The sequence below is a fragment of the Olea europaea genome, unplaced genomic scaffold (genome assembly GCF_002742605.1).
Source record: "Olea europaea var. sylvestris unplaced genomic scaffold, O_europaea_v1 scaffold1811, whole genome shotgun sequence".
Classification (NCBI taxonomy): domain Eukaryota; kingdom Viridiplantae; phylum Streptophyta; class Magnoliopsida; order Lamiales; family Oleaceae; genus Olea; species Olea europaea.
In genome coordinates this window covers 64984-133749 of record NW_019235861.1, presented here as the reverse complement: position 1 = coordinate 133749, position 68766 = coordinate 64984, and the positions used below count along the sequence as shown (strand labels likewise).

At 33.9% G+C, this 68766-nt stretch overlaps 2 protein-coding genes across 2 annotated transcripts; one reads left to right on the top strand and one right to left on the bottom strand.

Moving 5' to 3' along the window:
• Positions 1 to 28244: 28244 nt before the first annotated feature.
• Positions 28245 to 29916, top strand: LOC111378392 (glucan endo-1,3-beta-glucosidase, acidic-like). Its single transcript, XM_023001585.1, has 2 exons — positions 28245 to 28404; positions 28786 to 29916. The coding sequence occupies exons 1-2, from the start codon at positions 28326 to 28328 to the stop codon at positions 29736 to 29738; spliced, it is 1032 nt and encodes a 343-aa protein (XP_022857353.1). The 5' UTR covers positions 28245 to 28325; the 3' UTR covers positions 29739 to 29916.
• Positions 29917 to 33955: 4039 nt separating this feature from the next.
• Positions 33956 to 46490, bottom strand: LOC111378393. The gene is made up of 2 exons (XM_023001586.1): positions 46072 to 46490; positions 33956 to 34289 (listed from the first exon to the last, which is right to left on the bottom strand). The coding sequence occupies exons 1-2, from the start codon at positions 46369 to 46371 to the stop codon at positions 34155 to 34157; spliced, it is 435 nt and encodes a 144-aa protein (XP_022857354.1). The 5' UTR covers positions 46372 to 46490; the 3' UTR covers positions 33956 to 34154.
• Between the last annotated feature and the right edge of the window lie 22276 nt (positions 46491 to 68766).

Sequence of the window (68766 nt, the reverse complement as noted above, 5' to 3'; positions counted from 1 at the left end):
ATAAATGGGAATTTGAAATTGTACTCTATTTCAATTGAAAGGCTAGCAAACAAAAATAGCTTTGTTTTCTTTGATCTCGACTCCAATGGACCTTTCATACGATATTTCTTTGGCGCACCCTTTCTCTTTACCAATATAGGATCTTTCACACTATTGCATGCAATGTTTTGAGAATTAGTGCACTGAGAGGATAAGTGAACAGCAGGCTGTGACACAATATTACTTCCACTACTCGACTTGGTTAGCGTAAGCTCTCTATATTGACATTTTATCTAGTCCATTATCGCATATGACCACCTTCATCATTTGCAGTGAGGTTAGCCACCTGCAAAAAGGCCTGACACATATCGTTGTATCTCAAATGTGCAAGAGTACTAACAAAGCCTTCATAGTCACTGCGACTCTTGTGTGTGCTCTACTAATATCTCTCTTCCACTTCCATAGTATATACCTCTCGGACATTGATACGTCGTAGCGGATCAAGACTACGATTGTATGCCTGTATATTATCTCTGGAAACTCGAAAAAGTGGCAGCTGTAAACAATTTCGCAACTGTCCCTCCGAAAAGAGATGAAGAACTTTTTTTTCGTCCGTTGGTGGTCATACAACACATCCTCTAGTACTTCATACGTTGTCCCCAAACGTCCCTCCAAAGAAATTATGAGATCATAATTTACCTTCCCTGTGAAATCATCTTGCACTTCTCAAAACTTCGAAATTGTATACACCAACTAAAATTGTTTTTCCATTTCGTGATTTGTTGCACATGGTACCGTCTGCGAGTATGACTTGAAATCAGTTTGGTACTCCTTCTCAACCTTATTCCTCAATGTTTATTCATATTGTTCAACAAACTACTTCAGTGAGGTCTTCAAATGTACATACCCATCGAAGAAGGTATTCATACTTTCACTTCACTGAATTATGGACATACCTGCCCAGAAAGTGTTTTTCGAAAAGCAAGGAACCAACAACCTCTGTTATTATATAGTCCAACCAACCAATCATTACAATGCAACTCATATGCATCAATCATCAATCCCCAACCTTCTTCAAATTCTTCACGAATCTACAAATCATACACCAATCTATGTATAGCTGAAAATATGTTTCTCTTATCAATGTAATACCCAAACCTCTTCGGCAATTTCTTCAAAATGTGTCATAAATACCATCTATGTTTTGTGTTCGAAAAAATGATCTGAATCCCTGTCTTGGTCTGTAATGATTCCATTGGGTGCTTAACTGTGCATATACTCAAACAATGTACTGAATAACCAAACAACTGTATCTGTATCCTCGTTTGATAACAAACCAAAACTGAGCAATGTTGATTGTCCGTGATTGCTAACTTCAACAAAAGGAGCGAAACACATGTCGTACTTATTAGTAAGATAAGTGGTGTCAAATGTGACAATATCATCGAACTCCTTACGTGCCTACGTGCATCTATTATCAACCCAAAGATACATTTTTCAATCGCGACTCATCATCTAAATCCATATTGAAGTAAAATTCGGGGCATCGTGCTTGCATTTTCAAAAAGTAAGATTGTATTGCGGCTGCAGCACCTTCTCCAAATTATAATCGTCTCACTTGCTCAATATAATTTCGGTAATCATTTTCCATACAAGGCAAATCTTCATATCCACTACTTCAACGACTGTGGAGTTAAAACTTTTATACAACAGAATTCCTACCATGTCATTCACTTCAAATTTCTTTTTCAATTACAACAGTAAAACCTAGACTTTGAAGGGCTTGTTGTATGATTGTACTCGAGGTGGACTGTGTTGATTCTCCGAGTTCCATTAACATCTGAAGAAGCAGAGATCCTGGCTTTACAATTCATCTGCATTGTTGGTTAAGGCTTCAACGAAGCAATGACATTAATACTTCTTCAACATTCAAGGCTACAAGTAAAAGGTCACTTATCTTAGAACTTCGTCGTCCCCTTTTTCGTATTCCTCTTTTGAACTGGGAAACTTATATCGTATGCATATCTTTTGTCGAACTCAAACATTGATTTTCATCCTTGAAGTGCATATCCACCTTAGGTACAATCGAACCTTCATCTCCTAAACCTTCTTCTTCCGTTATATTCATATTTTGAGCAACATTCTCATTTTCAGAATCATCCAAAGAATTATCATGCACGTCTTCCATAAATTATTTTCTGCGATAAAATAATTGGTAATATTATGCCACACTTAAATCAATTGCACTACAATTAACACATCAAAATAAATTTAGTTTCTATATACATATTAACTCGCTACACATTGCAGCCAAATAATAACAGATTGATAACAAAATAATCACAAATTCTAATCACATTACCAATACTAGACAAGAATATCGATAATACTTTCATATGAAAATGGGCAAAAGAAAAAAGACATAGAGGTTATTGCACTCACAAATAAATATCTACACTCATGAATAAGTCATGGGTTGGAGGGTTTTTGGCATTTCGAACCGCTGCCGAAAGTTACCTCATGTGGGAGATAGTTGGAGGTGGAGAAGATATTCCAGCAACGGTTCGAATTTGTAGATTTCTCGATTTGACAAAATGGGTGCAATGATGGTTGTTGATAGTATAGCTCAAGTCATGATGGTTGTTGATAGTATAGCTCAAGTCGAAGTATGCCAAAGGTGAGAAGATGGTTGGTCGGATGACAGTTGAGCAGGCAGCCATCGTCGGAGGAGTTGCTGGATTTCAAGCTTCAAGCGAAAGGTAATAGTGAGCTTGCAGGTTTTGCTATTTTGGGGGGAACTAAGTGCATTTACGTGGTTTCCACTCATTTCTCTCCACAAATGTTTTCCTTATTTTTTTATTGGAAACACATGGGTGATTAAGTGACATTTTGAAATTACCCTGTAAAATCCCTGGCAATCACTCTGTACGCTGGGCTTAATTCGATGAGATTAATAGGAACAGAGAACCCTGAAACTTAGAATTTTGAGGACAATGGTAGTATAGAACCTACTCTCGCGTCTTCAAATAAACTAATTGGTGTTCAAGACAGTCATCAGGATTTGACAATGCAATGACAACCAGTCTTTAGGAACCCTAAATTTATGAGAGATTACTATAGATCCATTTATTCAACACCCTTTTTGAAACAAGTAGATGGGATTAGATCCCAGCACACTGTCAATACCTAGTTTCAATCCTATCAACCAAATTCATTCTACACAGACAAACCACGCACAAAATTAGCACATATCCAACTAATGATATCTATTAATTCAATCACCCTAAATTTATCTCTCCAATTAGTTAAGTGATTAAAGTTTAGAATAAGCACTTGGGATAAATTGCAACATAGTTCTATCAACTCAAGAAATTCACTCTTATACACAAAATTTCTAAATCCGAATGACAATTAAAAATGTTTACCTGCTTAGTAAGTGAGTGTTAAAGTCTTTGGCTGATTTTTCTCAACATTCATTTCACGATACTTTGAATGAGGCTTTGAAGGCCTTGCTTTGCTTAGATCGATTGACTTGCAATACTCCTTTTTTATCCTCCATAATTTTACTTTTCCCTTCTTATGAAAATAACTTGACTTTGACAATTGGCTCAAACTCAAGATAAAAACGTCAACTTCATAATCAGACTTAGTCACGAAATCAAATTTTGAGCAATTATTGGATTTGAAAGATTGCGTGACAAACCCAACTTCATTGAATGCCACTCCTCCGTTTTGCTTCATTTGGAACGACTCCTCCTCCACGTTCCCTTCTATTTTAGTTGGTGTTTCATTGGTATACAAAATCACAAGCAAATGCACAACGAAGTCTTCATTGAAAGTCTTCCTCTCTTGTAGTTTTTGGAGAGCAATACATTCTTTCTAACAATAGGTAGGACAAATTATCTCACTCGCCATTCATCCACGCAAATTTCCATTTTTGAGAAAATTATTCCGTGGGTAAGTCACCTCATCAATTTTTGATTTTGGGAAAACCAATCTCACGAGAAAGTAACCTCATCAATTTTCATTTTTGGAAAATAATCCCGTGAGCAAGTCATCTAAATCAATTTCAAAAAGCAAATCTTCCACAAGCATATCACTAGTTATTGTCGTTCCCTTGATTCTCTTTGTAAACAAGTAAATCAAGTGTAAAAGAAAAAAATTAAATAAAAAAATAGGGCCGTTTTAATTTCCCTCCAATATTGTCTCCCTTTATCAAGAAGAAAAAGGCTATTGTCATTCTCTAGTTGGAAAATGCGATTGCGCATTGTTTCAGTTCGATGTACATCAATGATTAGAATTCAAGGATAGGACGCTCCCTCTAGGCATTCTTCTGATGCTCTTTCAACGCTTCTATCAATCAATCTAGCTCCTTATTCGGGGGGAGAGTGAAAGCTTTTCTTTACCGGGACTTTCTCGTAGATAGATGCGCTTAGTTAAGTACTTACCTGAAGGCAGGAGAATGAGCGTATACTTCTGCTTTTTTCTTCTTTCGCATAGGGTTTACCTCCTATTAATGAATCATGTAAAAGAAAAAAATTAAATAAAAAAATAACTGAAGCAAAAAAGTAAATAAAACAGTCTCCAACACTGCCAAAAACTTCCTGTCAATTTTAATCTACAAATGGACAGACCGTTACAAATAATAAAATGACAAATAGAGTATTGTTCCCATGAGAATAAATATCTACCTATTTTATGTTAATTAAACCTAGCTCTAATTCCCTATTTTATGTTAAACAAGATCAGTGGCGGAGCCAGACAGTGTCCAGTGTGGGCATTTGCCCGCACTCGACTCCAATTTTTTAGCAATTTATTTTTTTATTTTTTTTTATTTTTAGTATTGGGTTTTACTTTTATTTATAGTCAAATCGATACACTAATTTACCCCAACTCCAAGTGCACGGTGACATTTTCTAACTATTTCCCCTCGACAAGAAATTAAACAATTTCCTTTAATCTACCATCATTTTGAAATATTTTCAAAGTTCATTTCTTTCTTGAAACCCACGTTTCCTTGGGCCCTCAAATTTGCAGCAAAAAGTTTCTTGATCATGTGATTTTTCTATTTAATATTAGTGATTATGATTATGTGAATATTGAATATTGGTAATATTTGTGATGGATTCTTAAAATCTTGATTTTTGTCAATTAATCAAACAATTAATGATGATTTTCTAGTGTTCTACCAATTTGTAAAAAATTGTAATTATTTCCTTATCAATTAATATTTAACTATCACTTGTGGTTTATTTTAGTGTGAAATATCAATGGAGATGTTCTTTAAAAAAATATATATTTCGTAGAAAATGTTGATGAGGAGATATCGAATAAAATTGATTTTTCATGTTGCACAACTTGCTATAGATCCTAAAATAAGGAAGAAGATGATAATCTTATTAGTGTTGTCACTATGTCATTTTTAACATTATTGTAATATCATTAAATTAATAATCGAAAAGTTCGACATTGACTAAATTTTGCACGCACTGGACAAAATTCTTGACTCCGCCCCTGAACAAGATACTTGACACTAATCGTGAACTCGGATGTTGTTTAGAGCGCGGCTGAAAATACCCTATTTGCAGTTTTTTCTTTCACTTTTTCAATTCTTCCATTTTGGGTCCCGAATTTCCCCTTTCATTCCACTTTTGTCCTTAAAATTGCAAGGTAGGGCCTTCACTTTGAATTTCAGATAATTGGCCCTCGTCCATCCAAATCCATAATGTCTTGTTCCGATGCAAGTTTCAAAAGTTTGCTAGTTAGTCCCCCAAACTTTCCAATTTTCAAAATTTTCTTCCGAAACTCATGAATCTCTTCCAGATGCTCCAGCACGTTATCCCATTGATTGATTGCAGCACAAATGATCTTTAATTGCCGAAATCAATCTTCAATCAAGTTCAAAATTATGACTTTTTACACCAATTACACCCACGTCCGATCTTTACCTACAACTCACATAATTACACTTAATTAGGTAGAAATCAACTCAATTGTTCATAATTTATGTAGATTAAAAGCATGAAAAAAACATGTAAAATACGTTTATCAAGATACTCTTAGGGTGTTACATCCGTTCAACTAGAATAAACAACTTGATTTTAGAAAGGCCACTTTCTGCACGTATCTTTAATAAAGGTTATAAGAAAATAGAAGGAAAAATTAGTTTTCTTTTAGTGAAAATTGTATTTTTATTCAAGTTTTATGATTATTATTGTCTATCTATTCCAGTTTCATTATGCATGATTCCAAGAAGGGTCTGATGCCCTTTAAACATGAAATCTATATCTCTAAAGGATTGAGTCAAAGACATCCAAGAGGAGGAGCATATAGGTTTATTATGCGTTTGCAATGGGAAGCCTTATACATATCACGTGCAAATTTAAATAGTACAATGTTCAATTTTTAATAATTAAGCAAATTTACAATTTGTCGAAAAGTCTATTGCTCTGCATTCTAACTTTCTGTTAATGCTTGTAATTTTTTGTATTCTAACATTTTTGAATATTAAGTTCTTGTTATCGCCTGTGAACAAGGATCCAAATATTCCTTGTTTGAGCTCCATTTTTTCCCAAAGAAGAAAAAAAAAAATTCTTAAATAGTGTTTTGAAATTATTTTAACCACACAGTATTCAATAAAATAATATTAAACGCAAATTCAAAATTTTCCTTATTTTTAACCACACATTTTCCATCAATACACTATTCAAAAATTTATTTTCTTTTTCCCAAAATGGGGCTTAAACATCTCTCTCTATTACTTTGCCTAAGAAGTCTAATCATTTCTGGTAGAATCCAATTTTCACATCAACCTTACATACAGCATCATTTATGGACCAAAATTTCGTCTTCCAGTTCTTGGCTGTGGTTTACTACATGTCAAGACTCAAGACTTCTGTAGAAACAAAGTAACATGCCCAAATACATACTTGCGAACTAAAATATTTACATGTTTATTTTTCTTTTCTCGCGTGTTTCTATTTTATTTTATATAAATATATAATTTAATTTAAATTGGTACTTTACACAAGGGCCAGGTTTATTAATTGTCAGCAAATTTGCGTATTAGATATGGTACAGTAGTATTAAATCTGGAATGACTTGTACATATATCATTATCAAGCAAATTTGTACTGTACACACAAGGCCCACATTTAATAAATTGCTATCAAACTTTCGTATTAGATATGGCACAGTAGAATGGTGATTGATTAAGCCAAATTTTGGACTAACTTGTAGAAGATAGAATTATAGTCCAGTCAGCAGAGTTATGGACTTGACTTTTGATCATTTGGAATTGAACCCTATTTGAAAGAATGGGAATCATGGTCTTCCTTCAATATATTTATACAGGCTGCCATATAGTAGATTTTTACCAAACTTGCATGTAGTCATTGTTGATTTTGTGGCACAATTTACAGGTCCTTTCTCGAGATAGCACCATTGGCAAAATCTCTCAGTTGTGCTTATTCACAGCAAACGAACACAAGATAAAGAAACCTTGTAATTGCACACAAGTGAGCACACTGTCTAAATTGTTACCTAACCTGCGTATTAGTTATCGCTTAGTATTAGAATCACTAGGCTAAATTTTCAAATGAATGTAGATAATAGAATTTTTTGTCTATTAAATACATTTCTAGTATTGACATTTGATAATTAGCAATTGAAGCTAGTCGAGTGAAGAAAGAACCTCATATTCCCTTCTTTATTAGATTTTATAATGTAAGTATAAAAGAAGCCACATACAATAGATTGTTTTCAAATTTGTATGTAGATTTATTAAATGGGGTCGTCGACCAAATCGATTAGCTCAACAAAAGTGAGGCTGGCCTTTGCTCTCCCCACGAACTCACTCCTTGGTGGGCGAGTTGAGCTGGCTTGCAAGCCATTCGTGGCTCTCTATATTTTTCATTTACAAATATCATATATTTGTCTTATTTGGCAAGTTGATAAGCATCTTGCGTGATCAAATCATTGCTCAACTCATTAGTAGGGCAAGTTGAGGTGATGGGCAGGTCACCCACATAACACGCTTACTTGCATGTGGTAAATGAGTGGAGAAAAGTCCTAGTCTTACCTTCAACATTAATTTATTGGATCTTGACCCATGGGACACGTTCAGAAAATTAATTGTGTATTATATTTTGGTTTATTAATAATGTTCATGTTTCAGAATTATTATTATTATTATTATTAATTTTTTAATTTTTTATATTTTTTAACAACTATGTCATTTTCTTCTTAAAAGTGTTAATAAATTTTTCATCTTCAACCTTAAAATACAACTTCATTTATGGACCGAAAATTCTTCTTCCAGTTCTTGGCTGTGGTTTACAGCGTGTCAAGAGTCGAGACTTCTGCAAAAAGAAAGTGACATGCCCAAATTCGGGGTTGATCAAGAGATTTTAGGCGCATAGGCTAAACTTCAAATATGACCCTATGAAGAAGATTTTTTTATTAACTAAAAATATTCAAAATTATAAAAAGAATAATCTAAAACTTCCAAAGGTCTAAATTTAATTTAATCTTCTAAATTTTTTGATGAAAAATGAATAATTATACTATTAAAATCAATCTGTTTTAAAACTTCTTTTTCAATAAATACCATGGTCAGTTAATTTGATATTTCTTATGATCAAAGCTATGATTTTATCAACTCCACTTTGAGAAGCTACTCTCGTTACAAACAATTGTAATTAGTATAGTCAATAATAATATATAAGCAATCTACACATATGGAAAATAGCAATCCTTTATTTTAATATAGTCTATCACTTCAATTATCTTTTTGGTATTTGACAAACAATTTAAACTCAAAAAATAATTCCTGACCATAATATCAAAATTTCAATTGTGTTTCAAAAATTCTTCAAGCTTAGCACACAACATTTCAAATAACTATCATCTACATTCTTCAAATTTTTAATAATAAATCCAAATTATTTTCACATTTTTTAAAATTGTTCAAAATCTTAATCTAAATGAAAAAAAAGGCTAATCGACATATATAAGAAATAATCAACTCGAAAAGATTCTCCAGCTAAATTTATTATTTCATTATTGAAATTTTCAATAAAGTGCTTTTTGTTAATAATACATTTTTCATAAAAACATGTATTTAGCTTCCATTTGACAAGCATTTTTTAACTAGTAATCTTGTCAGATTCAAATCCAACTTCCCAGTATATTCAAAAAATAAAATAAAATAAGTTCTTTCAAGTCTCTAATAGCTACATCCATAAACATGCCACACAGTTAAAGTCAATGACAGATATTTTTTCTAGATAACACATGACAGTTTTTCATTGGAATTTTGAAAAAAAAAATAGATACATAAAAATACACAATCACAGACTACCAATTCACCCTTTTTTCCCTGTTTTTAATTCCAGTTTGTTCAGCATTTTTGCTACATCCTTGGACATGTACTCACTTTACTATGCCCTTGTTTGGCCCCCAATGTTTCCAAATTTTAATGGTTAGAATAATATTTTTTTGAAAAAATGTGTGGTTGAAAAAGAATGAAAAGTTTTCGATTTGCGTGTAGTATTATTTTATGGAAGATTTTGTAGTTGAAAATAAGAGGGAGAAAAAGAATGAGAAAGATAATGTGGGCTAAACAGGGGCTACATTTTACTTATTCTACTAATAGTAGACATGTATTATACCAAATAATCATGCCAAATAAGAACTCAAAATTCATAATGTTAGAAGATAAAATTTAGCATCTTTAAATGCATTAAAATCATCACATGTTTCTACCAAGTTTCTAAAGCAACTATTTTTTGTGACGTTTAAAATTTTATTACTTTTAACACTTTCCAGTTGACTTTTTAAATGTATTTGTAATAGTGGCATGAGTGTTAAACCTTTCACATTTTCTCCCAAAAAATTTTAATTACTTTGTAGAAGATGAAAAATAATTAAGCAATAATTTACCATATCACAAAGTGTAAGATAAAGACTAAAATATCATTGGATTTATTTTTATTACTATATTATGTAAAAATTGTATGCTTTTCTTTCATATTAGAATCATTATCATAATCCTGATCTCTTAAATCAAAAATATCAAATTCAAGTATTTTAATAAAATATATGATAATTCACCAATTAATTCTTGCCTTGAAGTATCACTTAAAAAAAAAAATACTCTTCCATTTTAAATAGATTTATTAAGATATCTATATAATTAAGCTTTAAATACTTGTACAAAATAAAGATTGAATGACCTAACGTTTACATCTTAATTAAAGATTAATATTTTTGCCAATTGGACAGTTAATTTGACTTGATTGATTGCATTTTGACTTTCTATTGTTTGTAATTTTTTATTAACTATATGTAATAATTTTCGGGGGCCTAATAAAAGCATAGCCTTAGACGATCGTCTATCCCGTCTATAGTCCAGACAGCCACCGCGGAACTTAAGACTTCTACAAAAAGAAAGTGATATGACCAAAAAGGTTTCTATTCTATTGGACTCAATGGCATGCCACATTTATTGAATTGTTACCAAACTTGCGTTTTAGATATGGCATGGTTGGATACTGATTAGTCTTTATTTTTTTATTTTTTTTTTATATCCAAGTATCTACCTTACAGTGACTAAATCCTGGAGTCTACACCTTGGCCTCTCAAGCCGCAGACAGATTAATTTTGGAATGACTTGTGGAAGATCGAATTATAGTCTAGTCAATAGAGCTATGGACTTGACTTTTGATCATTTGGAATTGATCACTAAAGTGAATAAAAATCATGGTCTTCCTTCCACATAATTTTGCAATATATTTATACAAGCCGCCACCTATATAATATATTGTTACCAAACTTGCATGTAGTAAATGGTAATTTTGTAGCACAATTTACAAGTCCTTTAGCAAGATAGTACCCAAGCAAAAACTCTTTATTGAGCTTATACTCAGCAAATGAGATTACATGCTCTATTATTTCTAGATAGTACGTACAGGTAGAAGACAAAGGCTTAGTCAAGTCAATAGAGCTATAGAGTTGACTTTGATAATGTGAATTTGAACCGCACTCGAGTCAAGTAAAATCTTGGTTTTCCCTTCCACGTTAATTTCAGAGGAAAATATTTCAAGACATACTTCTAGATAGAAATGGCATGATGCGGGTGGGACGGGGCTTTCTATCATCACTTAAGGTAGGGCAAGACAATCCCCCACCCCGCTTATAGATTTTTTTTATTATTATAAATATTTTTCATGTGAATTTTAGGACTATGTGGGTAATCGATTTGGATTTGGGTATAAAAAGTTGGGCTAGGTGATTGCCAAAAACAAAAAACAAAAAACAAAAAAAAAAAAAAAAAAAAAAAAAAAAAAAAAAAAAAGGAAAACAAAGACAAAGACAAAAAAACAAAAAACACAAAAACACAAAAAAACAAAAATTGATATTTTTTAAATAATTAGACAAGAAAGTGCATGGTGCTGAGAGCCGCCCTATTAAGCAGGGCACCGGAGGGTTTGGATTTTCAATTCTTTTTGCTATTCCTACTTCTATAAAATTAGTTGTATTTCCCTACTATATAAAAAGGGGAATGTGAGGGCACTGTAGAAAGTAACAGTGTCTTGATCTATCTTTACTGTAACATTTTTGTTTTTTTTTTTTTTCAAGTGGAGGCTAAAAATTATGCCGTTTGCTAGATATATATTTTATTTTATTATACACTACCTCCAAATTTATTGCAACATGCAATTTACATTCCTCCCCCACTCCGATATAGATATATATATATAGTAGGGATATAAGAAAAAAAATCACTTTTATATAAAATAGAATAAAGAAATAGAGATAATATGCGACAGAATTTTTTTTACAACATATTACTTGTAAGTAAAAAATTTGAAAAGAAAAGAATTAAAGAGAGTTTTAAATTGAAAAAAAAATTATAACGTAAAACTAAAAAAAAAAAAAAAAAGTAATATCTCCTTGCACGGAGGAAAGAAACAAAAACAAAAAATAAATAAATTAAGAAGGACTCCGTGCATGGAGGCCCAAAGGCTCCGTGCACGGAGACCATGGCTTTCCGTGCACGGAGAGAGAAATAATTTTTTAATTTTTTTTTTCTTTTTTTACTTATATTTTTGTGTTCATTTTCAAACTTATTACGGGATATCAAATGAAATCAAAATATTACATTTTTAATATCGTTTTGAAGTACTCGCAGCATAGTTATTAACAGTGCGTGAAACGGTCAATCGTAGCAAATGTTATGAGACATCAAAGTAGGCACTTTCAAACTATATTTCGAAATTTTCGATAACTAGCTAAATTCAAAAAATCATCGACGATTGTACGATAGTCAAATTGATAAATATTTTACATTATCTTGAAACTCATTTTGAGAACTATATCGTAGAGACATCGAATGATCTAAATAGATACCAAAAATAGTTAAACGGATATTAAACGTATGTGTTAAAAAATACGCATAAGTCATTTTTCTTAAAAAAATTAATTATTTTATTACTATTTCGAAATTTTCGATAATAAGCTAACATTAAAAATTCGTCGACGATTGTACGACACTCGAATCGATAAATGTTTTACATTCTCTCGAAACTCATTTTGAGAATTATATCGTAGAGATATCAGATGATCTAAATAAATATCGAAAATAGTTAAATGGAGATTAAACGTATGTGTTAAAAATCTTTTTCCTTAAAAAAAATCAATTATTTTATTACTATTTAATCTTTTTTCGCAACAATTTTCTCAATGCATCATTTTGCTCAAAAAAATTATGTGGTATGACGAAATATTTTTTCTCCATGCACGGAGTGAATATGTTTTTTTTTTATCATTCTATATATTGAATTATTACTAGAAAATTAAATTTTATCTCAAACTATTAAAAAATACTGATTAATAATAAAAAATTTGAAGAAAAAAATTAAAAAGAATTCTAAATTGAAAAAACTATTATTTATAACGTAAAACTACACAGAAAAAAATTCTCAATTTAAGTTTTTGTTTGGAATTATTAAGAGAAAATAATTATAAATTGAAAAAAAAATTTTAATGTGAACAACAAAAATTAAAATTCTTTTTAATTCTTTTTTCTTCAAACTTTTACTTAAAAGTAACTTTTTGTAAAATATTTTTTTATATAAAAGTAATTTTTTTTCTTATATTCCTACCATATATATTTATATAAGAGTGGTTGAGCATGGAGTGGTGAGAGGTATGGAAATTACGTGTTGCAGCAGTTTTTTACAGTATAATAAAATATCTTAAAGTAACAAATTTTTTTTTATATATTTCGACTTCGTTTGATTATGTTTTATTACAGTATAATAAAATATTTTAAAGTTAATATTAAGTTTTATTATGAAAAGAAAAGAATTAAAAAATTTTAAAGTAAAAAAAAATATTTAAGAATGGAATTCCTAAATATAAAAAAAATTAAAAGTATCTCTCCGTGCATGGAGGCAACTTGTGTCTCCCCGTGCACGGAGTAAATTTTTTTTTTTTTTTTTTAATATTTGTGTTGTTTACATTATAATTTTTTTTCAATTTAAAATTTTTTTCTCTTAATAATTCCAAACAGAGACTTAGATTCGAGGATTTATTTATTTATTTATTTTTGCTTTGTAGTTTTACGTTATAAATAATCATTTTTTCAATTTAAAATTCTTTTTTCTTCAAATTTTTTACTTAAAACAACTTTTTCTAAAATATTTTATGTCTTATACTATCTTTATTTTTTAAATTTTTTTTATATAAAAGTGATTTTTCTTTTCTTATATCCCTATTATATATATCTATATAACAGTGGTTGAGCACGGAGTGATGGGTGGTATGAAAATTGCGTCTTACAGTAGTTTCTTACAATATAATAAAATATATAGCAGGCAAGGCAAACGACGTCATTTTTGTGGGGGGCAAAAATGACGTCGTTTCCCTTGCCTACTATATATTTTATTATTATAATTAAGAAAGGACAATCTAAATTTACTGCAATACTCAACTTTTCATATCTACCACCAAATATTTAAAGTAATATTATTATTATAAAATTAAATATTATCTGAAATTATTAAAAAATAAAAATACTAATAATATAAGATTGAAAATATTTTTAAGAGGTAAAAAGTTAATTGTGAGTAAAAAAATTAAAAAGAAAGAAATTAAAAAAGAATTTTAAATTGAAAAGAAAATTTATTTATAATGCAAATCAAAACTAAGTTTCTGTTTGAAATTATTAAGAGAAAAAAAATTTAAATTGAAAAAAAATTTATAATGTAAACAACACAAATATTTTTAAAAAAATAAAAATAGTTAAACGAACATTAAATGTATGTGTTCAAAAATACGCATAAGTCGTTTTTTTTTTTTAAATCAATTATTTTATTACTATTTCGAAATTTTCGATAACAAGCTAATTTTAAAAATTCGTCGACGATTGTACGATAGTCGAATTATAAATGTTTTACATTCTCTCGAAACTCATTTTGAGAACTATATTATAGAGACATCGAATGATCTAAATAAGTATCGAAAATATTTAAACGGATATTAAATGTATGTGTTAAAAGATGCGTATAAGTCATTTTTCTCTTAAAAAAATCAATTTTTGTATTACTATTTATTATTTTTTAACAACATTTTTCTCAATACATCATTTTGCTTAAAAAAAATTATGCGGCATGATGTAAATTTTTTTTCCAATTATTTAAAATTTCATTTTTTTTCAAGTGGGGAGCAAAAATGACGCGTTCCTCCGTGTATAGAGTACATGGATTTTTTTTACATTATTATAGATATAAAAAAAACTATGCATCGTAGTTGGATATATCTAATAATTTTAGAAAATATTTAATTTTATAGTAATATTTTTAGTAATATTGAATTTTTTAAATTAAATTTATCTAAATATTACTTTAGATTAAATATTAACTCAAAGTTTTAAGTATATTTCTTTACATAGTAAAAAGTTTGCTTCAAGTTGTAAAAAATTTATAGTATAAAGGAGTATTAGCTTTTATTTAAAAAAGAAAAAAAAAATAAGAGGACTCCATGCACGAAAACATGAGCTCTTCGTTTTTTTTACTTATATTTTTGTGTTCATTTTCAGGCTCATTACGGGATATCAAACGAAGTCGAAATATTACATTCTTAATAACGTTTTGAAGTACTCACGATATAGTATTGCAGTCGTTAACAGTGCATGAAACGGTCAATCGTAGCAAATGTTATGGGACGTCAAAGTAGGCATTTTCAAACTATATTTCGAAATTTTTGATAGCAAACTAACTTTAAAAATTTATCGACGATTGTACGATAGTCGAATTGATAAATGTTTTACATTCTCTCGAAACTCATTTTGAGAACTATATCGTAGAGACGTCAAATAATTTAAATAAATATTGAAAATAGTTAAACGGAGATTAAACATATGTGTTAACAAATGCGTACAAGTCATTTTTTCTTCAAAAAAATCAATTATTTTTTTCTTTTTAATTCTTTTCTCTTCTAAATAAAACTTAATTTTTCAGTTTTAACGAAAAAGTTATTTGTAAGTTAAAAAAATTGAAGAGAAAAGAATTAAAAAAATTATATATAGTGTGGTCTCCGTGCACAGAGGATTATTCAAATTTTTTTTACCACCTTATTCCGTTCTGACCACTTTTATAAGTAAAAAAAAAAATCACTTTTAGTAAAAAAAAATTTAAAAATAACCATTTTAACAAAAAATATTTCTAATATATGTAAAAATTACTTATATAAGTAAAAAAATTCGTTTAAAATTATTTAAAAGTAAAAAATAAAATAAAGTTATGAAAATTAAATGAAGAATATATAAATATTATTTAATCAAAATTGAAAATTTTGCTTTATAAATAATTGTTTTTTATCAATTTATTTAAATTTATTTTTAATTCTTTTCTCTTTCAAATAAAATTTATTTAATTTTTTTTTTAATTCTTTTGCCCTACCAACCTTGGAGTGACTATTGTATCGTTCGAAGAATAGATCTGCTATTAGGGTTCTAATTCTTACATCAACAAGGGAGTTGGTCATCTAGTAAATGCCACTTCAAGTTATTTTACGTGCGAACCTGAGTTTCTTATTTAAATATTTGTGTATGTGGATATTCTCTTTCAATTTACAACTGCATTGGTTATTTTTGAACTACAAGTATAGTATCTCAAATTGAAGTTTCTAAAGAAAAGCATTTTGCAAAATTCAATTTACAACTTATTTACAATATCAGATAAAAAAATATCTTCATCTACATTAAACAAAAAAATACAATAAATAATTAAAAATAAATTATCGTTGACATATATACAAGCACAACATTCATTATACTTATTTATAAGAATAAAAATAAATTATCGTGACATAACATATACAGTCAACCAAAAGATAAAAATCAAACAAATATTTCTTATTTCCAAATACTTTTTGTACAATCTATAAATTTTACGCTAATAAAACCAAAATAAATGCAAAATTCATGCAACGCACGAGACGCAGACTAGTGTTATAAAAAGAGAAAAAAATAGAAGAGATGATAAAAATCAATAAACTTGCTTGTTTTATTAAAAACAAAGCCCCATATTTTTTGTAAGAATCAAGGACACATCGATAATAATTTTAAGGGTTACAGGGGTACAATTGTCATTCACTAATAAACTTACCATCTACAACATTCCCCCTTAAATGATATATTACAAAATTTATACCTCATTAAAACCTTGTTTGATAAAAATTCAATATGACAAAAAAATCATATGAAGGAAAAAGAGTACAATTATTCTGGAGTATTAAAAACAAATGATGCATTATTAAAACCTTGCTAAAAAAACCTAGTGGAATATAACCTAAGCGACGGAAAAAAGTATAGCTATTCCCTCTTATGTTGATCATTGAAAATCTTTAAGTCGACGCCTTTTAATCTCATGAACCAATTTCTTAAATGTAAATGTCAGCAATGCTTTTGTGAATAAATCGACCACATTGTCACTTGAGTGAATTTGTTAGATATCGATATCGTCATTCTTTTGAAACTTATGTGTATGGAAGAATTTTGGAGAAATATACTTCATCATGTCACCTTTGATATAACTTCCTTTGAGTTATGTAATACAAGTTATATTGTTTTTATACAAAATTGTTGGACTATCTTTTATTGAAATTAATTCACTTGGATATGATGGGTCATATTCCTCAACCATACACATTCTCGGCCTTCTTCATGGATTGCAATAATTTCAAAATGATTTTAGGATGTTGCTGTCAATGATACTTCATAGATCTCCATGATATAACTGTTCCTTCACGTGTAAACACATACCATTTTCAAGTAACGAAAAGTGTGTTTCACACTAATCCAATGTTTTTGAATTGGTGTAAAGCTATATCTTGCAAAGAGATTTACAGAAAAAGTTATGTCGGTCGAGTGTAATTTGCAAGATAGATTAATGCTCCAATTCCACTAAGATATGGTACTTCAGTACCAAGGGTCTTTTCTCCATTTTCATGTGGACGAAAAATGGATCTTTTTCACATTAAGTGATCGAACAACCATAGGTGATGCCAATAAATGTGCATTATCTATTTAAAAATATTTTAAAACTTTTTCTATATATGTTGATTGATGAATAAATAATCTTCCTGGGAAACATTGAATCTAAAACCTGAGAGCAAATTTTGTTTTTTTTCCAAATCCTTCATCACAAATTCATTCTTTAAATAATCTGCAGTTTCGTTGAGCTCTTCAAAAGTTCCAATTAAAATTAAAAATTAAAGTGGAAGTAAAGGAATATCTTGGAATTCATAAGGGATTTACTCGTCTATTTATTGTTCTTTTCGATCTTTAAGGTCTCGACTTCAACATAAACTGCAACAATTGTAAATTTAATATTTGTTTTCTCCATGAAAACACATGGGAAAATATCATCATTTTATAACCCTCATTCAATAAATATTTACCAAGACAATTATACCACATGCATCCAGATTGTTTCAATATATATAATGATCTTTAGAGCATCTTCAAATGAATGTCTATTTATAAAGAGCATCTTTAAATTTAGAGAATAATTTTTTTTATATGCTCTAACAAACTCTCTACTTTGATTTTTTATTTTATTTTTTCCAATGAACATTTAATAATTTCTCCACATATTTTATTTTTAAGTATAATTTTTAAATATTAATGATCAATCAATTCAAATGTAATTTGAAAATTTTAAATTGTAGAGTATTGAAATTTGTAATGTATTAAATGCAATCATTGTACATTAAGAATAGAGAGTGAGTTTAGCTTTCTAAATTTGGAGAGCCAAACACACTCTCTATTTTAAAAAGTTATAATAGAGAATCTCTTGAAACTCATTTTTAAGTATTGACTTTCTAAAATAGAGAGTATTTTATGTTTAAAAAATCTTTTGGAGATACTCTCACAATTTAATTGAGAATGTGGTTCTCGAGCATGTATCATTTGAGTTATGCTTCAGGCACAATAAATCTTTCGAAGATAACATTAATAGTCATACTAGATGAATTGACTATAACATATTTTAGATTTCATGTATTATTAAGATAACATAACATAGACTCGTGATTTCATCCACTACGATCTTCGCAAAATTTAATATGCTGAGAGTCGTACATTATACATTATGACTTCATTTTTCTCATTTCCTTTCCACCTAAGTATATACCTTCAAATTTTTGAACTACTAACGATCTTCGCAAAATTCACTATGCTGAGAGTCGAGCATTATACATTACGAATTCATTTTTCTCACTTTCTTTTCACCTAAGTATATACCTTAACATTTTTGAACTTCTGGTCAAAAAACTTCCATGTTTCTCTAGTAATTTCAATTTAGGATTGCGTCCTCTTTATTTGGCCAACGGGCCAAGCATTATTTCGATCGATATATTTTAACACATTTATTTTGATTCCTCGCTATATGATGTAGTACATCATGTGTAAAATTATTGTCAACAATTTTTTTCTTTTTGATTTTATTTATTTTCCATAATGACATAACTTGTTGACATATCACAATTTTCATTATTTCAAGTACTTGAACCTCTTTTGAGATTTTATAATTTGCTATATCTAAATACTCATCAAGAGTATATGCTTCTTTGATGAGACTATCTTCACTAATTGCTCTATTTTTGCTTGAAAATTTTTTGTATTAAAATCGAACACCATCACGCTTTAGGCGTGTCATAGATATATCAAGTATAATATTAAAAAATTATCCTCATAAAACATCAATTTGTGTCGGAGTATTTACAACTAGTGATGAGATATTGTTTATTTCTTTAACCAATAAATACATCTAAATAAATTATCTTTCGAACTTCTAGTTCAAATAATATTTTGTGAGGATTTAGATGATAATGTATTTATATATTATTTTAAACTTCTTAATTCCTCACCTTAATACTGAGAGATTGTCTAATCAAATTGAAAATCATTTTTCCAACGTTATAAAATATCGCTTATTTGGGATAAAGGTTCAAACTACACATTTATTCTCAACATTCTTGATTTTTTATCTCAGTGCATTATGATGGTTCAATTTTTCATATACTACGCTATCAAAACAATTAGACGAAAAAATTAGTTCTAACTGTAATTCGATTATAATAGGAAAACTATGATGTTGGCTTGATACATAATAAAATTCCCTAAACAAAAATGAGAAGTACTTTATTCCCAATTAAATTAATTGGAGGCATTTAAAAAACAATAGTATTAAACCATTTATCGACACATCCCAACTAACACTTATTAAAATGTTGAGGTTTATGCCCACTAGCATTAACAAAACATTATTGATTATATAATTTGAAAATTATGCTCATCATTTAAATTTTGAGTAGTAATTTGTCAAATTACATGTTGCGAACACCATGCAATAATCTAGTGTGTGTATTAAATCTATTAGATAAAAATAATATTTTGATGATCAAAGTGGAAGATGATGAGACCCCATTTACAACATTAATTAATTTTTCCAAATATAGGGAATTCAGTCCCTATTCTTACTAGTAATGGTTAATGAAAAATTTTCATAAAAGAGAACAAATGTTATATAGGATTGAATTGAAGAATTTTCTGGTTCTTCATTGAATATTCATTCGAATTTTTAATTTCGCATCATTGGTGAAAGGTCGTCCGTCCAAATTAAAGTATGTCTAGAGCATGCCTCCTTCGTGAATGTAATGAAGTCGGTGATATCCAATTGGTTATGCCAAACAAAAAAGTCAAATTGCAATTCTGGTTCAATATAAGATATAATTCAATGATTTAATTTTGAAAGATACGATTAAAGCTTATATAATTATACATCATTCAAATAGTCAAATTAATCAATGTTCTCATGACATTAATTATATATTTTCTTTTAGTGATAAATATGAATTCAAAATGAATATTTTTTAAAAATGTGTTATTTCAAGAGCACATTATCCTTATTTATTGCTTCTTTAAAAGTATTATGTTAATATTCTTTTGGAATATTGAAAATTATATCGTGCCCTCAATAACAATAAATTTAATATTCTTTTTAAATATTAATAATATAAAAAATTATTTTTCTTTAAAAATTACAACCCAGTATTGGGATATATATTATTCGGAATATATGCTATTTCAAGAGCACATTATATTTTATTATTGCTTCTTCAAAAACAATAAATCAATATTCTTTTAGACTATTGAAAATAATATTACTCTCTTCAGTGTCAATAAACTTAATATTCTTTTGGAATAATAAGTATAATGTTGTTCTATTTCAGGGGTAACAAAATGATAAATTATTAATTCAAAGTTTATAGAGGAACATCTAAAAATATATAATTACAATAAGGACATTATATGAATTTATATAGAAAAATTAGTTAGCAAAAATGTATAAGTAAAATAATCTTTCAAACATGCACATGAATTGACTTCATATATACACTATACACGTGCAAATAGACAAAGTAATCATTATACATATAATAAAATGATCATATTATAGATTTGCGTATAAGCATAAAAGAAGTAGAAGAAGCAATCTCATTTTGATATATATGTATGTAGAAAAATTCACTTCCCACAAAATTAATTTTGGTAAACTCGATAAATATTTATGTTTATAAAAAATTACTACCTTCACTAAATTTTAAAAAACTAAATTATCGTGTTGATAACGTGTAATGAAAAAAGAGAAAAAGGGATAAAAATCAATAAAGTTGTGCGTTTTATTAAGAACAAAAGCTCTATATTTATAAGCAAGAATTAAGTATACAACAATAATAATTTCTAGGAATGTAGATGTATAATTGTCATTTACTAACAAACTTACCATTTACAACAGTATTCATTATTTTTGAGTTAATAATATCCACTTTCTAAATTTTTTAACCATTATACTTTTTTCTACCAAATTCTTCATCTTCCTTTTTGTATGAATATTAAACCAATTAGGCATTCAACATTCTCATCGAAAAGTAGGCAAAGTTGACGAGAATTTCTAATCCATTTATTCTCTTTCTTTTTTGAAAATTCTCAAATTATGTAGGCGCTCTCATCTATACAAGTTGATAAGATTTCTAATCCATTACACAATCCTTCATAGTCAAATTTGCGAAAATTGCCAAACTGAGATTTTTTAATTTTTTTTAAATGACAATATATTCAGTTTGCATGATCGAATGTTCATATTAATGAATTGTTACCAAACATACATGAAGATCATCATCGACTTTAAGGAAGCTCCATGAACTCTCTAGAAAATTGGTGATGATTCATGACTAGAAGAATCTAGAATGCATCCATGCCTAGAAGATGCTAGGAGAATTCAATTACTATCACCACCATTTATGGATGTATCTAAAATTATGTTCACCACCATACTAAAACCTTCCACGATCATCCATTAACACCTATAAATACAAGGTGATTGTGTATGCATGAGTGATTAGAGAAAGTGTGTGAAGAGAGTTAGAACAAATAGAAAAAGTGGGAAAGAGAGACATAATAAGGTAGTGTAGTGTGTTAGTGAAGAACGTCTCCATAAAATCAAAGTGTGTCCAAAAGTGTGTAAAATTCATTTCATAAATAAAATAATATAATTCTTAAAGTCTTAAATTCTACAATTGGTATCAGAACAAGGCCGTCGGAGAAAGATTTTTTGAGTTTCTTGAGTTCGTGCACAAAAGGAGTTTGTGAAGCTTTTATAAAGTTTGCTTGATTACGAGGAGGTAAATCAAGTTACGATAGGCGACCTATAAGTGGTAGGCGGTGTAAAGAAGCTAAACAATCATAATTACACCATCTGGCAAACTTGCATGGAGTCGTATCTCCAAAGGTAAGACTTGTAGGAAGTAGTTGGCAAAAGTAACGTGATGCCGCTAGAGAAGGCAACAATTGAAACAATTGAAGAAGAATTGTTGGAGCATATAAGAAACAAGACTACACCAAAGGATGTATGGGACACTTTAGCCTCACTACTCTCGAAGAAAAATGACCTGAGATTGCAATTGTTGAAGAACGAGCTGCTCTTAATTACTCAAGGGGAATTAACGGTAAGTCAATATTTTACTAAAGTTAAATATCTTTGTCGTAAAATTTCTGAATTAGACGTTTCAAGTAAAAATTTCAAAGTCTCGAATGAGAAGAATAATCATACATCGATTGAGACCCAAATTTAGAAGTTTTATCGCTGCGATACAAGGTTGGCCCGAGCAACTTCATTGGTAAATCTTGAAAATTTGTTGGCCGACCAAGAAGCATTAACCCGACAAATGTTAGGAGTTTCGATAAAGAAAAGAGACGAAGAAGCATTATTTAGCTATAAAAAAAGAAGTCAATTTCGACAGCAAAATTATAAAGAATTAAAAGAAGATAAATCTAAATGATGGATTGAGGGAAGCTACCAGACAATGGGAGCTCAGCAAAATTATGACAAGAAAGGTCAAGGATATCAACGAACTAATGGTACGTGCTTTGTATGTGGCAAACGAAGCCATTATGATAGAGATTGCTAATTTAAAAATGAGTCAGTAAAAGGCAATATAGCTACCTCTAACGAGCAAGAGAAATACAAAGTGAAGAAGAATGGGATGCTGAGGCAACACAGCAACAATTGAGCAGATTCGAGAAAAGAAATTCAACTCGAGCGTGAAGGATGAATCAACGTTGATGGTAGTCTTGCCTGAGCAAATATATTGCGAAGATGATTGGACTAATGACTTAGGAGAAGATAATTGGATTAATTTAGAAGAGGATATCGTGTTTCATAAAGAGTTTTCAGGGTGGACTCCGCAGAGGAAGGAACTATTAGAATTAGAAGAAGTTTTCGAAGAAATGCAAACACCACAGAGGGTGGATTTGCTAGATCAGACATTGCAAATGGTGGAACAGACACCAAAGAGGCTGGATCTGCTATATTTAAAGGAAATGGATGACAAATTGCAAGAGGAAATCACGGAAGCACAACAAAGCCTTGGAGAAACTAAAGATTTGCGAATGCTAAGTAATAAAGAAGAGTTTATTAGAGCAACACAGAGTACGGAGGATCAAAGATGTCAACAAGATATTAAGGTGCGTATAAATCCATAATCACAAATAAGAAAATCGGGAGGACGTGAGAATTCAGGTATCAAGTATACCGATCTAAAAATCAATGAAGAAGAAAAAATACTTGAAGTGGCAGATATGCTTAACAAGAAATCGAGTGCTTCAAAATTCGTCAAGACAAAGTTGGATGCAACAAAAAAGAAAAGAGTTAAAATGAAACGTCGGTGCTGAATGGGAGAATTGAAGATCATCACCGACTTTAAGGAAGCTCCATGAACTCTCTAGAAAATTGGTGATGATTCATGACTAGAAGAGATTAGAAGAATCTAGAATGCATCCGTGCCTAGAAGATGCTAGAAGAATCCAATTACTATCACCACCATTTATGAATGTATCTAGAATTATGTTCACCACCATACTAGAACCTTCTACAATCATCCAATAACACCCATAAATACAAGGTGATTGTGTATGCATGAGTGATGAGAGAAAGTGTGTGAAGAGAGTGAGGGCAAATAGAAAAAGTGGGAAAGAGAGACATAGTGAGGTAGTGTAGTGTGTTAGTGAGGAGTGTCTCCATATAATTAAAGTGTGTTCAAAAGTGTGTAAAATCTATTTCATAAATAAAATAATATCATTCTTTAGTCTTAAATTCTAAAATGCATGTAGTAAATGGTGATTTTGTGGCACAATTTGCTGAGCCTTTTATGAAATAACTCCATTTAGAAAACTCTATGTTGAACGCATTTGTAGCGAATAAATTACATTATATGTACTTTATTAGTTCTAGTGTGGTAAATAGTCTACATGAGGAGCTATGTTCGTTTGACTTGAACCTATTTTAGTAAATAGAGATAGAATAGAGACATTAAATTCTTGTATAAGGTACATTTTAGTTTCTTCACATGGTATTGATGCTTTCGATTCAAATCTTGATGTCATTCATATACCTAACTCGTTATAAACTACTTTGTTAATCCGGTGAAAGTAATGTAACTTCTACTAAATTCTGAAAGCCGGATTTGGCTATACGTTTAATAAATACTGTAATAACCAAATTTTATTTAGCAAAGGGATAAAGAAAAATGCCGTTGTTTGTTAATAAATTGCATTTCTAACTGTGTCCTTGTTTCTAGCACATGTTCTATCTCCGTTCTTGTTTTGGCTCCATGGTTCAAATTCCGACTTGAGTTCTAAGGATTGGTGAATCTCCAATTTTGAATCTTCATGCTTCTAACCTTCAAGCATTCTTTGATATTCACCAAAGTATTGGATACACTGACGAGTTGACATCAAAACAAAAACCCAAACACAAAATCCTATGAAATCACTAGAAAATTGAGTCAAAAGGCAAGAAAATAATCTTCTCTACATATGCAATACATGCAAACGAAAATATTCTTATGCCATGGTTGACACCACCTAGGAAAATAGGGTTTTGTTTCTTAATATAATTGGTTTAGGATTGTTATTTTTATATTTTTGCACATACAGTCCCTAAACTTTTATTACTTATACAATTAGGGCATATTTGATACAAGCCAATTCCATGGAAAATGGAATCATTTTCCACACAAATGTGTTCTTTGATAGGTAAAATTTTCCATGAAATTCTTTTTCCACCCTACCCCCCACGTGATTCAAATTCTTGGTTTTTAAGGAAAATGTTTTCCTTTGGTTTTGGTGAGAAAGTGTTTTCCAATTTAATTTTTTTTTGTTAGTTTTTCTTTTTTCTTTTATTTTTATTTTTATTTTTGGCAATGGAAACAAATTCTATCCACAATTGTAACAAATTCTATCTATTTAATTGACAATTTTCATGAAAAATAAAGTCAATCAAATACCAAAAGATAAAAAATTTCAACATTTTTCAGGTGAAAAATTATACTGATCAAACACATTTAATTGACAATTTTCAATAAAACAAGTTCTAGACAATTCAGTTCCCTGAAATTTATTTTCGTTTCACCCAAATTTCGTTCTTACAATCAAATGGAATCTTAAGTCCTAAAACTTTAGGAGCTACAAAAGCGACGTGGTAGGATTTATATAATTTAAAATCTAATAAATAAATAGGTATCACCTACTCCCTTTCCAATCCAATTATTAACCACCTGTTGCTCCACTAAATGCGCAAAACTACACTCTAAAATTATAAAAAAATAAATAAATAAATAAAATCACATAAACAATTATATAATTACTTCCTTATGCCCGCTGAACTACTGTGTTACCCATGCCTGGTGTCAAATTAAGATAAAAAGACTGTTTTGCCCTTCAAATGATTTTTTCCTTGAGTTCTTTTTAGTTTTTCCCCAATGATTTCTGATACATGTTATCCAACACTAAAAACTGAGCTTTGATTTATCGTCAAACAGAAAATACTTGAAAGGACTTCTTAAATCCTTTTTATTTTCTAAAGCCAATAATAACCCACTACTTCGCTTATATACTATATGATTCACAACACGTCGATGTATTTTAACACAAAAATTAGTTTCACGTATTGGTATATCAAATAATATTCAAGTAAGCGATTAGTGTAAAGGATCTTGTTTACAATCTATATAATTAATACTACGGTCACGTGAAATTTAATTCTTCTTAATCATTATAAATGATTATATTCTAACACATGGATTAGTCCAATGCTCATCGAGTACACAAATATCACACTCAAAAAATAGTATTATGCAATTACGACAAAACAATATTATTAAGCAATTAAGGACAAATTGCTCACCAAAGAGGTGGAATAGTCAACACGACAACCCTGAATAAAGTTTCAACCCTCATTCATCAATCATAACTCTCGATCAAAATATAAGGAGTGACACACTACATTTTATGAAGCTAACATCGGTTTAAAATATATGAAAGTTATCAAAGGCACTTGATCACTTAAATGATATAGTGCAACAATCACATATAAATAAACAACTTCAACGTTCTAAAACCTAGTTAATTAATCAATTTATCTCAATTATTCGTTTCAGTCAGAATATGTCAGAACTTTTTACAGACAATTTTACACACAATTCTAATTGGGGCAATTTAACAGATATGTGTTCTACAATATATAATCGATTATGGAATTAAATAAAGATGAACACCAAGTATAACGTGGAAAATCATAAGGGAAACATCCACGGGTCCCATGCCACTAGTAGAATAATCCATTATCAAAGAACAAAAAATACAATAGTTTCAGTTTTGTAATTGCGCAAAATTAACGAAAACAATCAGAAGCAAGTAAAGAACAACTCCCTCATTTTCTTTCTTTTGATGATTGTTGGGGAAATGGAATCAAACATCCGATCTTGACTTTATTGCAACTTCACTGTTGTATTCAACCGCAATTATCATTTGGATTAAGATTCGCCAATCATAACTCAATAAGATTACATCATTCACGTACTGATGTGTTCTCTTCAACTACAGTTGAAAAACACGAGTTTTTCTTTGAGGTATTTTAATGGAACATCAGCTACTCAGAGAGATGCATCGAATAGTAAATATTAATTCTCTCTCAACAACTTAAACGGTTATGAACACAAATAAAAGTCTTGCCTTTTAGTCTTAATTGCGCCTATGCCTAAGACTTTGACTCTTTATCACTATGGGCAATAAATAATCCTCAGCGTTTACTTTGATTTTCCAGCAGACCATGAACAGTGCCTCATCATAAGAGCTCATGGGCGGCGTTTCACTTGTCCAAAATCAGTTTGATTAATTCAGTTTAAATCTATGAATATTATGCTACAAATTCAAGACTAGTAAAGATATTGAGCAACCTCACTGTATTAGATAAGTACAAGACGACAAGAACGAAAACAATTAACTAAATCTTATTCTCAATAATTTCACGTCAACAATGAAAAGAACGGACTAAACCCTTTTCACCATTTTCATTCGACTTGCTATGGATGGACAAATGACCAAATTAGTGAATCACAATTCACACCAAAAATTCAAAATTCAATTGAAAATCAGGACATAAAAGTCACGTTACCTTTGGTTTATTATTTCTCATTGTGGAGACTAAAGATCCTAATTCACTTTGAAGAGTTAGACCATAATTCTTTTCTTTGTTTCTTTCCTTTTCAATTTATACATCGATTCTCACATGGTTATCAACAAATGTTGCATGTCGTCTACCGTTGCACTTAGCCACCACCGCTCATGGATTTTTGAAATTGAAGCATCAATCATCGATTCTTCTTCCTCAAGTGTTTTTTTCTCAATCAGTATTGTAACTAGAACCAAACCAAACCATAGCCAAATGGTTCAGTTTTGGTTTGTTTTCATTATAAAAAAAAAAAAATTATTGGTTCATAATTCGGTTCGTTTCTCTTGGAATTAGAACCAAATGAAACCATTTCCATCCCATGAGACTTACGGAAAGATCCAAATTGGATAATGCATGGATGACAATTTGCCATGGCGGCTAGTGAAGTTAGGCATTCATTCAAGTGGTCATTCTTATAATAAAGTGAAAGATTTATGACTTTTCAAGTATACATGAACAAGCCAAAATTACACCATACAGATGCACGTTCCTGTAATCCCGTGTACTATGTATAGCCTCTTTCCTCGGAGTCATTATCTGTCAAGAAAATTAAGCAGCCATTACTGAATTAAAATTCAAACTACGACCAATTTTATACTCTTCAATCCCTCTATAAAAGAGGACTCTGGAGTGCCTACTTCCATGTACAACATACTTTTATAGCTGCTTCTAAAACAAATATATACTTTTACAGTTATATACTTCATGGCTGGTGTAAGAAGTCATTTCACTATAGAAATGGCTCTAGTTGGGCTTCTCATATTGGCTATCCTGGATTTCACAGGTCCCTTTCTCTTTCCCTCTTAGAGCATTCTTACTGCCTATTATTTTGTTAATACTGTTTTGTACTCCTATCTACCTTACCAAACATGGCATTAAGTTTAACAACTACATACACCATATGCCTAGCGGCGTAATCTACAGATTACGAATTCAAATGATTTTCATTTCCGCTTACTTCGTCTGAGCATTCCACGATAACTTGTGTAATAATAGGCATATTTAGCTAACAGAAATGAATTCTATAGTTTAAAACATGAATGAGGCAATTTAACACTCATTTTGTTTCTTTTCCATATCTTTTGATAGAAAGGTTTTCAGAAAATTACTGTTCCATGAACTTTTTACAGACACAATCAGTAATTTTATGTTCATTATGGTACAGTGGCTCAGACAGGAGTTTGTTATGGAAGGCTCGGGAACGCATTGCCACCTCCATCAGAAGTCGTAGCTCTATACAAACAGAATGGCATCCGAAGAATGCGAATCTACGACCCATACCAGCCTACTCTTCAGGCTCTTGGAGGCTCCAACATTGAGCTCATGCTAGGTGTTCCAAACTCTGACCTTCAGAGACTTGCTGCTAACCAAAATAATGCAAATACTTGGGTTCAAAACAATGTAAGAAACTATCCTAATGTCAAGTTTAGATACATTGCAGTTGGAAATGAAGTGAGTCCTTTGAAAAGTGACACATCTCAGTTTGTACAATATGTCCTCCCTGCCATGAGAAATATTCAAACTGCAATTTCTGCAGCGGGACTTGGGAACCAGATTAAGGTTTCTACTTCTATTGAAACTGGCGTACTCGGAAATTCTTATCCTCCATCAGCTGGTGTATTTCGATCTGAAGTTCAACAATATCTTGGAGGGATCATTCAGTTCTTGGTAAACAACAGAGCCCCTTTACTTGTCAACATATACCCGTATTTTTCACGCGTTGGTAATCCGCAACAGATAAGTCTTCAATACGCTCTTTTTACGTCTTCTGGAATTGTAACACCTGATGGAACACGGTACCAGAATCTTTTCGACGCCATATTAGATGCCGTATATGCAGCACTTGATAAGGCTGGTGGCTCATCTGTGGAAATTGTTGTGTCGGAGAGCGGTTGGCCTTCGGCTGGAGGACAAGACACGTCCATTGATAATGCAAGGACCTATAATACGAATTTGGTGAAAAGTGTAAAGACAGGAACCCCAAAAAGGCCTGGAAGAGCTATAGAAACTTACATTTTTGCTATGTTTGACGAAAATCAGAAGAGCCCTGAATATGAGAAATTTTTCGGGCTCTTCCGACCCAATAAACAACCTAAGTACCCAATCAGCTTTAACTAGTTATGGATAACAAGTTTATCACAGAGGACAATGCTCCAGAACTGGTACTTTATAAGTTCTAAATAAGGGTTCTTCTAGCGTATTTGACAAGCAATAAAGAGCAATGTGCATAGCCAATTACAATGGCAATATAAAAGGAAATAAATCAAAAGTGGACTACTTTTCCATTTTTTGTTGATCTTTTTCCCTTTTCTTTTATTTCTATTTATTTTTATTTATTATTATTTTTTTTTTTTCAATTTTGAAGCCATAGACAGAGATCGCTGGTCAAAAGATTGCAGCAGAATTGCAGAAACCAGCTTGAGAGCGTTGAGAAAATGTGGGTTACACTGTGGTAAATAAGGTTCTTATCAAACAATCAACTTAAAGAATGTTATATGGACACAATTTTAAATTTATAATTGAATATAGTTGGTGGTTAGAAAGGGGGAAAAATAAAAAAAAATCTCATTTGACTATCAAAGAATGGACGGGGACTTTAGGGTTTGTTACACCGTCACCATCGTTAAAAATTACTTTTAGCGATAAATAAAATCATCTACCATCACTTGTTTCACAGACGAAAATAAGTCCAATATTACTGAATAAGTTTTATGTGACTGCTAAAAATGAATGTAAAAAAGAAAGGTATTATATTTATGTTAAAATTTGTTTCATACATGTTAGAATATGACCCAAATTCCTATTGGGATTAGGATTTGGTTGGTAAATTGATAGAAGAACAAGGGTACTTTTGGTTGGAAGCACGGTTGAAAAAGAGATCAAAGTTAATCAAGGATTAAAAGTTTGATTGGTAAAAGGACTTTGAAAAATTGAAGACTTGGTTTTGGAGTTTTGGTAGCGAAAATGTCACCACAATTTCATTAGCTTTGGCGCTAGAACATCGGGGATGAAAATGGAGCAGAGAGTTGGCGCCAGCGTTTTGCTTGAGCGGCGAAGCTGCCGCTCGCTTAGCCATCCAGCGGCAATGTTATCAGGGTGAGAATTTTTAGATTCTGATTCGTTTCTTAGATTGTGTTTCATCCAAAACACTTGTAATAAGTTCTTATATATACTCTACGTGGTTTAGACTCTTAATAAACTCAAGTAACAATAAGATCCTTGTTATGTATATTAATACCTGGAGTTGATTGTTTAGATTGAGATTGAGAATTTCAAATCTTGTAAAACAATTTTAGTTTCTCAGTACATTGAAAGAATAATGTTATTTTCACTCGCTCACTACCTCAGTCGTCCTACATGGCATACTTATTTTTAATTACTTTATGCAACAAATCACTAACAGCCACAAGTATGTCACGTATGACAACTACGACAGTAAGTAATTGCAAATAATATTACTCATATTGAAATTCTCTTCTTCCACATAAATCATGTTCTTGTGTGATTCATTATTTTTCATATTGCTCTTATTTTTTGGTCTTAATCATTTGGCTCGATTTTCAATAAATTGGTATCAGAGTAATTTTAGTATCTTGTTTGTTTCTAACAATTCATGTGGACCAAATGTAGAAGGGAAAATACTCCAATTAAGTGCTTCGGGAGATAACATTCCAGGCACACCACAGAAAGAGATTTGAATCCTCGATTAATAGAAGTCTATGTAGCAAATTAACGCTCCACCTTGAAAATCCACTCAACTATCTATCCTACACAATAATTGTGGCCTTGCTAATAAACAACACGCCATGTTTAATATTGTGCTATTTTTCTTCTCTAATGCGTCATTTTTCTTAGACAGAGACCACAAGAAGTTGCTTTTTAGTCAACGCGTTATATAATTCAAGTCATTCTCCACCACAATAATTGCAAAATAATTTACAGCCTGTTTGGGCCCGATTTTTTCAACAAAAAAATTGATTTTTTGATCGTTATTTCATTATTTCAGCCGTCATATTTCACTTCTTCTTTCATAGGTGGACCTCACTTTTCTCCTAACGGTCAAAAAATCAATTCTCAAAATCACTCACAAACAAGCTCTTATATAGTCATGAATTTGATTCTTGACTAAGGTTTAGATTTCTTGTGCGAAAATATTCCCAAGTTTGTCAATTAAAATTTGTTTAACAATTTAAAGAAATATACTAAAATTACAGGTCAACTTGTAAAATCAGTATATAAATTAATCTAATAATTACGCTTATTAACATATAAAACCTTATAAATTACTGTAAAATATAATTAACAACAATGAAATTCCCCCAAATCATAACCCAATCCAAAAATTGACAAACTTTCACAAAATTCTTCCCATCTAATTCAAATTTAGAGGAGGAAACAACTTCTTCCATATCATTGTGATGATGATATTTTTCTCTTTTCTTTCTTAAAATCTGCAGAAACTCGTAACTCTACACCTTTATATTGCATTAGAAGTTCACTTTTAAAATTTTGGAGTTAATTTAATTTGTACTGTCGATTTCAGTCTACAATGAGCATTGAAAGTTCATTTTTGCAGGTGACATACTCATTTTTATTGTGAAGCTTTTGACTGTGGAATTTTCAGAAATTTGAAGAATAATTATGGATTCTTGTTACTTCTGCATTTCTATTCATTAATTGCGTATGAATTGAAGTCCTATTTGGTTAAGATAATTATCAAATTTTTAGTAGAATTTAATAAAAGTTGATAAAATTAGTGGTTGAAAAATTGTGACTTAGGATAAATCTAATTGTTGGCTTTGAATTAATTTAAATCCACATTTTTAGTGGAACCATGCGGAGGCTAAATAATAGTTTTCAATTGATCAATAATACAATAGACAGCTTTTTAGTGTTAAATCTCATTTTACCAGAAGTTTCGTTTTACGGCTTATATGCTCATTTTCATTCTGAGCTTTTCTAAAATCGAATTTCTAAATCTTGATTGAGAGTAATGATTAAAGATTATAGATTTTTTAGGTGTTTTCCTCGATAGGATACATGAAAATTCAACTTTGGATCAATGATGATGAGTTCAGAAAATACTGCTTTGGATCAATATGAAAGATGCATACAAGGTGTGTGTAAAAATGCAAATATGAATTATGAACTAAGGCTTAGCTTTGCAGAAGAAAAAGCCCTCACGCAACTTCAAAGAAGGAGAAAAAAAAAATAATAAAATAGATCTGACAGGATGATTGGAGGCCATAATTCTTATCAACCCTGGCTGGCGCCAATCCAATAAGGGCTGTCTTCAACCCTGTCCCCAAGTCAAGATAGGAGGCTTTATTCAATTCCAACCCTGCTCTCTATCCTGGCTAGGGGACAGGGTCAGGGACAAGGATGCCACTATTGGAGGGGCGCCTGCCCCTGATTGGCGCCTCTCCAATAGGAGCCCCTATCTTCAACCTTGCCTCCAAGCCGAGACAAGGGCTTTATTCAATTCTTATTGGTGCTCTTCTGAAATCTGCCCTTGTCTCAGCTAGTGGCAAATTTAGTATGGGGACAGTGGGGTTAGCTGTCCCGAACTAAATTTCAAATTCAAGATTTTGCATAAGATTTTGCGCATGATTTATAAAAAAAAAAAAAAAAAAATCTTATAATTTTCAATTTTACCCTCACAATTAATATTTTGTGACATTTGGCCCCCCACAACTCCACAATTCTATCTCCGCTCCTAACTCTCAACCCCTTTAACTTGGACGGATTTATACATCATATAAACTCACTGCAATCGTGCGAAATAGCTTTATCGCTCTTGCTTCTTTCGTTGAATACTTGAACATATTAAGCCAAAAATTGTGCTGGCAAATTCCTACATTTTACCAAATCCACCAGAGTACGCCAGACAAGAGAGGCAGCTACATGCGACTTATTTTCTTTTTCATCCAGTTAAAAATAAGTCATTCAAGCAAGCCTCATCTGTAATTTAATTTTGCTTCTTATGAAACAGTATACATGAATTATTTAGCAATTTCCATAAATATATTTGTTTGCAAACTAGTATTGTCAATCAATAGGTCTACAAAATGCTAGGCAAGATTTTCAAGAGCAGAAAACAAAGATTCTGAGCCCTCAGCATCTTCCAAGGTAAAAAGGAGGTACACAGCCACAAGCTTTGCATTGTGATTAATCACTCCAATGACTAAATCAGCTAAAATTAGCTAAAATATACAGGTAGTTTGCTTGATTTGTCGGTTTATTTACTTCCAATAAGGATTGGTAGAAGGGGATACATGCATTCCACTAAATACAGAGTTCCACGACTGAGAAAAAGAGAGAAAAACAAGGAAACAAGATGATGAAGAGATGAACTGATACTTCTTAGATAACTACTCGTGGCATTATTTCTCGAAGTATCTTTAAAAAATAAATATATACGATAGTAGAAACAGCTAAGTCATAGAATGTACAAGTCTAGAGGTAAGGAATTACAGAACTTGTCTTACAAATGCTTGTTCTCCATTCTTTTCAAGTCCCAAGCCAAAAACAAACTTATGTAGATGATGGCTCAACTTTACGCTTGGGCCGATTGCGGATGCGTGGTGGTGCAGATTCCTTTTCTGAAGGAATGTTAACTTCTTCATCATCATCTTCTTCTGCTTCTAGTATAGCTTCGTTTATTGCGACCTGGCTCATCAAACAACCGTGGTTCAGAACTATTTTTTCTTCAAGCATGAATCAAGTACTTAGAAGTTCGAATATAAACAAGTCGATAATGAGACATGATGTAAATTCTCATCGGGAAAAAATAAATAAAATAAAATAGTAGGATAACAAAACAGTAAACATTGCGCAGATCTTGAGAATAGAGTGTAAGTGATTCAACAGAAAATACAACAATTTGTAGTGATGTTTAACAAATCAAGCCACAGCCATCAAAATTCAAATATTGTGAGTGATAAAACAGGGCAACACCTAGTGTGGTAGCAATTACTGAAATTTACCACAATATCTCATATGTAAAACTTAAATTCAGTTGAAATATTAATAGTGTGTAAAGAGTACTTCGAGATTTAAGAATGATATTTGGACACTACTCAAGAAATATAGACAGATTTTTGCCAAGAATTTGCAATTCATATCCATGCCATGTATTGCAGTGCACTGCAGAAATCTTTTCAGCTGGTATGCATATATTCGGTTTTATCGACCACTTCTAAACTTTGTAGGATACTGAGAATCCAAAGAGGAGCTTCCCCTCTTTTGAGGTAAATGAAAAGAGCTATATTCAACAATATATGATGCATAAAAACCTTTAACTTCTAGTAACAGAAATTGTGATATTGAACTAACAAGCATCTGCATTCCATTAATTAAAGGAAATGTCTTTGAGTCCTCATGGACAGGCTGGAAGCAAGCTATGTACAAGTTATATGAGGGGTTTTTCTTCAACAGATGTGATATCCTTGGCCTTCACATTCTGGGCTGTATACCCTTCACAAAATTATGAACACTTAAGGAAAAAAATTCACTTATTTATCTTGTCATACAGACTTATTGACTGGGGTTCCAGCAAAAATATATATGACTCCTACACAAAAGACTCTTAAACATAACATCTCTCCTTCATTTCTTAAGCAACACCGCTCCAAGATACTTCCTGATTTAAAAGCTACTAGCGGCACATATTTCCTCTTTCTATGAGAATATCAAGGGAGAGACTAGTGTCTATGTTCCTAGAATTTTCCTATAGCTTGCACCTGTCTAGCCCTAAGACTTCATTGTCACCAGTCTTGTAGGTCAACCTGCAAGTTGTCTTAAAAATCAGTTGCAAACATTGGCTTCCTTGAAGAATTGAAGGAGACAACCTAAAGACCAAAGCTTTAGCGAAGTTAATCAAAAAATACTTGACTTTGGCCTCAGGCTTGAGTTTCAAAGTTCTAATAAAGGACATCTTAGTTATCTTGTGATAGGGCCTTGCATTAGTAATCAAGAAGTTCAGGCTTCTTTAGAGTTGACCTACAGCAATAGCGTGCTAGGCTGACCTGTGGAATTGTTCTTCATCAAAGTTAAAAGTCAATAAGTTCAAACTCAAATAGGGAGCCTCAAGTTAAGATCCCCGTGCAGAAGTATAGAGTTTTAGTCCAGATGCACATCTGAAAGGAGAAATGTGAAATGGTGCCAATAGAATATTTAATTTACATAAGTTGACACTTTCAATCCTTCAGACACACTACATGTCAACGAGGACATTAGAACATTATGGATGGGTTGTATTGGCCCTTTGATAAACATGCAAGGTGACTGCAGCAAGATTGTTGAAGTCAAGCATAAAGTGTTTTCATGAGTTCATAATAGGTAAGCACTTAGAGTAGGAGCATCTGGGAATTGCAAATTACAAAGTTCATTATTATATAGAGAATCTTCTTACCAAATTTTGTACCTTTGAAGTTTATTTACACGAGAAATTATTGTTTAGAGGTGTTATGCAGTAGCATTATCATAGGCCAAGTTTGGTAGCCATTTTTTTCAAAATGCATTTCTCTCTCTCTTCTTTTCAACTACACATTCTTTATTAAAATAATATTACACGTAAATCAAAAACTTTTCCTTCTTTCTCAACCACACATTTCACATCAATATACTATTCTAAAATGCATTTTTACATAAAAATGCCTATCAAACACCCCCATAATTTCAAAACATTGTGAGGAAAATATTGACTGGTTAACAATCTGGTATAGATGAGATTCTAAAGAGCTAACATTTTATATGGGGTCTTCATCACGGATCAAACAAGGCATTATTGGAGTTTGAAAAAGGGATAAACACGCATTTTTAGTTCCTTGATCGAAAGATATCAACTCCTAGCCATTGGCCTTTCATGCTGACCTATTTTAACGTATGTTTACAAGTATCAGTCAATCTCCCCTCATACTACAGGGAACCCTTTGGATCCCTTTGAGCACTAAACAAGCAACAACCTTAGAATCTTGGGGCACAGGGTACCTTACAGTATGCTTTTGGCCTTCCAAAGAATCTCTAAAATTCCCCATACAACTGATACAAGGTTGGAAATTTGCATGCAACACTGGAACTTGCGGCAGACATTAGGCATTGATTTTGAGAAAAATCTACATAATAGGAACCATTATGCTTCATGGAAATCATCTTGCTCTGGGCCAAATAAGCCATCGTTGCAAGCAAAATGATATGTATTTTACACGCTGATCCATGCTTTTAGACTTGATTAATCTTGTCAATTGAGCAGATATCTATCAAATTTAATGTAATTATGATAATTGTAGGAAAAAACCACACTTGGATGCAATCGGCACGGGGGAAAAAATAAAATAAAATAAAATAAAAATAAATAAATTGGAAAACCATCCATTTTGAGTTAAATTAGAGTTGATTCAAAGCAATTGAATGTTAATTGGACTGCATGCGATCAATAAGAATTACTAAGAAAGAAATGAAGGAGATTCACAAGTTTGAAAGTTAAATTCATTTTGGGACTAAATTACACTTGTCCGTTCCTCCGTTTGATGAATTGCTTGTACACAATCAGGGGAAAAAATTGACGGATGTGCGTAGTATGATATTCAATCATCGTTTCAGAGTGGAGGCGAAGGACTTCGCAGTATCGATTAACGATTCTGGCACTGTTAAGTTGACAGAATGGGGTTCGAAGTTATCGGATTCAATCTTTATGGGAAGGTATGGTGCTATTTGGATGGCGAATATGGTAGACAGATTGAGGATGAGAAGTGAATTTGAGGAATGTGCTTTTAAATTCAACGAGTCTTCAAGAGCTTTCTTGGCACAACGGTGTGTGAACCATCGAGGCAGATATTTGATGATAGCACAATATGGAGAGAGGTGTCGGAAAGGAGTTGTCATGATACTAGAAAGTGCAAATGGAGAGGGATGGGCGTCGATCTTGCAGGTGTTTCAAGCAGTTGTTGACTCATTTGTTGTTAGGGATAATGCCAAACAACAAACGGTGAATGAACGAAACAGACAAAGGATGACTTATGCAGAAATTACAGCAAACTCACAGACCTCGGAAAATGCTAACCAACGGATGCTACAGCAAAAGGAAAGGACAAATAAAGTCGGTGATAACGAAGGTCACGACATTTGTTTGAGTAGGGCTGAAATAATGACTCGTGCCCAGGAGTTGAAAGGAGCATTAGATGAATTACTTAGACTTGTTGGAAGCGGGCCTGAAATGGAGCCCATGAAATTGGTACGCTGTCACAAGTGTGGGGCTGAGTTGGATGAGAATCAAACCGGTGAAATACACACGTACCGGGATTGACTCATGAGGAACTACCATCAATTACAGAACATGAAAAGCAGGGAGGAGATGAACATTGTGATTCTCAGGAGAGGATGGAAGCGGGATACCATGAAAACGATGACGGGGTTGACTTTGTGGGGGTCAACCAAACTGAAGTAGACACGGGGATTATAGTTGAACGAGAGGAGGAACCGCTATCTAAGGAAGGGGAGTTTAGTATGGTGAACTTGGAGAAATTGACAATGAATACTGTGAAAGAAAACAACGCTACACAGTCAACATCGAGGATTACGAACACTTAAAATAGGAGGACAAAAGATAATGATATGGGGACTGAAAAATCTTTGGTGTTATGGGTAGATGGTGCCAAGAAAGGAGAAAGTGACAGTGACATTATACCAGTGGTGGAAGAGAAAGAACGGTCCTTTAATCATCTCGAGGGCTATCAGGGTGAGAATACTTCAGAAACTGATGTGTTAGAAGTTGGTCACCCACCTTCAAACTGGGTTCTACAAAAAATTCAGGAATTCAGTAAGTTGGTTGGGGTGTCATGTGATGGGTATGAAAGTAGATTGTTACAATTATTCGAGGAGCTGGAGGCTAAATAGGGGACAAGACATCAGTACACATGGAAGTAAATTAAGAAGAAAGGGTGATCGCGAACTTAAGAGGCTCGAATGGTCAGTAAACTATGCTGGTAAGGGTGGCAAGTCCAAGAAAGGAACAATGGGGAGGGGTTATGGAATATTACAATGATGCCAAAACTCATTAATTGGAACGTAAGGGGTCTCAATGAGGTTAGTAAAAGGCTTGGTGTTCGACATTTGCTAAGGTGATGGGGGCAAATCTTGTTTGCCTACAAGAAACTAAGATGGAGTTTATCTCGAGGGCGGTGATTCGTAGTTTATGGGGGGGGAAATCATGTAGGATATCAGTTTTTGGGGTCATCAGGGGTTTCAGGAGGCGTGTTGGTGATGTGGGACACTAGAGTGCTTGAGATGAAGGAGGTGAGTATAGGGGTGTTCTCTATATCGATTTCTTTCAAAAATTGCGAGGATGGATTTCGGTGGATGTTCACAGGAGTTTATGGACCTAATTCTGATGACAGTAGAGTGGGTTTGTAGGATGAACTAGCTGGAATAAGGGTTTCGTGGAATCTTCCTACATGTATTGGGGGTGATTTCAATGTGATTCGATTTCCTTCGGAGAGGTCGAGTGGTGGGAGACTAACTAGGGCAATGAAGGAGTTCTCAGATTTTATTAGGGAGAATTTGTTGGTGGATTTACCCATGATTGGGGGAGATTTTACCAGGTCATCCAATCGGGATCGACCTGTTTTGTCTCGTATTGATAGGTTCTTGATTTGTGGGGAGTGGGAGTCTAAATATTCAGATGTCACTCAGAGAAGATTGGGGAGGGTGTACTCGGATCATTTTCCTATTATATTATCGGGAAATAGAAGGGGTGGTGGAAGAAGACCTTTCAGGTTTGAGAAGATGTGGTTCAAAGTAGAAGGTTTTAGGGAGGGAGTACAGACGTGGTGGACTTCCTATGAAGTCAGTGGGTCTCCCTATTTTGTATTGGATCAGAAGCTAAATGCGTTGAAAGGGGACTTAAAGAAATGGAATGAGGAAGTTTTAGGTAATGTTAACTGCAGTAAAAATCAGTGTTTGTCAGAGATAGAGGAGTTGAATAGGCGGGAGGAGAGTCAGGGGTTGGCCGGGGAGGAGAAGGAGAGACATAGTATTAAAGGAAGAGATGGAGAGGTTGGTCGAGTTGGAGGAGATTAATTGACGACAGAAATCTAGAGTTACTTAGTTGAAAGAGGGGGATAAATGCACTAAATTCTTCCACAGGATCGCCATTTCTAATAGAAGGAACAACTCCATCACAGTTTTGGAGGTGGACGGGGTTACTTATGAGGAACCACAGAAAATTGGAAGCCAACTGGTGAATTTTTATCAAAACCTCTATCGGGAACAATTTGAATGGAGGCCAGAATTGGAGGGATTGCACTTTTCTACAATCACTGAGGATGATGCTCGATGGATGGAGAGACCATTTGGGGAGGATGAAATTAAGGAGGTAGTTTTCAGCATGAACGATGATAAGGCTCCGGGATCGGACGGTTTCTCGTTCTCATTCTACAAAGCGTGCTGGGATGTGGTTCGACCGGACATTATGAATACTTTATTTTATTTTTTTGAACGTGGCAAATTTCAGAGAAGTTCTAACACCACATTTATTGTGCTCATCCCTAAGAAATCGGGAACGACTGATATTAAGGACTTTCGCCCCATTAGCCTTGTCAGCGGGGTGTATAAGATTATTTCGAAACTCCTGGCAAACAGATTAAAGGAGGTGCTGGGAAAAGTAGTGTCCAAATTTCAGAATGCATTTATAAAAGGGCGTCAGATTTTGGACTCTGTGTTTATAGCGAATGAATGCATAGATTCAAGAATGCGCAGATTCAAGAATGTGCCTAAGGGCCCCAGGGATGCTTTGTAAGCTAGATATTCAGAAGGCTTACGATCATGTGAATTAGGGATTCTTGTTGTATATGCTCAGGCACTGTGGCTTTGGGGATAAATGGTATAAATGGATTCAATTCTGTATTTCTACTGTTTCATTCTCAGTTTTGGTCAACGGAACACCTGAGGGTTATTTTCGGAGCAGTAGAGGCTTGAGACAAGGGGTTCCATTATCCCCATTGCTATTTGTCATTGTGATGAAGGGTCTCAGTAGGATGATTGAAAAAGCGTGAGAACGGGTTTGATAAGGGGTTTTATTGTTGACCAATTGCAAGTGTCTCATCTGTTATTTGCAGATGACACGTTGATCTTATGCGATACAGATGTTGAACAATTCAGGAACTTGCGCCGTCTGCTCTTATGTTCTGAAACGGTGTCTAGTTTGAAAATCAATTTAGGGAAGTCTAAGGCGATTCCAGTTGGGGAGGTCAATAATGTCGAGGAGCTGGCTAATATATTGGGTTGTAAGGTTGCGCAATTGCCGATGTCATATCTAGGACTCCCGTTAGGGGCACGATTTAAAAGTACCCATATCTGGAATGGTATTGTGAAAAGGATGGAGAGAAGGTTAGCAGGGTGGAAGCGTATGTACCTTTCTAAGGGAGGTAGACTTACTCTCATTAAATCCACTCTCTCCAATCTCCCTACTTACTTGTTGTCATTGTTCCCCTTTCCGATTGTAGTGGCAAAGAGATTAGAGAGACAATTTCTGTGGGCAGGGTTGGGAGAGGAGAGGAGAGGAGACTCCATTTGGTCAATTGGGGAGTTGTTTGTTTGCTGATGAGGATGGGGAGTCTTGGGGTGAGGAGCCTTGTGTTGTTCAATAAAGCCTTATTAGGCAAGTGATTGTGGCGATTTGGAGTGGAGAGGGAAAGCTTCTAGAGAGAAATAATTGGGGCGAAGTATGGTGTGACGGAGGGGGGATGGTGTACATTTGAGGATCGTGGTTCTTATGGGATGAGCTTATGGAGGTATATCCGACGGGGATGGAGTGTTTTTTTGGACAAACTGAAGTTTGTAGTTGGAAATGATAATGAGATTAAATTTTGGGATGATTGTTGGTGCAGAGATCAACCGCTAAAGGAGAGATTCCCTTCCTTGCATCGCATTGCCTCAGTGTCCACTGCTATGGTGAGTGATCTCTTAGACATTCATAATGAGAGCTATAGTTGGAATATTACTTTTGGGAGGGATCTTCAGGATTGGAAATTGAAAGATTATTCGTTGTTTATGACCATTTTACATGAGGCCCAAATTCGGGTTGGAGAGAGGGATTGCATCAAGTGGAGGACAGCACAGGATGGCATTTTTTCAGTTCGCTCGTACTTTGATTCCCTCATGGGATGTGTGAATAATTCATTCCCCTGAAAGTTGGTGTGGCAGTGTAAATTGCCTCCTCGGGTGGCATTCCTATTGTGGACAGTTGTGAGGGGACAGGTCTCAACGGTGGATAATCTTCGTTGTAAAGGCTTTTACGCAACTGAGTGGTGTTATATGTGCAAGAAGGATGGGGAGACGATAGATCATTTGTTCATTCATTGTGATGGTGTACGTTGAATTTGGAACAGTATACTCAGTTCACAATCTATGGATTGGGTGATGCCTCATCGTATAGAGGACGTGATACGAGCATGGCGTAGAAAATTTCGGGATAAGGATAGCAAACTAGCATGGCACCTTATCCCGGGTTGCATTGTATGGTGCGTGTGGAGAGGAAGGAACAACCGTTGCTTCGAAGACCAAACAAAGATAAAAGAAGCAGATAAGAGAAACATTTTACTTTACCTTGTATTCTTGGTTTAATGCTGTGGCTAGAAATCCTGTAGATGTGTTGCCTAATTTCATATTGTTCCTTAATGGCTTAAAGTGATTGTACACCCCCCGTGTATTCTCTTTTAACTAATAAAATTATTTGATTACCTATCAAAAAAATGAAAATTGAATTGTAAAGATTGATAAATGCAGGACCCACGATACAAATAAGAGGGGACTTGAGCTAGACCAAAGGAGAGATCCAAGGACCAAGTTGAACGGTTGACGCCCTTCTTTAACTCTAAAGATAGGGTGTCCTAACCATCCAACCGCTATTCCATCTCCATTATTCATTGAACCTGCCCTGAATAACCCTCCTTTTGCCGGATTATTGCCATATAATCATAAAAAGCTAATTTTTCAGGAATTTTAGACCAAGCTTCTGATAAACTTTGATTTTCTGTTAGCCTAGCACTAACTCTTCAATATATCTCTTGCTGGAAGTAACCTTGATCCCATTAACGAGTGGGCCCAAATAATTTGATGGGGGTAGTTGCCGAACCATACCACATAGTCCAGCAACAACAAAAGCAACAAAAAAGATAGCCGCAATACTACTGGAAAGTACGGTTTCAATATTTCCCATACGTAATCCTTTGTATAGACGTGGCGGGCGGACGCTAAGATGGAATAGACCCGCTAATATGCCCAATGTCCCTGCTGTGATATGATGAGAAGTTATTCCTCCTGGAACAAAAGGATCAAAACCACGCCCCACACCGAATTTACAGGTTGTACTTTTCCCGTTAGTCCATAAGAATCAGACACGCATAAATGATCACTATGAGTCAAACTCAATAGAATTTGATCAATCCTTTTTTTGTCGTTTAGGTGGAAAACTGAACCAAGAATTCTCTTTCTTCATCATCGATCGAATCACTGTTCGCAACCCAGGATTCTATTTTATCATCAATCCAATCCCCATTCACGTTTTTTTCTTTTTCACGCAATTCACAAAGGTCAACAAGCAATCGATATCTCACAAGGGTGTAATACTCTTTGTATTAGAGGTCCTTATATATCATATTAACAATCGAAATATGTTCGAAAAAAAAAAATCTCTATTTGAGAGGGCTTCTTCCTATACCTATGAATTCCATTGGACCTAGAAATGATACATTGGAAGAATCCGTTAGGTCTTCCAATATCAATAGGTAGAGGCTCGTGGGATTGACGTGAGGGGATAGGGATGGCTATATTTCTAAAAGCGAACTTCAGGCGAATATGAAGCGCATGTGCGCAGTACAAAGTTTATGATGCAGAACGCGTTTGTTTCAACCTATTGGTTTGGCTTGACTCATACGAAATAAGTAGCTTCCAAACAAATGTAAGAATTCCCAACAAACCCTCAGTTCTGTCTTTTTTTGTTAGCCTATCCATAATTCCTAATAGAAATATATAAACGAAACTTCAATTAAAATTATTCTGGCTAATCTAAAACCGAAAGTACAATCTTTGAATCTCTGAAATTGTATAAGTGGAAATTAGTTTCCCTTCCAATATTTTTCTATTGGAGCTTCCCTTATTCCTTTTATTGAACATAATGATGCGAACTATTTCAATGATTCCCATGTTTGTATTTCGAAAGGAAAGGGATCCAGATGATTGGAAATTTTTTCCAATCTAATTCTTCTGAAATTTTCTATTTCAATCAAGGGACTCTTACTATCCTTATAAATTAGATGGATACTGAGGAAGACCAGACCTTTTTTTGATCCCTCTTGATTCTTCAAAGAAGAAGTGGTTTTGGGCGGAATCAATGAAATCTTGCTTGGTCTTCATTGGGAACTTGAGTAAGGAGTAGATATTTTTGGTTTGGGTTTTTCTAGAATTCACTAGTCAGGATGGCAAAATGAATCGGAGATTAATTCATCTATTGGGAGAAGTCACGAACGAGCCCTACAAATGAAATAGAGATTGAAAGAGTAAATATTCACCGCAAATTCTTTTTTTTTTTTTTAGTTGCTAAACTTGGAGCAAATTCTTTTTTTTTTTTTAGTTGCTAAACTTGGATAAAGGACAAAACAAAATAAAGATTTTTTAGAATGTTCTTCATGAGTATTTCTTAATTATTTTTTATTTTTAAAAAAAAAAAAAAAAAAAAAAAAAAAAAAAAAAAAAAAACTAGTTTTTACACACATTTGGCCAATTTGATTCGATGGAGAGATAAACATGTGGCTCTTTCCATTGTCCAAGCAAGATTGGTTGGATTAGCCCACTTTTCTGTAGGTTATATATTCACTTATGCGGCTTTTTTGATTGCCTCTACATCGGGGAAATTTGGCTAATTTTTTAATGTGTTGTATCCGCGATAATCTCATTTCTTTCGATGGAGAGAGGGTACACCTTCTTCTATTTCTACATCAAGGATTTGACTTGGAGATTGGAAAAAATTTCCAATCATCTGGATCCCTTTCCTTTCGAAATACAAACATGGGAATCATTGAAATAGTTCTTCAATTGAAAGAGTATGATTCCTATCATACATTACTCTATTGGACTCCAACGGAACTGAAAATTAAGATATTTTGATTTTAAATAGTTCAAAACGCGTTGCAGACGATCTATAAAACAATTGATACAGTTTGATTTCTCAACTCAATTAGTAGTACTTCTAAAGTCCACTTCAATCGCAAGGTATATACCATGCGATTGCAAGATTGGAAAATTAATCACTAGCTAGTTTAAAGATTATACCATGCAATCCTAGGGGTTGTTCGGTGGTACGAAGATTTTCTCTCCTAGTTGATTTCAACTTCTACATTGAATGAAATTAGGGGCACGAGTTTAACCTAATTCTTAGAGGATTGGGTTGGACAAAACTCCCGAATCAAACCGAACTAAGTGATTCTTCTTAAGTTAAATATCACAACGGGTATCTGAATCAAGGATCGAAAGGTTTGGTTCGATTCTTGATTCTAAAACAAGAACCGAAGAACTGAATTAAGAAATATTCCTTCCTAATTTTTTATCTTATATAAGTCAAATTATTTTATTTTTTCTAAATAATTTTGCTAACTAATTAAATTAGCCCAACCCCAAACTATGATTTTTCTTATTTTTAATTTTCAACCCAAGCCCAACTTAATCAAATTGACTTAAGTTTTACTCATATCTCTTATTATACCATAGTGTCGTTCTTGTCATTCTGGAAAAATCGATTTAGAAGCTCAGTTGCCATTATTGCAAGTTCGAAATCTTCCTCTTTATGTGATTTTAACATAAATTTACTAAGAGCTCAACAAAACGAAGCGCAAAAAGATATCAGAATTGGACCAAGTTATTTTGTAGGAGCTAAAATTGAACATGTCATTAGTTAAATTAATATAACATTGTTGTAAATATTAAAAAAATCAATTATTCTACTAGCACAACCTCCCGGTATTGTCTCTTCAAGCATTATCTTTTCATTGTTTCAATGCAATAAGGCCACCCTTCTTTTTCACAAGTTCTCTCGTCCATGTCCTCATTACAGAGACAAATTTTACTTTCACAAGAAAAGAGAGAAGCCACATTTTTATACTAATTAAAATCAAATTACCATCTTTGTTGTGCAAAAATGAAATATAAAAAATTCTAGCTATATCCTCAAAGTTGCATTAGTGTAACTTAACCCAAATTTTCTAATCAGAAAACAAAATATCAGACTCCTAAAAAGCCTAATAACAAAGGAGAGTGAAAGAAACTCATGAACAATCCGTCAGCATTATTACAATTAAACAAACTAGCATCTCAGAAAATAAAAGAAATCCCGTGAATATACTCTATGTACTACACATACCACACAGCGCCCATTAAGAATATGTGAAATTTTGCTTACCTCTTCGAGGAACTTCTGGTCGAGCTTGTCAGCAATTCTATTAGAAGTGAAGATGGTGACCGCCAAGAGAGAGAGAGGCAAGACAAAGGCGAATATGTAGCTGCTGGTGCTGGGCCCTGCCCGTGTAACCCCCGAAATTCTTCTTCTGCTGCTAGTATTCCGGCAACCCAATTTGAGATTTTGGTCAGTGGGGCGGCCGATGAGCGATAAGGTAAGTGGTGGCGCTGTTTTCTTGTAATTGTGGGTGAAATGGAGTGGTGTGGAACACGAGACAGGGTTGTATAGGGCCATACTCGTCATCGGGAATGGCCAATTGCTCCTGCCTCTAGGCCGCCGGCCAGTTATCCTTGGAAGACTTCAAATAGATACGAGTCCAGTTGAGTTAATTAAATCCCTCCGTACCGCTACTTAGCCCCATTTGGCCCCTATTTCGGGGAAATGAAAATTTGTGAAATAATGTTTTTGGAAAAATATATGGTCGAGAAAGAAGGCGAAGTTTTTGATTTTTGTGTAATATTATTTTATAAAAGATTGTGTGATTAAAAATATGATAAATAAAAATAAAATGTATTATAATTGAAATTAATGGGGCAAACGGGGGCTTAGTTACACAATGCTTACTAAATTATTTATTAGTTTATCCATCAATTATAAAGCTGGACCAAAATGTTTAGGTGACAAAAGAAAAAATTACGTGGCAATACATGACGTTAGTGAACCACACGTAGGATAAAAACGGAGTTAATTGATTAATAATTTGAAGGGAGTATATTCAATTGAAAACTTTTAACGATTTTTGGGGATTTAAAAAGTTTAGGGGTATTCAATTGAGATTTTCTGAGACTCTCTAAAAGTCACGATGTATTAAATTGAAACTTTTGGAGACTCTCTAAAAGTCACGGTGTATTCAATTGAGACTTTTATATATTTTTTAAAAGCCTCTAAAAGTTTTGGTGCATTCAATTAAAACTTTTTAAAAGTTTCTATAAGTTTTTGGGTATTCAAATTTCAATGACTTTTAGAAACTTTTATAAAAATCGCTATAGTACTAACTTTTAATCTTTTAACATTCTGTGGACAAGTATGATTAAAATTTATTTTTTTATTGATTATATTTCATTTACCTTTTTTATCTCTCTCTTATTATTTATCTCTATTTTCTGTAAAAAAAAAAAATTAATTGAATTATTGTAGGGTTTTTTTCATTCTTTTTTTTTGTGAAAATATCTATTTTTTATTATATTATAAAATTTTATATGAAAAATTATAATTAAATTTAAATATAGTGATTTTTATTTATTTTTAAAAGTATACTATACTAATAATATTGAATAATATATAAATATATAATTTTGATTATTATTTATTTAATTAAAGTCTTAAATTTTTATTTTTTCAGTTTTTTTAATTATATGGGAAGAATTAGGGGAAGGAAAAGAGGAATTGTGAGAACTAACACCTCGTATATGAGAATTTCACACCAAATCCACGTGAATTCTATTTCAAATGAAAGTCTTCAAAAGTCTTATGAATTTCACAAAAGTCTATAAAAATTTTAAAATAAAAATTCATAAAAGTCTACGAAAGACTTCCACTAATACCATACAAATCTATAAAAGATCTACAAATTCACAAAAGTCACCAGTTAAAAAAAATCCATCAAAGTCTTCAAAAGTTCCAATTGAATACACCTCTAAGTCATTTAAGAAAATCGTATTATTCCTCCCTTCAAAAACAATCGTACCCTCCATTTCAATTGCAGAAGTGAAACCCCCAATTCAAATCAAACCTTAGGAAGAACAATATCTTCAATTCGCCATGGAATTCTCTTTACCACATCGCAGAATCGTGAACAAGGTTTATGTCATTATGATCAGACAAATATAAGAAAGACTTCATGGACAGATAATAATCCAGTAAGACAATTTTTGGGATGTATATACTACGGATATTTAGATGCTTACGGCTACTTTGTTTGGATTGACCCACCTCTTCATCCATGATGCAAGACTATAATGAATAGGCTACTTTGCAGGTCCAACAATATACAACAGAGAGCTTAGGATGAGCAGATAGATGAACATATATCAAGTGGGTTTGGGGATATAGTTGATTTGCATTGTCATTGGTATTTTTTATGTTTTAAGTGAAAATTATGTAACAAAATTCTGTAGTTTAGTTGCAGTCTGTTTTTTGAAGGTCTTAGGGAAAATTATGTATTGTAGTTATGTTAGTCTTGGTCTTCTGAAGGTGTAGTTTGTAGGTGTAGTGGGCCTTTGATCTTCAATTATTAGTATTTACTCATGAGAATTTGAAGAGTTTTGTTTTGTCGATAATGAAGTAGTCTTGAATTTCATAATTTCTTAAAATTTTCCATTACAATAATAGTTTTAGAGTTAATTGTGAGGTTTGTAATTAAGAAGTGAAATGAAGAAAAAGACCATGCTAATGGATGGTACTAGACATTCAATATTTATGTACGTTCTACACCTAACACATTATGTGAGAAGAACATAAAATGGAAATGGCTCAGGGAACAAATTCTTGAACAAAATCTTTCCATTATTCCCAGCCAGTTGAAGCAACAATAGGAATTATGTCAATTCCAAGAGTTGGTGTTGAGGGTGCAACAGTAGATTCCCATCCATCAATAGCTATATTGCATGCATCTGAATGGATGCACACACATTCAAACTAAGAGAAAAGGAGTTCTACACAACATAAGTGAACTCGAGTAAAAACAACGAAGTTTACTTTCCATCAGCTTGCCGCGTTTTTGCAAGCATCCATTCAGTGCTTTTTGGTCTTCCTTAGCCATACCATTGATAGTTATCATAGTTATCAACCTTCACTTTTCTTTACATAAGTTCTATGAATGAAGTAAAAATATCAACTACACAAAACTTTTTTCTACCATATTTCTTCATGCTTAGTCATTAAAACAGCAATTACATAAGTACACAAAAAGATCATGCCTGTTACAAAATGATCATGTTTGATAGTGTTGGGTAAACACCTCCCAAAGATAGCCCAAGATCAAACAAAGCTTAACAATGTGAAAAATTTCAAACCACTTCAAGGACAAGAAAATGAGGAAGAAATGATTTCAATGGAATAAATGAAGAACAATGTATTTGGATTACTTGAACAAGCCTCAAGTTAATCTCCAAGAAAGAAAATAACTTTGAATTTATACCCAAGATGAACAACCTCAATCTTGTAAAATTCTCTCCAAGTTTTCCTCTCAATTTTCTCTCTTTTTCGGGTCTAGGTCTTGTCTTAAATGAAGGAGGGAAAAAATGGCTATATTTACCAAAATGTTATTTCATCTACCACTCCATCACTTACCATTTTAAATCTAAATGGACTAGATAACATGGCAGACAAATTCACGGGGATGATAACATTTTGATAAATTTATTGTTTGTGAACTTATCCAACAAGTGGACAATATCTTAGAAAATTAATATAGAAACGCTTTCTATTGATAAACGCGTTAATCCGCATGACTACTATGTTTTCTAGCATCCTGCGTGGAGCCATTACATGCACTACATGGACAGAGGTAGTTGAATGATTCATGAGTAAAGTGTCGAACCTACAAAAATAGATTGTCTACTTATTAACTCTACTTAAAACTAGCCTTAATTTGGAACACACATAATTAATGATTTTAAGTTTATTTTTGGAGTATTCTAAATATCAATTAAACTAAATAATTAAAAGTAAGTAAATCTTGGAAATTAATCGATTTAGTAAAGACACTAGGATTCCAAATCTACCATTGTTAGCATATTTTAATCCTCAAATCTTGAAAATATATCTCTATCTACTATGAGACATAGAGTTTTATTTTTTGAGCCAAAACATGAATAACATATTGGTATAATCACGAATCTCAAAAATATGACTTAAAATTGACCAAATTATAAGTTGTCAATTAATTCAACATCAAATATTCAACCCAACAATATTCTAAATTAAAAACAAGCAATTAATTAATCAAAAAGTTAACAACATTTCATCGTAACCCTAGCAATTAGAAGTTTACTCTAACATAGTCGAATTGCAAAAATACAAATTTGAATAAGAATACATCACCATGAATTCCAAATACCGGAAGAAAAAGAGAAAATAAATTTGAATCATTTAATCTCTTCAATGGATCTTGAACGATTTATCTTCTTCTCCTTGTTTTGACATGAAGCAAACTAGATGACTTTGCCTTCAATGGAAGCATGCTCGTGTCGCCAGATTTTCTATGATCTCTTTTCCCTTGTTTGACCTAGGTTGCCTCTACTTATAGTCTTCTACAAGTCTTAGAAGTTAAAGTACCAAAAATTGCCCCTTATTTTAAGTTAAAATAGGTAAAATAGATACAATCGAGTGCGACCGGCTTACAAGCCATAATGGACTTTCATCCCTAAAATCTATCGGCTATAGGTTGTGAGTTACGGTTCGCGATCACGGACCCTTTTGTCGTCTTATTTATTGCATGTTTGGTCCTTGTTATTCCTCCCGACATTTAGGTCATCCATCTTTCAATTATGTTAAAACTAGTCCCTGAACTTCCATACTCTTCATCTTTAGTCTTCCAAATTTTTAGTTTTGAACATTCAAATTGATCCCCGAATGTTATTATTTATCCAGTTAGGTCTATGAACTCTCCAAATATCAAATTCTATTCCGAAAACTTATGAAATCATCAAATCAATCATCCAAAGCTTCCAATCAAGTTCTCAACTTCCCAATAGTTATGTTATTCCAAAAATTATGCTTCAAATCTCTTCCATTTTTTTTCTTGTTTCATCTCCCAATTCGGGGTTATTACCTAGAAGCAATTTATATTCTAAATAAGGAGAATTCTATCCAAATTAATCATTTAAATAATTTTAAGAGCCTAAATAAGAGTCTCCCAAATTTACACTTTTGCTAGGCCCGATCAAAACTATCTACTCAATTTTATAGCACCCAAGCAAAAAGATAACAGAGGTTCACTTTGTTATACAGTTCACTACAAAAGACTGTAAATTCAAAATTGAGCAGTTAATCCACAATAAGCTCCCAAATAATATCGCTAAAAGAATTTGACTTATCATATGATCTACCAATGTGTGTGAATAACCAAAATAAAGTTTTCCTCAAATCCAATTAAATTGTATAGAAGTGTTGACACACAAAAAGTTCAGCTCAAATCGAATAGCCTAAGGAATGAAGCCCAACTGAAAAATCCCCAAAAATCAAATAACCCAAAGAACGAATCAATCAGGCAATGCAGGATAAAGGCCCAAATAGGAAAGCTCATGAACGCGATAATACTATCACCCAAGGTTGCAAGTCGCCCAAGATTTGAGCGAATGAATTGCCATGCAGTCGCCCAGAGCTGTGACCCTGCTCTCGTCCAAACATTCGAGTCGCCCAGCATCTTAGCAAACATAAGATGTTATAATTACCCAAAAGTGCAGTTAATGAAGCAGTTATTGGGTAGTCCTATCACGTTCCACGATTCAAGGAATTCAATTGGAGACGGTTGAACGACAAAAGTAATGGCAGCAGTTAGAGAAGGCAGTTCCACGACAAATTGGCCACTACGAGGAAAGTGGGCAGTTATAGAGCGATCAAGCAGTTTTTAAGCGGTTGATCACGAAGAGATCATCCAGGGAGTATAAAAGGAAGAAAAGACATAGAGCAAACCCCCCCGAATCAAACACTCTCAAACAGAGAATATGTAACTTTAAATTTTTTTAGTGTAGATTTAAACACTTCTTTTTCAGTAACTCATGTGCTTGCGCCCCTTGGAGACATTCTACTTTTACTTTCCAATTGTAAAGTCATCGCCAATAAAAACACCCATTTTTGAGACTTTGTCTCAAGAGGTTTGTCCCTTACACAATCGTCTGATCCCTTTTTAATTGTTAGCGACTAACTCGTGCGAAACAGTTTGGCACGCCCGGTGGGACAGTGGTGTTTGGTGTTGAAGATACAAAAGGTGAAACAATATGCCTCAGAGATCCGATAAGGAAGCAGCAAGTCAGGGAGGAGTCCAGTCTGCGATCGAGTGATATGAGGAGCAGCATAGCTCTCCACGAACAGATTGACAGAATTAGAGTAGTAACAGTCGTTACGAATCAACGGCAGAGTTGAGTCTTCGAGCTATGCGTGCACTACTTGGAGAACTCACACAAGATGTTGTTGAACAGGTAAATCTTCAAAATATTCATAATATGGAAAGATTTACCCAGAATGGGAATGCACATTATGACAATATGACCAAACAACTGAATACTTTGAATGAAATAATGAATAAGTTAGTAGGCCAAATTTGTCAACCAGTTATGCCTCTTGCAAACCATTTTCAAACTAGGACAATTGTGGAACATAATCCCCCAGTCCTAAATCCAAGTCAGGGGGTAGAACCACATTTTGGTCCCTCTACTTCAAGCCAAGGGGATGGTGTAATGCCAAATTAGAATAATGGTAGTGGTACGCCTAACTTGGGGGGTAATCCAAATGTAAGAGATAATGTCCTAAATAACGGGCAGAATACCCCACGTGTTAATGAGGGAATAAATGTTCAGGCTAATGGTAACAATGACCCAAATCATGGTAACTTTATTCCTAATCAAGGACCAAATATCAGGTCTCAAGCAAATTAACCAGTCAACCAACCTGTAGGGATTCCATATAACCTCAACGTCATGTTGAGAAATCAGATTATGAAAATCGTACAAGACCAGATGACTTTTGGGGTACGTCCTGTCATTAGGCCGACTTACACAAAGTCATATCCTGATTGGATAGACTAAGCATATCCATGGCCTAGAGGGTATAAAATGCTAGAATTCTTACTGTTTACCGGTTTAGGGGAGGTGTCTACTCTAGAACACATAGGACGATTCACACTGCAAAGTGGTGACGTAACTGATTATCATAAAATGAGGCTTTTCCCTAGTACATTAACAGGAGTAGCTTTCTCCTGGTTCATCAATTTGCCAGCGAATTCTGTTCAAACATGACAACAATTGGAACAATTATTCCACGCTCAGTTTTATAAGACTGAGTCTGAAGTTACTTTGGCCGATTTGGAGAACCTACGTCAAATGCCAAACGACTGGGCAGAAGGTTTCCTCTAAAGGTTCAAGACAACAAGAAGTAAATGTTTTGTACCTCTGCCCGAAAAAAAGTTTGTCAAAATCGCTCAAGGTTGTTTGAGCTTTGATTTGAAAAAGAAATTCCAAGACAAGAAATTTCCTGACCTTTTCCAATTGAGCGTGAACGTGATTAGGTATGAACGATTGATAAGAGAAGAAGAGCAGATAAAAAATTCTAGCAAGGGGGCTTATTATAGAGACCCAAATTTTGATGTTCATACCATCAATAACGAGTTATACGATCAGACCGAAATATGTTTGGCCGAATTAGTCAAAGGAGACATGTATACTTGTCCTATAATGGTTAAGCCTAGACTATCGGATAAGGATGAGCCTATGAAAGATGAAAACATAAAAGTTAGGACGTTCTCGTTCGATGTAACCAAAGCTGACCTTATATTTGATAAATTATATAAGGATAAGCAGATAAAACTGAGCGATAAGCATAAATTGCCAAACCCTGAACAGATAAAGGGTAAAAAATATTGTAAGTGACATAATGCATGGTCACATTTGACTAACAATTGTTTGGTTTTCGCCATGTGTTACAAGATGCCATTGAATCAGGACGAATTACGTTCAATGATAAAAAAAAGATGGCAATGGATGAAAATTCTTTTCCACAGCCACTTGGAGTGAATATGGTGACGTCTGGTTTAAAAAACAAGTTGCCAAAATTCAAATTGGTTATAGATGATGGAAAAGAAGACCCTGGACCACATTCCAGTGTCTTTGAGCGTATTAAAGGGAAGGAGCCAAAGAAGGATGAAGACGTCTTGTGTGCAAGATGTAAAAGAGAAGTGAATGGGAATACAGAGAAACCAGGGATATGGCAGCATCCCCATCGCCCTACTCTCCTCCCAAACACTCAGCCTGGTAGAGGGCGAGGTACATCGTTCTACAAGAGACCGCCTTTTGAGAGGCATTTCAGGCTAGTAGATAATGGGAGAACATTCAGGCCGCAACCTCGCCGACCAAATGTATGGCATTCGTTCCAGTATAATGTAGGAAAGGCAATACCCTTCGACAAGATGACTAGAACCCAACAAAGATTTTTCCAACAAAATTATGGACGAATGATGAGACAACAATCGGGAGTGCCACGTCCTAAGGCACCTAAACTACTCAAGGTAGCCAATCAAAATGTTCTCAAAGATAGTGAAGAGACTGGTACAGATAAATCAATGAAAGAGTCGGCAGAAACTTCTTTTGGGAGATCGAAGTTTGAGCGAGACAGAAAGGATGGAGAAGATCCAGATCAACCCCTTACTACTCAGTTCGGTACATTACCTCCTGTTGTGGCTAATAACTATTTACCAGCCATTGAGTTCAAGAATAAAGAGAAAGAAGGAGAAGAAAGAGAGGATAACGAAGGAGAAGCATGCGTGTTGGAATATGAAGAAGGTCAGACTTCTAGAGAGGCCTACAATGGTGAGGAAGATGATGGAATGACAGACATTGAAGAGGAAATCGACCTAGAAGCAGAAAGAAGAAGAAGAAGAGTATCGTACAATACTCTGTTGAAGCAACTACATCGAGAGGGAGTTCGTGAAGTAGATTTATTGGGAGAACCATCTGGGCGTTCTTTCAATTTTTACGTGCTGTACGGGACGCCCAAAAGGAAGAAGAGAGTGCCTCGCTCTGAAAAGTATGGATCATCTTCAAGAATAATGCCTCCTCCCACAGGTTGGGTAACAGACGAGGAAGTATCAAAAAACAGTAAAAAGGAAATTCAGGAGACAGAGGCTTAGTGCGATATGCTACACGTTGACTTATCACAAAAGGATAACTCGATAGAGAACAAGCAGGAAGTAGAAATAGAAGTTGTCGAAAAGATTATTTTTAAATGGCCAGCCATGAAATTGACTAAACACTTGAGGTCGTTGTACGTTAAAGCTCTAGTTAACTGCATACCTGTGGCAAAAGTGCTTGTCGATAATGGAGCGGCTATAAACACCATTCCATCTAGGATGATGAGAAAATTTGCAAAGACAGAAGGGGATATGATTCCAACAGAAGTCATCCTTACAAGTTTCAATGGAGGAGCAACTGCAGCTAAGGGAGTTATGCCATTGGACATAACTATAGGTACAACTACTAGGACCACATTATTCTTTGTAATAGATGGTCCTACTAGTTACAACGTGTTACTAGGAAGAGATTGAATACACGGAAGTCGTTGTATACCCTCATCGCTCCATCAATGCCTGGTTTTTTGGAATAACAAGGGTGAAGCAGAGCTGGTGCAGGCCGATCATAGGCCTTTTGTAGCAGAAGCAAACTCAGTGGAAATGTTCATGTACGAAGGAAACTATGGACCTGTCAGGGTAGTCCAAGATGGGGAAGAAACTCAAATTGTCGCGCAGAGTGAAGAGCCATTTTCAGTAGACGCACTCACTGAAATGTTCAGTCAGATAAGGCCAAATATAGTGGCCCTAGAAGAGCTAGTAATTGGCAAAAGAATAATCAAGGAGTCCTGAATGAGTTTGAAGCAACAAAAGTAAATGGCCGATATTCAGGCCTTCAAAGTCAAATTAATGACTTTTAATAAAGAATGCAAGGACAAGACGAAAGAAGAGGTAGCCCTGAAAGCGTTGAAAGGCAAATTAGCAGTATTCGAATTGGAACAAAGTATCGGCCGAAAAGTTAACAAGGTGGATTGTTTAGAAGAAAAAGTGCTTACAAGGGAGCTGAACGATGAAGTAATGCAGATCATCAAGCCTGGATACGCTCAAGCACAAGACCCTTTGATTAAAGTAAATATTGGCATTGAAGGAGAAGATCGTCCAACATTCATCAGCCAGATGCTCGATCAAGAGGTTAGTGATAAATTAATCACTTTGTTAAAGGAGTATAAAGATTGTTTTGTTTGGGAATATGAACAAATGCCTGGTTTAGATAGAGACTTGGTGGAACATAGATTACCAACTAAACCTAATTTTAAACCTTATAGGCAATCTCCCAGACGTTTTGCTCCTAATGTACTCCCTGAAATTAAGAAAAAAATAGAGCGATTATTAAAAGCATGCTTTATTAGAACAGCCAGGTATGTCGAATGGTTGTCCAATATTGTGCTAGTACTAAAAAAGAATGGTAAACTAAGGGTGTGCATAGACTTTAGGAATTTAAACATAGCCACACCCAAAGATGAGTATCCAATACCCACGGTAGATTCTTTAGTAGACTCAACTACCGAACACGTCATGTATTCTTTCATGGATGGGTATTCAGGATACAATCAAATTTATATAGCTGATGAAGACATACACAAAACTATTTTTAGATGCCCTGGGTCTCTATGATGTTTTGAATGGGTAGTCATGCCTTTCGGCCTGAAAAATGCAGGAGCAACTTATCAAAGGGCAATGAATTTAATTTTTCATGATATGATAGGTAAATTTGTTGAAGTATATGTAGATGATATAGTGGTCAAATCCATTAAAGAAGAGGACCATTTTGAACAGTTAAGATGTTCATTTGAGCGAATGAAGCAATATAAGCTAAAATTGAATCCCTTGAAATGTGCATTTGGTGTTAATGCAGGGAATTTTCTTGGTTTCTTGGTACACAAAAGAAGGATTGAACTTGATAAAAATAAAGCGAATACCATTTTAGAGGCCAAATCACCTAGCAACAAAAAAGAATTGCAAAGGTTTCTAGGCCAAGTAAACTTTTTAAGACACTTTATTTCCAACTATGCAGGACGAACTAAAGTCTTTTCGTCGCTTTTAAAGCTAAAAAATTAGGACGAACTCATCTGGAAAGAAGAACATCAAAAGGCTTTTGAAAGCCTAAAGACATATTTATCAAGTCCACCAGTGTTGGTGTCACCAATCCAAGGACGGCCAATGAAAATGTATGTATCGGCTGAAAAAGAATCAATAGCTGGAATGGTCACGCAAGAAAACCAATTTGATGAAAAGAGGGCGATTTACTACTTGAGTAGACGGTTAACAAAATGTGAATGTAATTACTCTGCTATCGAAAAATTATGTCTTGCATTGTATTTCACATGTACAAAATTAAGGGCTTATTTACGGCTCGTAACCGTTTATTTGATTTCTAAAGTAAATTTGATTAAGTATATATTCTCTTGCCCCATTTTACACCAAAGGGTAGGCCTTTGGACGTTAGCTTTATCAGAATTCGAAATATAATACATACCCTAAAAGGTAGTCAAAAATCTTTCTAGCCGATCATCCATGCCTTGACATGCCTGAAGAAATTGAATTAGAAATCAATTCATTCGAGCTAAAACCTTGGGTGTTGTATTTCGATGGGTCAAAAACCTCTAAAGATGCAGGAGTAGGAGTGACATTGATAAATCCTTTGGGGATTTGCTACAAGTTCGCATTCACTTTGGATAAGATATGCACCAACAATCAGGCCGAATATGAAGCCTTAATCGTGGGCCTAGAACTAATGATAGATATGGGGGTAAAAAATGTAAACATTAGAGGCGATTCTCAATTGGTAATTCACCAACTGATTGGTGATTTTAAATGCCAAAGTGATTCCATCATGAGTCAATATGAAATCGCCCAAGAGTTATTAGAAGAATTCGACCAAGTAGAACTTCAATGCATTAATAGGATATACAATGACGTGGTAAATGAGTTAGCCCAGATGGCCTCAGGGTACTGAAAGGTTTTAAATTGGAAGTCTGCTTGTGAGTATGGAATAATATTGCCCGTGATCCAAAGAAGGGCGAGAAGGATTGAACTTCATTGCATACAAGATGGAGATGCAATGGATTGGAGAGCAGAGATTAAAGAGTTCCTTAAAGAACCTAATAAAAGGGATAGTAGAAAAATGAAACTGCATTTGCTAAACTATGCACTGATAGATGAAGAGTTGTTCAAGAAACGCTCTGATGGTATACTGCTAAAATGTATGAGTTTGCAAGAAGTCAGGACGATCATGACTGAAGTACACGAAGGGATATGTGGAGCTCATCAAGTTGGCCAAATGATGAGATGGTTAATTATTAGGAGTGGATATTTTTGGCCAAAGATGGGAGAATTATGCGTTCAGTATGCAAAGAGTTGTTTAGCATGCCAAAGGCATGGTCCAATACAAAGGGCGCCAGCACGAGAGATGACACCTATTATTAAACCTTGGCCGTTCAAGGGTTGGGCGATAGACCTGATAGGGAAGATTTAACCCCCATCGTCCAAACAACATACTTTTGTTATAGTTGAAATCGATTATTTCACTAAGTGGGTAGAGGCAGTACCTTTAAAGAAGATCACTCAGAAGAATGCCATAGAATTTATCCGTGATCACATCATTTATAGATTTGGAATTTCACAAACTTTGATGGTAGATCACGGGACATCTTTAAATGGGGATCAAGTGAATAAATTCTTGAGCGAGTTTGGAGTTAGATTAGTAAACTCCATACCATATTACGCTCAATCCAATGGGCAAGCAGAATCTTCTAATAAGATTCTAAAAAATATCATAAGGAAAATGATAGATGAAAATACTAGGAATTGGCACGAATGTCTGAACAAGGCCTTATGGGATTATAGGACGTTGTCCCGATCAAGTACCAAAATTACTCCTTTCCAACTTACTTATGGACAGGAGGTCGTTTTGCCTATGGAAATCAACGTGCAATTGATCAGAGTGTGTTTGCAACATAAGTGATGATGAATATACCGAATCACTGGTTCAAAACTTATTAGAGTTGGACGAATTAAAATTAGACGTCCTAAATAGATTGCAAGTTCAAAAACGAAGAATGACTAAATTTTATAATAAAAAAGTTATAGCAAAGTCATTCAGCTTGGGCGAACTGGTTTAGAAAACAGTACTCCCTTTGGATAGTAAAGATCCAAAATATGGCAAATGGTCTCTCAATTGGGAAGGACCATATAAAGTGAATAACATATTGCCTAATGGAGCCTATCATTTGGAAGATTTAGAAGGCACCAAGCACATGAGGTTCATTAATGGCAAATATTTGAAAAAGTATGTTCCTTCCTTATGGAAAAGTGAACAAATAAAAGCGTAACCAAATCACATTGAACGATCGTAGAGTAAAAAGGGCTAGAGTGAAATATGTTTAAATAAATTCCTTTATTATCAAATGTTCATTACAAAGCTACGAAATACAAGATGCTAAATGCTCTATAAACTACGATTAAGAGCAAACTAATCTCCCGGTCAATCGCCGAGTAAGAGGGTATACTGGCCTTGATTGCCATCCTGATCGTACTGCTGCAAAGGCAAGCAGAGAGGCCGAGAAGCACTCTCAACAAGCAGAAAGGAAAATGAAGCGCCCTCACATCTCCTTCCTAAATGCATTGCTGCAACGACGGGCAAAGAGGCTGAGAAGTACTCTCAGCAAGCAAGGTGGCCTGCAAGCACCCCAAAAATTGTCTTCCATCATTGAAATACTTGTTGGAACGGAGACGATGGGAAGAACTTTGCTGCTGGCCAAAGAATATTTCCTATATCTCCCATACCAAAGGTAACATCAAGAAAGATGGCAAAGTAGGCAGATCATATGATCCATTTTCATGGAAAACATAAGTTTTGGATTGATTGTCAGAAATGCCAAGCAATGGCAGCAAATTGGTTTTTTGAAGAAGAAAATGGAAATGAAGGTGAAAAGACAGAATATGATGTGCATTTATAGGGGATGAAGGTGAAAAGAAAGAATATGAGCAGCCATATTCGTGTCTAGTAATTGGGATTAAGTGGCCCAAAGTCGGGTAGAAATATCAAGAGAAAATTTGCAAAACTTTTTAGCATAAAGTAGTTAAATGCCAGAGCGATTGACGATTAAAAGACGAACGTCAATAAATATACAAGAGGCTAAAATAGTTATTCATTAACAATGATGGCTGCTGTTATATCAGTACAAGATTACAAAGGGAAAGTTATTACAAAATTACAAAAAGAAAAAGTTAAGGCATTATATATCTTAATTACAATTCGCCCCATACCAAACGAATTCTTTCCCTAAGTCTCCCTCAGTCCTCGCTCTGTCGAGAAGAAGTGATATTCAATTTAGCCACAACATCATCATCAACTTCCAACTTCTTGTACTGCTCGACCAAAGACTTAGTTCGCTCAATTCTTTGGGAGGCATTACGCTTTTTAGCAGCCATTCTCGCCTTGCAATCGTCCATCTTGGCTTGAAGCTCCTTCATTTGAGCAGCCAAACTAGTCATCAAAGAGTCTTCAATCATGACTTCGGAAGAAATTTCTTTCAACTCATCCTCTGCTTTGTTGATCTCCAGAAGCAAAGACTCTTTTTCAGATACGGCGTGAAGATATTGAGTACTTTTGACCTTTAGTTCAACATTCTTGGCCAATAAGGAGAGGACCTCGGAATGGACAACTTTCAACGTCGCTTTAAAATCAGCAGAAAGATTGAGCGACGGAAGTGTCAGTGATTGCTCCAATTTCGCATTCAAATGCTCAAACTTATCCTTATGCTTGGCAACACTAGCCTTACCGATGTCCATATCCATGAAGAACACATACTCAAATATTGACTGCTTAAGGAACTCCATATCTTCCTCTGAAGAAGCAGAATGACAACTGGCTGAAGCAGGGCGGGATGTCTTGACTTGCCCCCAAGAAGTGAACAAGTCTTGAATGGAACGCACAATTTTATCAGCATCCTGCAAAGAAAATCGCCAATATTGAAGGTTTCCACTACACTAAACAAAGTGGAGGTAAAGGTGAAGCAAAGATTACCTCATCAGCAATCTTGGAAGATGGCATATCCCCAGCCAAATCTGCCACCTATGGCTCCACCATGCTTGAGGACTTTCCCTTGTCTAAGTGAGAAGACCTTGCTAATGGGCAGACTCATGGGAACATCTGCAGAACTCAAAAGGCAACAAATCAACACCAATAGCACAAGCAAAGGTAAGGCATCAAAAAATGAATTACCTTCTGCTTCGACGTTTGGGGGGTCAACGCCCTAGGAAGAAGGTGGCTTGTCCATTGGTTGTGATGAAGATTCTGGGACTGAAGATTTCTCTTTAAGCGTAGTCCCTTCATCAGCTGGTTTGGACGAAGCACCCCCAGCAGAGGATGATGGAGCAGGAGCTGCCAACACAAAAGCCTTCAAGAGAGAGGTTGAACTTTTCTAAGAAGTCCAAATAAACTATCAGCACATGGAAAAGTCTCAAGTATGGAAAGGTATGCTTATGAGTAAACCAATTTAATTACCTTCCTCCTGACGATGAGAGGGGTATCATCATCATTAGCATCATCCTCCAAAATAGGAGACGCTGAGGCTGACCGTTTGCGGTTTGGGGCACTTTTAGCTACAATGGGCTTGGCAGGAAGAGAAGTCGATAGACGGGCAGATTGTTTAGCACTAGCAGAGGAAGAGGGACTCCTAATGGACATAGGAGTAACCAAAACAGGAGAGGTGGAAGAAATGTTTGGCTGGTCTAATGAATGGAAAGCACGATTGGCATCAGTCGTAAACAATCTGCGCTTCATTGACGGCCAGAGTCGCTCAAAAAGGGGATGGATGGCACGGCTAAGATTGAAGGGGGCTAATGAAAAGCTACTCGTCATTGCGAGCATTTATAGCCTTTGCCTCTACCTTATTAATGGTGTGGAAGCGGTCTATCAAATTCCTTGAATAGCAAGAGGAAACGGGCCAAGTTTGGCCAAAACTAAGTTGGCGAGCAAAAAATTGGGGAGCACATATTTCTACCCCAGCCTTAGCATTGGTTCCAGTAAAAATATCATGAAGCAACTCCCTCCCGGTCAAAAACTGAATCCAAACAAACAAGGAAGTGTTCGCACTATCCAGAGTGGATGGAGGTTGCACATAATCTGGAGCCAAAAAGGGAGGAAAAGGAAAGAAGGAAGGGATTGAATCCAAAGTATAAAAGAATGAAAAAATGTCCATTCTGGACATATTTACAGGAGCCAGGGGCTCAATGGCTAGCCCATAGTAGCTAGCAGAAGGACTAGAAAAGGATGGAGCACCAAGCGATGGAAAATAGACTCTCTACCACATTTGAGTGAACCAAAGAGGCCCACTGCCAGTGGGAGATACACCATTCTTCAATTGGGATTGAAGAGAAGTCATGCCTCTATAAAGGGCAGCTAAGAAGAAAGAACACAAATTCAAAGGCCTACCACGCGCCAATTCGTGCACTATGGGTAAATAGCTCATGGAGGGCTTTATGCTTGGCACACACAAAACGTATTTACAAAGCCAACTCAGAAGGAAGGCCACTCGCTCAGTATGGGAAGGCTCAGCGCTCGAGTGGTTATGAAAGGTTTGCAGGCTTGAATAAGATTCGGTGAGGCCTCTATCAAATTTTGGGGCGACATCAGAAATCAAAATACCAGGGAAAATGGTATCGCCCAAAGGTGGCAGATTTACTAGGGCCCCAACATCCCTTAAGGTAATGGACATGGGACCAAGAGGAAAAACAAAAATATTATACTCAGAAGACCAAAAACTTAAAGCGATTGAAAAAAGTACTGGGCCAAAAATAGGAGGTTGAAGAGAGATTTCTAACAAATCAGAAATCCTAGCATTATCAAAAATTGCCTTAGTAGGACCATGGTCCACAAGGCAAGCATGCCATCTACGAAAAACGACATCAGATTTAGGCCAAGTGCGAATACCTCTTTCGCGAAGTGGCCCCAGCGGCAAAGAATTTAGAAACGGAGGGCCCTGAGTACAAGGGAACAGCTGACCGACCGCCGCTTGTTCGATGGCCTCGGCATTGTTGAATAAAGGACCTGGATAGAACTCATTGAGTTTGACATTGGCCGGTGCAAGGAAGTTCGGAGTTATATATGGCGGAGTAAGGAGTTTCTGAAAGTCTTCGAAATTGAAGGAGTCACCAGACTGGGATTGTGAAGCAGCCATTAGGGACGAAATAGAGTTTTTCAGAGTTATGTAGCAGAGAAGCAAGGAGATGAACAGTAATATTGCGAGAGAGAAGCGCAAAAAAATGAGGCGTGATTTAGTGGTGCAATGAAATAGCGTATTTGGGTGTTATAAGGGTTTGCAAACGTCGCACCTTTTCAGGCTATGGAAGAAAACAATGATTGAAATTCTTGAAAATTTCGAATGTTGCTGGGAAACACAAAGTGAATATGGCAAAAATTAATAATTGATATTAATTCTGTCATATTGGGGGGTAATTGTTGACACAAAAAAAAGTTCAGCTCAAGTCGAATAGCCCAAGGAATGAAACCCAACTGGAAGATCCCCAAAAATCAAATAGCCTAAAGAACGAACCAATCAGGCAATGCAGGATAAAGGCCCAAATAGGGAAGCCCATGAACGTGGTAATACCATCGCCCAAGGTTGCAAGTCGCCCAAAATTTGAGCAAATAAATTGCCATGCAGTCGTCCAGAGCCGTGACCCTGCTCTCGTCCAAACATCCGAGTCGCCCAGCATCTTAGCAAACATAAGATGTTATAGTTACCCAAAAGTGCAGTTAATGAAGCAGTTATTGAGTAGTCCTATCACGTTCCACGATTCAAGGAATTCAATTGAAGATGGTTGAACGACAAAAGTAATGGCAGTAGTTAGAGAAGGCAGTTCTACGACAAGTTGGCCACTACGAGGAAAGTGGACAATTATAGAGCGATCAAGCAGTTTTTAAGCGGTTGATCACGAAGAGATCATCCAGGGAGTATAAAAGGAAGAAAAGATATAGAGCAACCCCCCCTCCGAATCAAACACTCTCAAACAGAGAATATGTAATTTTAAATTTCTTAGTGTAGATTTAAACACTTCTTTTTCAGTAACTCATGTGCTTGCGCCCCTTGGAGGCATTCTGTTTTTACTTTCCAATTGTAAAGTCATCGCCAATAAAAACACCCCTTTTTGAGACTTTGTCTCAAGAGGTTTGTCCCTTATACAATCGTCTGATCTCTTTTTAATTGTTAGCGACTAACCCGCGCGAAACAAAAAGAATTAAACTTCTAAGTTAGTTTTTGCCTTTCCCATTTGTGAGATGCAAACACACCCAAATTTAATACTTAATCTCCCTCCTGAGGCGCTATTTCTATGGTTACTCTAAAATCACTCATTACTTTTCCGTTGAAGTTTACCTGATTGAACTAATAAAAGAAACTATCTACACGTGAGGATTCTCTTTAAATTTTGTGTCCTGACTTTCAAACTTCCACTAAACAAATTAAAACCACTAGTTATCAATATTCCCCAAATTAAACGTCTAAGGATTAGTTAGGCTTGGAATGCATCTTCCTTTTCATGCACATACTTTTATCCTATTTTGAATTCGGATTTTATCTTTTATAGGGTAGCTTTCTCTCATCTAAACGTGAATTATTTTTTCGTTTTTGTCATGACTATGCAATGTCTTTTATTGGGACTAGTAGTTGGAATCAGATTCCAGGCATCCTATTCATACCTATAATTTGTGCACAAAAACAACATTATCTAGCAAATCACATTTACATTTCAACCACCCCTAAACTAATATAAATAAACTCAGTTACATACATAACATAATTAGCCATCAAGGCTGTCCAATTCAGTAATATATTTACTTTTCTATTTTTTCAAAATTTTATTTTTTATTTTATAAACACACGGTTGACTTTCAGAGTCACTTCACTTCAAATTTAAAGTTATATTGTCTCAATGTAAACTCTCAAAGGAAAGATGACAATATTTCTCATGTCATATGATGATACATATCCTTCAGCGCTTGATCCCTTACTCTCTTCAAGTCGAATTTGTTGGATATTGGAAATTATTCAACAACAAACAAGCAACAAAGGAAGAATTTGAATTGAAAATAAGCAATTAATTAATCAAAAAAGTAATAAGGATTTATCGTAACCTTGGCAACTAGAAGTTTAGCTAATATGGTTGAATTGCTAAAACTCATATATGAATAAATAATACATAACTAATAATTTAAAATAATGGAAGAAAAAGAGAAAATAAGCCTATGTTCGGCTAATATTTATAAACCATTTATAAATGGTCAAATCATTTTTTTATCAGTAAATTTTGCGAGACCTAGAGCACTTATCTATCCTTTGTCTCAATCGATTTATAATTTAATCTGTTTATAAACGTTTTCCAAACAAGTTATAAAAATCTTGAATTTTTGAACCTTTTTAATTGATCTCGCATGACTTATTTTCTTCTTCTTGCTTGACTCAAATAAAAACGGGATGACTTATTCTTCAATAAGAAAATTCGTGATTAGCCTCCTAAGATTTTACATGACCCTGTCCCATTTGTTTGAACCTAGATTACTTATATTTACAGTCTGTTTGGAAGGGATTTTTTACCAAAAAAAATTGATTTTTTGACAATTATTTCACTATTTCAGCAATAATTTTTGATTTCTTCTCTTATAGGTGGGCCCCACTTATCTTCTAATGGTCAAAAAATCAATTCTCAAAATCCCTCCCAAACATGGACTTAATAATCTTCTACAAGCTTTGGAAATCGTTCCTAGAAAGTTTCAAAATTTTTCCTTAAGGTAGACGAAATCCCAATATGAGTTGAAAGCAATCGTGGGTCTAACATGCTACAGACTCGCGAGCTATTCCCTAAACCAGCCACGATAGCGAATTATTTTTCGCGACAGCGGATCCTTGTTTTCTTCTTTGTTACATATTTAATCATCTAAGTTCTATCTCCAACAATGAGGTCCTCCATCTTTCGATTATGCGATAATGAACCCCCGAACTTTCTAGTTCTTCAACTTTATTGATTCCTCCTACTTTCGAGTTTTTTAAGTTTGATCCTTCAAGTTCTGATAATAAATAAATTGATCCCCAAGGTTCTTATTTCATCCATTTGGTTCACAAACTCTCCAAATGTAAAATTCGGTCCCTAAAACTCATGAAAATATCCAGCCAACTATCTTAAGCTTCAAGGTAATTATGGAATTCCACCATATTTGCTCTAATTGAGCTCCAAATTTCTTTCCTTTTAATTAATTCATCTACAGCCAGGGTTTTCACCTAGAAAACAATATATACATTAAAATAAGGGTTCATTTGATTGCAAAGATGAAATTGAATTTAACTGAAAACGAATTTCAGGGAATTGAATTATCTAAAAATTGTTTTTCTGAAAATTGTAAATTATTGTGTTTGATTGGTATAATTTTTCAAGTGAAAAATGTTGAAATAAAAGTATTTTTTGGTATTTGTTTGACTTTGTTTTACATGAAAAATATTAATTAAATGGATAGATTTTACTAGTATTGGAGATGAAATTTGTTTCCATTGCCAACAAAAAAAATTCAAGAAAATCATCTATCTTTTGGTATTCGTTTGAATTTGTTTTACATGAAAATTGCCAATTAAAGAAAAATATTTTTTTACAATTATTCTTAGAATTTTTTTCCATTGTTAAAAAATAATAATAATAAAATAAACGAAAAAAAATTGCTACAGTATCAACAAGTGGAAAATTTATTCCATGAAAATTTTTGCCAATCAAACGCCAAAAAAATAAAAAGATGGAATTGCAATTCCATTTTCCATGAAATTTCCTACCTATCAAACACACCTTAAGTGAAATTCTATCCAAAATAATCACTTTTTAAGTAACTTTAAGAGCCTATAATTTATCAAGTTCATTACCTTTTATAACAACGAGTGACATAATGGTTGATATGATAACATTTTGGTAAGTTTAGTCGCAACTCGAAACAATTTTAAAGTTTAATGACAGATGGAAAACATTTATGAAATTTCAGTGCCAACTCAGAGAATTTTTAAAGTTTAATGACAATTGAGAACATTTTGAAAAGTTTGGTGGCTATTGGGATTTTGAAACTCTCAATCATTGCAAGGTATTTGAGAATCCATTTTTACCTTAAATCAATTGAGACTTTGTTTGATAAATTTTATAAATTATTTATAAACGGTCAAACTTAATTTTCAACTACACATTCCAACAAATTCATATTTTTTATCCACTCACTCACGATTCATTTTTATCTAAATATTCCAAACATCGGCTAAGTTCATAGGTTCAACTTGTCGATATTAAAAAATTCAATATTCAAAAATTCTCTAATAATATTCGAAAAATTAGCGCTACTCAATCTATCTAGTAAGTTCAATTAGATTCTTAAGAGAAGGCGTAAACTTTGTAATTGGACAATGTCCACTTCATTGCCCCCAAATTGACTGAAGTAAAATGAGTGTTTTTTACTGCACGGCCTTGCTTGTACTTCTATTGGTAATATAAATATTAATTAATTTAATTCGTGTCATATCATATAGTCGCATATCAATGTAAACAAATTACAGATCAATTTTAACTAATCTAATCTGGTCACAAATCAAATGTACATATCTTTAAGGAATGATAACAAGCCACAGATTCAAACGTATAGGTCACTGTACATATGTCACAGATTATGACAGCGGTTATTAAGTTGCGGGTCATATTTTATAGGTAACGGATCAATGCCAACTAATCACAAATCCAATAGAATTGGTCACAAGTTATGGATTAATATCACAAGTAAATGTACTGTCAACGGTCAAAGATTCGACCACCACACGGAATTTCGACAACATCCCACAATTATTATCATTTGTACAACACCCAAAAAAAAAAAAAAAAAAAACTCAAAATTCCGTCATCATCAATGGTAGAATCGTTGACAATGTCGTCGACGTCATCATTGGAGTCGTAGTCGAAGCTATTGTGGGAGTGGGTGAGTTGTTTATTAATTGAATTTAATAATATATAATAAATAATATTAATCGTCTGATTTTTGAAAGATGAAACATTATTTCTTAGAAATGAAATGGTGGGTTGATAAGATCTTATATATGTAATATTCCCAAAAAATAAAAAATTAAAATTAAAATTAAGAGAGACGTTTGTTGGATGAATTTTGTGAATAGTGACGCTGAAATAAGTATAATGATGGTGACAAAGCCGAGGCAAGAGTTGGACTCTTTGTCCTTAAGTCGAATTTGCCCCGCAACGGTGCCTACGGATTTCGGCAATCGACTCCCAAGATACAACGGCTACACTTGTGTTTGTAGCACTCCAAAACACAAGTACAACGAACCAATTTAGGCTTATGTACTCCAAGGATGAAATGAAAGAAAATCAAAATAAGCGAAATGATTTTGATTTTGGATAGAAGAGAGGATGAAATCGTTTTGCATATCAAACTGTGAGGAATAGGACACCCAAAGGGTCCTATTTATAGACCATGAAGGGGTGTGGACGAAATGGTTGAGACCAAACCATGCACCATTTTCAAACAATGCATATTTATGAAAAGGTGTCTATTCACTAATGGTTGAGGTCTTTTTCGTAATTTCTCATTCATCCGATATTGGTTTTCGAAATGCCAAATATAACCTTCAATACATGCAGAGAAATCAAAATTCTCTTTCGGGGGCGTTGCCCCAGACCCCCCACGAGGGGCGCTGCCCCCTCGACCCTCGCGACCTGACCGGGCAGGTCGATCCCCGTTTGTGCGCCCCGAAGCGGCGAAGTGGCAAACAATTTTGCCTAAACGGATTGAGTCGAGCTTTTGAGTATTTGGCCGAATTCGATAC

Excerpts from the sequence above, each read along its gene's own strand:
- LOC111378392 (XM_023001585.1), top strand. The coding sequence starts at position 28,326 with ATGGCTGGTGTAAGAAGTCATTTCACTATAGAAATGGCTCTAGTTGGG. Across the intron at positions 28,405-28,785 it reads GGCTATCCTGGATTTCACAG|TGGCTCAGACAGGAGTTTGT; the intron begins GTCCCTTTCTCT and ends ATTATGGTACAG.
- LOC111378393 (XM_023001586.1), bottom strand. The coding sequence starts at position 46,371 with ATGACGAGTATGGCCCTATACAACCCTGTCTCGTGTTCCACACCACTC. Across the intron at positions 34,290-46,071 it reads ACCAGAAGTTCCTCGAAGAG|GTCGCAATAAACGAAGCTAT; the intron begins GTAAGCAAAATT and ends TTGATGAGCCAG.